The sequence below is a fragment of the Hordeum vulgare genome, chromosome 7H, assembly GCF_904849725.1.
Source record: "Hordeum vulgare subsp. vulgare chromosome 7H, MorexV3_pseudomolecules_assembly, whole genome shotgun sequence".
Taxonomy (NCBI): domain Eukaryota; kingdom Viridiplantae; phylum Streptophyta; class Magnoliopsida; order Poales; family Poaceae; genus Hordeum; species Hordeum vulgare.
In genome coordinates, this window is record NC_058524.1 from 42,080,655 (window position 1) to 42,152,743 (window position 72,089).

General features: G+C 42.9%; 3 protein-coding genes and 2 long non-coding RNA genes across 5 annotated transcripts; 2 read left to right on the top strand and 3 right to left on the bottom strand.

Annotated features, from left to right (window-relative positions):
* Positions 1-2,265: 2,265 nt before the first annotated feature.
* Positions 2,266-9,848, top strand: LOC123410488 (wax ester synthase/diacylglycerol acyltransferase 11-like). The gene is made up of 7 exons (XM_045103435.1): positions 2,266-2,567; positions 2,663-3,295; positions 3,407-3,473; positions 3,562-3,635; positions 3,901-4,116; positions 4,252-4,389; positions 9,445-9,848. Exons 1-7 carry the CDS (start codon positions 2,295-2,297, stop codon positions 9,610-9,612), a joined length of 1,569 nt encoding a protein of 522 aa, XP_044959370.1. The 5' UTR covers positions 2,266-2,294; the 3' UTR covers positions 9,613-9,848.
* A 318-nt stretch (positions 9,849-10,166) lies between these two features.
* On the bottom strand, positions 10,167-10,698 carry LOC123408197 (non-specific lipid-transfer protein P3-like). The gene is made up of 2 exons (XM_045101365.1): positions 10,328-10,698; positions 10,167-10,176 (listed from the first exon to the last, which is right to left on the bottom strand). The coding sequence occupies exons 1-2, from the start codon at positions 10,696-10,698 to the stop codon at positions 10,167-10,169; spliced, it is 381 nt and encodes a 126-aa protein (XP_044957300.1).
* A 5,178-nt stretch (positions 10,699-15,876) lies between these two features.
* LOC123412796 lies at positions 15,877-16,452 on the bottom strand. Its single transcript, XM_045105739.1, has one exon. The coding sequence runs from the start codon at positions 16,366-16,368 to the stop codon at positions 16,021-16,023; it is 348 nt and encodes a 115-aa protein (XP_044961674.1). The 5' UTR covers positions 16,369-16,452; the 3' UTR covers positions 15,877-16,020.
* Positions 16,453-21,269: 4,817 nt separating this feature from the next.
* LOC123411116 lies at positions 21,270-21,630 on the bottom strand. Its single transcript, XR_006613191.1, has 2 exons — positions 21,540-21,630; positions 21,270-21,417 (listed from the first exon to the last, which is right to left on the bottom strand). It is a non-coding gene; the product is annotated as an uncharacterized LOC123411116 (long non-coding RNA).
* Positions 21,631-32,879: 11,249 nt separating this feature from the next.
* On the top strand, positions 32,880-39,709 carry LOC123413219. The gene is made up of 4 exons (XR_006613694.1): positions 32,880-34,819; positions 35,025-35,127; positions 35,641-35,743; positions 39,292-39,709. It is a non-coding gene; the product is annotated as an uncharacterized LOC123413219 (long non-coding RNA).
* The last annotated feature ends 32,380 nt before the right edge of the window (positions 39,710-72,089 follow it).

A 72,089-nucleotide genomic window follows, 5' to 3' on the forward strand; every position in this document is an offset into this window, starting at 1 on the left:
ATATAAGTCTTTCAAAAGATTCAACTAATGGACTACATACGGATGTATATAGACATACTTTAGAGTATAGATTCATTCATTTTGCTTCGTATGTAGACACCTAGTGAAATATCTTAAAAGACTTATATTTAGGTACGGAGGGAGTAGAATGTTAGCCAAGTTGGTCACGTCATCCTGGATAGGCTTGACAAAGACAGCCGCATCATCCGCGTATAGTGAGGTCCGGAGGGTAGAGCCGTGTCCCCAAATCTTGTGAAGCAGTCTGCGCGTGGTGGCGAGGTCGAGCAGTTGTTGCAACGGGTCAATGGCAATGACAAACCACAAGGGGGAGAGGGGGTCACCCTGCTGAAAACCCTTCATACGTCACCAACGTATCTATAATTTTTTATTGTTTCATCCTGATAAATTATCATTTTAGAATATTTTTGAGGTATTTATTTACCAATTTACATAGTTCATCAATCCATCACATGAAATTCAACACACTGAACAACGTCATCACATGACATGAAACATAGAGATTAAATTAGTGGCCTTGTTGCTCATGCCATGTCCATCACTCCTTAATGAGATCTTTGTGTGTATCAGAACATGTTGCTTCACACACTTGACAATGTGAATGAACAAATCCAAAGACATCCTAAACTGACGGCGAAAGTATTGTTCTGATACACCAGAGATGAGCCAAAAATAGTTTTCATCAATCTAATATACGCCTCTTGCCTGTCCCTCCAAATCAACTCATGCCCGAAAATGAAACCACCATGCTTTGGCATCTTGTTCTTTTGCGTCATCAAGATCAAAGCAATGACCTCCTCTTACATCATGTCATATTCCCATTCGAATGAGGAATCCTCCCACATAGAGGATTCAAATGATCTCATCTACAATACAATAGTTTTAGTTACAATAACCCCATTTGTACACACACAAAATAAGCAGGAAAACCCTTTTAGGCAGTTCCTCAAACATCTTGAGTACGAGGAAGAGGAAACCGGTCGGCTGCACATCAGAGCTGAGGTGGTTGTCGCGTTGGGTCGAAAGGCCGTATAAAACGGCCAGAACTGTAAAGTGCCGGCGACTATACGGGTTTGACCCATTTTTTGGGCCATACAAGAGCCCGTAGAGTCGCTTATTTATAGTGGCCCGCAAACCGCCCCCTCCGTGCGGTAAATCTATGGATTGGCAGCTTGGATACGGGGAGAAACCGTATCCGTGTGCTGCCGCCAACCCCAAATTCCCATGTCGATTTCTCGTCGTCGCGAGCACAATCTCCCCTCTCCTCCTCGATATTTGGCCTCGAAGTTGGTCGTCCGGCCCGGCAGTGGCGACGACCTCAAACGTTGTCGGTGCATGGCATCCGACGCGCCCGAAAGAGGGCCGCGCACCGCTACACCAACTAAGGCATGGCACCGCGGCCATCGCTCCTCCATCGCGAGACAGATGAGTGCGATTGCGTGCGTGGGCGGCTCTTCTCCGGCGCAGGCAGCTCCTCCGGAGCTAGAACGGCGGGCCGGAGGACTTCCTCCCCCCTGGCAGAGGTGGTCGTGATTTTGGCCGCCATTCTCGGGCGCAGTGCGTGGGAGGGGGAGTTGGAGTTGCAGCGTCGTCGGAGGGAGGTGGAGATCGACGACGTGCTCTACGAGCAGGGTCCCGCAGAGGCTCTCGCGTTCGACGAGAAGGAGAAGGAGTGGCGCCCCGAGAAGATCGAGCAGGAGAAGATCTACGTCGACCTTACCTCCGACGACGACGATTGAGCTCCGACGAGCTCGATTAGGTTAGTTACCGTATCCGATGAGCTTCGGCGAGCTTGATTTTGGCTAGTTCGTTAGCGTCCTCCTAGCTTTTGTATGTAAAAAATCTATGATGTGTACAAATAATCTGCCCCTTTGTATGACTGATCTGCGAGCTTTTGAAACTAGTTTTTCAAATTATATACTTTCAATTATGGATTCTGTTTTGTGAGCTTTTGAAACTAGTTTTTCAAATTATATACTTTCAATTATGGATTCTGTTTTGCGAGCTTTTGAAACTAGTTTTTCAAATTATATACTTTCAATTATGGATTCTGTTCTACGCGACTATTTTGAGTCTGTATAGACTCTGCTGCACGAACTGTAAACACGATTTACAGTTCCACGGAATACATGGTCTACTCGAGTTGCTCTAAAAAAGAACCGATTCATTGATTCAACCTTTTTTTTGGAACCGGAACTTTCGGGATTCCTATATAAAGAGGAACAGAGAGCCTTTAGACATGCGGTCGAGTAGCTGGCGTTCATAGGGAAGCAGGAATGGACTCTGGGAGTGGTAGTCCATGGGCCTCAGTTCCACGGAACCGACTCCTCCCGATCCGCGTGTCAACAGAGCCTGCCGGCACCGAGTGGACGCCGGAGAACCCCGGTTCTCCAGCGGAGGAGCCCGTGAGCCCTACAGCAAGAGCCATGGACGACATAGGTATTTATATCGTCGTCACGTTCGGCCTCGACACGCCGGTAAACCTGACCACCTTCCGAGCCGGCATCGAAGCTATGCTTGCCCGATGCCCGCGCTATGGATGCATTCAAGTACGTACTCTTGTGACTACAGCTGCTTAACCGCTACAAGTACATGTACCATGAGTTCCGTTACCCATATGCATATGCATGACCATGGCACGCAGGTGGCGCGGGATGGGTCAAACAATGGCGAGGCACGATGGGTGCGCACGACTGTGAACGTCGACGATCACATGATCGTGCCGAGGCTGGACCGCGCGGCCATGGCGACCGACCCAGACAAGGCCGTGGAGGACTACGTGGCCACGCTGTCCACGCTCCCCATGGACAGCTCCCGCGCGCCATGGGAGTTCCACTTCCTCGACTTCCCGACCTCCGAGGCGGCCTCCACCGTGGCGATCCGCGTGCACCACGCCTACGGCGACGGTATGTCTCTCCTGGCGCTTCTCATGATGTCCACGGGCGCCGCCGCCGACACCAAGCAGGGCCGGCCGCCAGCCGCGCCCGCGCCCCCGCGTCGTCGTCGTCCCACGCGCACGGGCGCCATCTACGCGCCGCGACGCCGGCCACCGCTCTCCGCGGGCGCCCTGGCGCTCGTCGCGTGGGTCTGGTCGTACCTTGAGCTCGCGTGGAACACCGCGGCGGACGTTGCCTACTTCGCCGCCACGATACTGTTCTTGGGTGACCCGCGCACGCTGTTCAAGCGTGCCGACGACGATGAGTTCCACGCCAAGCGCTTCGTCCACCGGAGTCTTAGCCTGGATGACGTCAAATTCGTCAAGAACTCCATGGACTGCGTGCGTATATATAATTAAGCTAAGCTAAGCTAGTAGTTGTTCATCAAATTCTTTTAAGATCCTTCAACGGAGGGTGCTATATCTTCTTTCTTTTTTGGCCGGGAACCACAGACCGTCAACGATGTGCTGGTTGCACTGACTTCTGCTGCTCTATCACGATATTACTTCCGGACCTCCGGTAAGTAAACGTGAATTTAATTATTATTACTCCTACACGCCACTATTGATTTTTACCGTGGCACTTCCTTTCGTAACTTCAATGTCAGGTGACGCTAACACTAGGAAGATCTGTCTGCGATCACTCCTGCCTGTCAACACAAGGCCAGCCACTACCCTACAGGTAAGATGAGTGTTCTCGAAAATATATGCGACGGATGTTAAATGTCATCGATTTTTCACTAATATATACTCCCTCCGTTTTGAATTATAAGGCGGTTTAACTTTTTTGTGAATCAGATGCATGTAGATGTGTTTTTGTGTGTTTGCTAACTCATTTTGTATGTATTTTATATTAAAATATCAACAACTTCTTATAACTCGGAACAGAGGTGATATCTCTTAACAGCATTATAATTCACTTTGCTGTTTTCTACCACTATGGGCAGACATATGCTAATGTGATAGAGTCTGATAAGAGGAAGGAGGTGACATGGGGAAATAAACTGGGTTACATCATTCTTCCATTTTATCTGGCCATGCACGAGGATCCGCTTGCATATATTCGCAAGGCAAAGAAGGTTCTCGATAGGAAAAAGAGGTCACTCGAAGTGATATTCACATATAAAGTTGCTCAGATTTTCATGAAAGTTTTTGGTGTGAAGGTATACTTTAATTTGCTGCCGATTGCTCTATCTAAAACTAAACCACATAAATCTTTACCTAGTGAAGTAACTATTCATAACTCTTGTTCCTCCTTTAATGTTTCGAGTTGCATTTCATCGTGATGATTGAACCAGGTAGGGACCTCAATCTTTCGGTGTCTCTTCGCGCGTACAACAATAGTTTTCTCAAATATGGTTGGACCAGCTGAACAAGTAGAATTATGTGGACACCCAGTGGCTTTCATCGCGCCTAGTGTCTATGGGATTCCAGAGGTAAGCAACCCATGATATTGCATACTTCCAAATTTTCCATAACTTACTTAATTTCTATAAGAACGCAGCTGATTAGTAATGTACTTTCTTTAAACATAATCATCCACTAGTAAACTGATAACACAAAGATATTGATCGGTGTTCACCGTCATAAACTTCGAAAGTGTATATTGTTTTAGTTTTGCATGGATTGTGAACTCTACTATATATTATGACCCCTCTCGAGTGACATTTTCTTTAACAAGAGCGAAATGGGAACCAAACACATAGATGGTCACAAGTCCACAACCTAGCTACCTTGAGGAATATTAGCTAGAGTGCCCCCACACAACCGATACATTGTTGTAACTAGTTGGTGTATACTTTGTTAAGAACATGCACCAAACTTGTAAGTGTTATGCAAGATCCTGCTCCACACGAGCATGCCAGTGTAGTTCAATCAATGAACAATGATGAGGCCCTTCCACACTACCGGCCTGGATTGCTCACGTAGTTCAGAGAACAATCAGATTTGAGCCTATTGAGTTGAATCATAATATATGATTCGCGATTGATCCTTGATTCCTTGTGCACAAAGTACCTTTGATGTACTACTAGATTACTGGAAAGACCTTATGCTTCAGGCTGACAAAAATCATAAATCAATGCTCAAAGCCTCGGTTTGGAGCTCTTCGTTGCAACTATTATTTTGATTTCGCATCTCTCTATCCTCTACTCTAGAACTTCTCCTTATGTGTGACAATTGGAGTCCTTTTTTAGCACAATTGAAGTCCTCCTATAGTATGCCTTTAGTCTCATATGGTTGAGGCAACTCACATGGAAGTTATGGGCCAAACGCCCGAGTTGGCTCTCGCTGTTTCATGAGCTAGCGGGCGAGTTGTATCCCGATCGAGCGGGAGGCTTCGGTTTTGTTGTTTTTACTTAACAGTTTGTTTGACTTTCTTTGCCAATTTTAAGAAATATGAACAAAATTTAGCTATATGATTTTTCAGAGTTTGTGAACATAAAAAAAAAAAGGCATGAACATTTTTATATAAAGTTCATTGTGTATAAAAAAATGTTCACCATATATCAAAAACGTCCAACATGTACTAATAAAATTCAATTATACTTTATAAAATGTTTACTGTGCATTTAAAAATGTTCAATTCGTACTTTTAAAAATAGTATGTATTTAGCAAATTCTCAGGGTTTAAAAAATAATGTTTACAATATATTTTAGAAAATGTTCAGTGTGCATTTAAAAGAGTGTCACTAGTTATAAATATATTTTAACCATTTATTAAAAAATATCAGCATGTTATTGGAAAAGTTCATTACGTTTTTCGAAAAATGTTCACCACAAGGTCAAAAAAATTGGGTATAAAAACTAAAATTATTAAAAATAATTAAAGAGAAAATCCAAAATGGCAAAAATGTAAAAAAATCGGAAGGAACAAAAAGAACCAAAACAAAATTGGAAATACAAAACCAAATAAAGACAACCATAAAATAAAAAAAGAAAAAGGGAAAGGGAAAATTAGAAAATAGAAATTAAAACGGAGAGACAAACTAACAAAGAAAAACAAATAGTGAACCACGAACTCGGCTGGCCGAACTAACTATACCTCCAGGCATCGCGGCATCAAGTGGACCCCCGCGGGCGTTAAATAGGATTGTCGACAAATTGTTTGCTTTTCTTATGGTTACAAATTGTGAGCTGCAATTATTCAGGTGGCTTAACACCATCCACCCCTCCCCCTCCCCTCCGGGGGGGGGGGGTGTTAAAAGGATTTGCTTTACACAAACTCGTGTTCCGAAAAACTAGAAACAACTAAAGGATACCCCGTGCGTTGGCGCTGGTATTGGTTTATGAAATTTTAGATTGACAACATGAGAACAAAAAACTTAAAATACATATGACTTATTAAATTTAATTATGTATATTTCAAACACTATTTATTGAATATAAGTGGAATAATTGAATGGAAAACACTTTCCAATGTTGTGGTGAGTCTTTTTTCATACATGAGTGCGTGTCGAGGTGGGTCTTATTCCGTTCGAGATGACATGCTTGCATGTTGAGATAAATAAGTTAGTGGGGTGACTCTCTTAGGGTGTGTTCGGTAGAGTGTATGGAGGGTTCATGAGGTCAAAACCCATTTTTGGGTGTTTCCTAGCCTGCACGGGTCCTTTTCAGCATGCACGAACTCAGTCCAAATACCCTCTTAGCATGCACGAAGGGAGAACACCTCAATAGCCGTTCGCTGGTTAGCATGGATGAGCAAAGCGAACGATAATGTGTTTCAAAACAATATTTAGAATTTCAAAAAAAAAATTATTAGAAAATGTTAAAATATCGAAAATTGTTCAGGTTTTCAAAATTTCTTCAAAGTCTCAAAATTTGCAAAAACTGTCCTGAAGTTAAAATTTTCAAAAAATGTTTGGAATTTTTCAAAAAACGAATTAAAAACCAGATTTTCAAATTTTATTTAAATTTTTAGAAGGATCAAATTTTGTTTAAATTTTCAAAAATGTTATTTTCCCATGTTTCATTTTTTTGCATTTCTGAAATATTTTGTTCAGTTCTTTGCAAATACCGGTTGCTCGGTACTACCCGTCTTGTCTAAACAAATGCAAACTACCAAACAGAGTCTCGGTTTAACATGTCTCAGCACAAACACTGCTACGAAACAACCGCAAATGCATGTACTCAACATGTCTATACTCAGCATGTATCAGAAAAAAAACAACCATGTTAGGTTGGAAATGGTACGAAACACACCCTTATGTATTCTAGTTAAAACAGAACGTGGGCTGGATGGTTAGTTCTCATTCCTGGTCAACAAAAGACGCAACCAAAAATCAGTACCAAAAAGGGAAATGTTGTTTTTGTCACTCTAGTTTCTGCCCACTTTATTTATGCCACATTAGAATTCAACATCTCATTTTTACCACTCTTAGCTTTTGACGATACATCACAAATGCCATTTCGTGGCAAAAGCAATAATTCATTTCACTTTTATCACTCTTAGCTTTATTTGAGGACATCTCATTTCACTTGTCACTCTTAGCTTTATTTGAGGACATGAGGCAAATTAGAACATTGAGTGAATAATTGTTTCAAATAAAATCATTCCAAGAGTACATACACTAAACGAATGGGTTTCTCTAAAAAAAGGGTTTCTCTACACTAAACGAATGTCAGTATCCAACAACCGGTCTTTTCACACTAACAAAGAAACTTCAACCTATCGCGAGCCACACACACAACCACTTCTCCCTCGTGGTAGCGGTTGAGGCCCGCTAGGCCAAGCAAGATGGCGCTTTGCAAAATGTGGAGCAAGGTGAGAGGCAGCGCAGTTCCCGTGGCGGTAGGGAGAGCGAGAGGGATTTTTCACTAGACGAGCTTGGCTTTGAACTAACAGAGTCATCAAGCGGCTATGAATTACATCCATGAATAGAATACCAAGAAAGAACATGAAATAAAATCAAGTAAATACAAAATTGTTGCCAAATCAGCTTACAAGCACCATAACACCAAGCAAACACCAATAAAGCAAAAGAAAAAACTAGCATGGTGTCGACAAAGCCCTCTGACGTGAACGGAACACCAGAGCATAGACACAGCCGAGCGGCGATGGAACACGCCCTCATATACTCTTGAAGATGGACGTCGTCCTCGTACCGATCCTCGTGAATTCCAAAGGGGGGCCTTTCCCATTGCATTGGATGGAATGGCACAGAACCATCGAAAGATGGAGTAGCTCAACATAGAGCGGGGATAGGTGAGGTTCCGAGGTACGAGGAACATTTCTCAGCCCAATTCCCCCGTTGTAGTAGGATTGCCATGCGAAGATCCATCCCAAGGCTCACTAATCCACTCACGAATAGATGAACCTACTTTAAAGCAAGGTTGAAGAAGAAACACACATAGAAGAGCTAAAACATCTAAGAGGCACAACAGAGCATGCACAAATTGACATTGTGTGCATGCCACACACATGTATGTGTTGCAAATGGGGGAGAGAAACCATATTACCTCCCATGATGTTGGCGCCAATTGGCAAGTGAACAATTAAACACATACGAACCAAACATTGAACAACGACAAAGAATTGGAAAACGATACTGACCCAACGAGATGCGGCACCATCATGCCACACCCATCTATGATGCCACTACAAGCCACACAACCACACCACAACACCATAGCACACCCCAACTCACCCAAGACGACATCTTCAAGAAGGTGAGAATGCGTGTTGCGATGTTACCGTCCAATACACAACAGACAAGTTTTTCCAACCGGGAATGAGCGTGGGACCGAGTAGGAAACGAACCTCAACGTGGCTTTGAGGATGGAGACAATACCAGCAAGCTTCCTGCAGTCATGGCCAGAGAAGTCAACCAAAGATTATTTTTTTCTGGCTCGATTTCTCAGCTCTGGCAGCTGCCCGAATGGATCTGGCGACTAGCAAATGCCGAGGACCAAATCCATTGGAATCGAGGGAGATGACCTACATATTCGACATGTAACCACAAGGCCACAAAGATCGAGCGGGCCACCAGCCCACACAACCGAGCAGAGGGGCAACCCCTACTAGTTGCTCGCCATAAAGCCAACACCACCTCACCATCAGATGCCACCTCGCCCTCTCGAGCCATTCACCCTAAATCCAAGCAGTTGGAAAGTCACCGCTGTCATTCTTGGTGGCTAAGCAGGAATCATCGGTGGCCTCCTTTGGCGGCGGCGAGGAGGGAACGAGCGTGGAAACTTGGGTTTCATTGCCTCTCGGGTCACCTTGAGCAGATCCATGCAGAAGCCTAGCTAGGGGAATGTGTTCATCGTAGAGATAGAGATGTCCTCGATCGTAGAGGGTGTATTCTGAAGAATGGTCCAATCATGTTAACTCGTACTTGGGCTGGCATGTCCGATTGCAATCAATCGTGAGTATTAACTTTGTACTAATAGCATCAATTAATTTGGAACAATTTTTAAAACTAGTAAACCATTAGAGTATTTCTTTTTTTCTCTTACCACGATTGGCTTAATTTCTTGGATTGCTTTTGCAGGCTCTGATTATTCACTACCAAAGCTACAGAAGCACTATCAAGATAATTCTATCAGTAGACGAGGACAGGTTTCCACATTATCATCAACTTTTGGGTGACTTTGACCAGACCCTCACGGCCATGAAGGACGCGGCTTCAAGACTTTCAACGTCAACCAAGAATGACTAAGGAATGGACAACTAGATCAGGGCCCTACCTCAACTCCTACGCATATATTCCCCAAATAAATGTGTATGTATGTGTGTGTAGTTAAAATAAGTACCTAACACCTCGTACTGTTTGCATGCAAGGAATGCAATTAGTGCAGATGAAAAACAATTCCTAGCTAATGGAGAAAAGCAATTCTACCATGGAATTCACGGTCTGCCGATGCTTTGATATTAGTTTTTTTTTTTTAGCCTGGTAAATTTCATCTTGTTTCATAATGTTGCAACACGTTTTCATTCTTGTTCCATCTATGCATTCACATCCACAATAGAACCGGGAGACACATATGAAAAAGGATTGCGCCAGACCATAACAAGTTGAAATCGGCTCGTTACTAAATCCATAATTGATAGAGCTTACTAGTATTTTCCAACAAAAGGAAATAGTTCTGCCAACTCCTATTAGATGAAAGCAAAAGGAGAAGAACAAATCTGCCAAGCGGAAGCTCTGTGCTTCTTCTTATCGGTGCCCTTTGATCCCCAGTAGGCCAGACGTAGACTGATTTACCAATCTGCTCAGGGGATCCTGCAAACAAATTAATAGAGTACTCGTATTACAATTTTCGTTCAGAGACAAAACTCAAGAAAACAACGGATGGAAGGAAGGGAGTGACTAAATTCATTAATAACTGTATATATGTGGGAGTGAGTATGTATATGTATGTACATGTACGTACTGGGAGCAGTCAAAATCGGGGCTGGTCGGGAGGAACCCGACGCTGAGGCCGCACGCGGACGGGAGGCCGGCGGCGCGGCCGGAGTCGACCTTGCCGGCGGCGAGCATCTCCGACAGGATGCACGCACACAGGTCCCTGCGCTGGTTGGCGCCCGGCGCCATGTCCTTGAGGTCGCCCAGCCCCTGGCAGCACTGCGGCGGGATCTCGTCGTCCAGGCCGGCCACGTAGCCCGTGCACTCGCTGAACGCCGTCTGCGCGACGCTGCAGTCGCTCTTGTCGCCCCCCGCCTCGGCGCCCCGCCGGCCGGCCGCCAGCACAGCGAGGAGGAGCGCGACGGCCACGACGGCCGGCGAGTGGCGGGTCGGCGTCATGGCGGAAGGGCTTTGGAGGAGGGTGATCGGTGGTGGGATGCGTGCTCTGATGGGTTCTCGGAAGGTACTACGTATATTATACGTATGGGTTCTCGGAAGGTACTACGTATATTATATTATACGTATATTATACGTGCATGATGCGTAAGGAATGTCGGAGCCGGCACGGAAATACGTAGAAAATCTTCTCGTGTGGGCGACTGTAATTTATCTCCGGCAGTTTTCTGCTGTTTTCTTCTGGGGAAGCAGAAGTGATTAACCACGTCATTTTCTGCTTCGTTTTGGAAAGTAGAGATTAAAGTACTGTTCGGTTTCTCTCCACTCCGTCCACTTCACTCCCGGAGCGAAGCAGCCTATAGCTCATTTTGACAGAGCAGTTTACACCTAACTCCACAACTCTACGGAGTGAAGAGATTCCGAACAGGCCTTGAGTTTCATAATTTTCTGCTTTGTTTGGGAGAGCAAAGATTAATAACGTGATTTTCTGCTTCGTTTTCGGAAGCAAATATATATTAATCACGTCATAATTTACGGCATATAATAGCCGTCCAACCTCGCACCCGCTCCAACTTTCCTGTTCATCTTCTCCCAAAAAAAAAAACCCTTTCCAGTTCATCTCCCTGAAAAAAAATCCAGTTTTTTAGGAGAAATCTTATGTTTATTCATAAAAATAGCAACATACAACATATATGGCTTTTCTCTGAAACAATCCGAAGAGACAGCATACAAGAAAATTTACATAACCATCGCTAAAGAATCTAACCGTTGCCGACGTCGAAGCGTTCATCGGAGGAGAGAAACATAGGCCTCCAACTTCCAACTCAAGGCTATCCGGTTCATAGACAGAAGCTTCTGAATTTATTCACAAAACGGAATCTTCCTACGACGACTCCAAAAGCATGGATTTTCAATTATAGTCAATACACTTTATGCTACTCTAAAAAGAGCAATCAACTACAAAAATAAAAAGAAAAATTTGTGGATTTATTCAACTATTTTCTTCGTGTCAAAATAAATATATAAATTTAGTATCAAGTTACTACAAATTTAATACTAAAATAACAACACTTATTTTAGGACGGAGTGAGTAAATCCAAACCGTCCAACCAACTTGTGAGTTCAAGCTGCAACTTTCTATAGAAAGGAAAATATAACTAAATACTCCTGCTAGAGTAGATCCCATGTCCCCTACTTCCGAGTTTTCAAGGAGCCGAACTAGCTCACGAGATCTCATCTGGCCTTCCCACGTGGCTCCCGTGGGCGATGGGGAGGGCACTTCATCTGCCACTATACCTGGCCATGGGAAACCCGGCCCGACCTGACCTTGCCCACGGGTCGGGCTCGGGCCTTGATTTTGAGGCCGTCGGGCTTATAGGGTCGGGCTCGGGCCTGAAAAAACCCGACTTTACGCTTACGTCAGGTCGGGTTTATCATGCTGGGACGGACTTCTTCGGGCTCGGACCGGGCTTGGTCCAAAAACTAGGCCCGATGGTCGGGCCAGGTCGGGCTCGGGCCTGAGTTTTGTACCATTGGCTTTTTTAGGTCCGGTCCGAGGCCCGGCCCAGCCCAGCCCGAGTTTAGCCCAGGTATGGCTGCCACCTCCAGCAGCCTGCTCTCCCTCCCTCCTCCGTCGCTACCGCCTAAGGACGCGGCCAGGCAAAGTCTGCCCGACGTTGGCGGCGGCAGGGCGTTTCGCCTTTGCGCCACGGCTGGGCCGAAACACCGCGATGGCGAGGGTAGCGGTGGTGTGGCGGATCCCTATGGCTGAGTTTTTCGGGATCGACGCCGCATGGCAGGCTTCAAGTTGGCGGATCGTGCAGGCGAGAGGATGGCGACGGATCCGGATCTGTCATGATCTGGCGTCCATCTTCAATCGGACGGGCTATGGGCAACGTGGGCAAGTGTCCTCGCGATGGCAGCGATGGCGTCGACGTGGTGGAGGCAGCGGTGTGGTGGCAGTCCTAGTGCTCTGTCGCATTCATTGCAGCAATCTGCATGATCTGTCCTCCTAGATCTGGCCGTCGACGTGTTCCGAAACTACTGTCGTAGATCTTGCCCTAGGATCTCTGGATCAAATAGAATCTGGTCGTGCGCATCCATATTAGCTTGCGCGGCTCCATGAGAGCGGACGCGAAGCTCTGTTTGTTTCTTGACACCATGAAACATATCAGTCTCTGGATTTTCATGACATGGACAGCGGTGGAGAAAGTCCAAGTGGCTGGGATCGGAGGATCAATAAGACGAAGGGATGCTTGAAAACGATGGGGTCAGACAGGTGTTTGATAGAAGCAGCAGTGATAAGTGGGAGCGAGAACACTGGAGGATTTCGTTTTTGGGATGCCACTCGGGTGCCGAGTCGTGACTTTCATGGTGAAAGTCTGAGGTCTGGCCTTCATTGGTTGTGCATGGCAAGTGTCTTGCTGAAGGTATTGTTTTGAGAGCTCGAACTTTCTTTATGGTGAGAACATAAGATCTTGGATCGGGCGACGACGACGTTTCTTCAATGTTTCCTTCTTGAAGATGGCGTTTTTGCAGACCATTTTATGTTTTTCGGGTGTTGTCTTTGGTAGTGGTTTATGTGCTGCTGCTGAAAGGAGTTGCTCACTGTGATGATGTCTTTCTTTTTTCTTTTCTTTTCAGACTGTGTATATCCTAGATGTCTTTGAGATAACTTGTTGATGCAGAGATTTGAGTGCAATTGATATCTTCATGATATTAATGTATTCCCCTTTCCAAAATGTACCCTACTTCCTCGTTCATTGTTGGCCAACCGACTGCTCGAGTAGAAGTGTGCGGTGGAACCCATCACCCTGACAGTTGCGGGTCAAGCCGTGGTGAAGTACTGACTTACTTCAAGAAGTACGCCGGGGCAAGTGGAAGTAGGCAGACACAAACTCGCACGCTTTCTTCAAGAAGTACGCCGACGGTTGCAATGGCGCGGAGTTACACTCAGGTGGCGGCAGGGGATTCCTTACCCGACGATCGACTGTCGAGGCTCGAGACAATATAAGGCAAGGCGGCGCTCAGTGTGCAGTTCATGTGTGCTGTGGTGCTCTAGTGATGGAGCCATGGAGGCAACATTGCCCAAAATAAAAGCTTCCCTGCTCTGCACTTGTCTCAGGCCTTGTATAATGCTAGATGTTTAAGGAGGTGTTTAGAAAAATAAACTGGATTTTTCTGAAGCATGGTGCTTATTTCTACGGAAGAGACGCCTAACTAAACGTCTATCCTGGATAAATAAATACCGATGTTTAAAAAACCTGATTTATTTCTCTAAACATTTTCCCTAAGCATCTTGCATTGTACAAGGCCTTCCTGAATGATGCTTGATCCAACGGTTTATTCCAGACGAAATCTAGGAGAGCACAAACGTAGATTGCTGAGGTGCCTTGGTTTGTCTTGCCGTTGGTGCTAGTTCTATTTTAGTGTATGATTTTCCAGTTTTATCCCAGTGTTCTCTTGGTATTCTTTTCCAACAGTATGACGACAAAGCAACGGCTTGAGCAACCTTTGAGGTTTATTGTAGCTTATGCATGTTTAGTCTTTTGTATGCTTCTTTCTCCAGATATTTGGAGGGAAGTCGAGATGCAAATGATGGAGATGGAGACGACGACTTGGGAGGACTAAACTACAACTTCCATTTCATTTGGTTTAGGAAACATTAAAATAGACCGGTAGGGAAGGAAAAACTAGGGTGGAAACCAAGCTGAGATCAAATATTCTTCCCTGCAAAGATAGATGGCACATGCTAGGCCCAAATGAGCACTTCGCGTGGCGTGGCTCATGGCAGATGCTGGCCATTCGAGGGATGTCAGGTGTGTCCTGGGGCACCGGAAACTATTACGTACATCCGGACGGATTGTCCTTTTTCTGCCACCGTGTTGTATCATGTGAAATGTTGGACATGCAGAAGCACACTGAGGGCTTTTATTCATATTTTAATATTTCAAAAAATTCTGAAAAAAAATACATAGATGAAAGTATAATGCATAAGTGTTTAAATTTTTAGAAATAAATACTCCCTCCGTTCCTAAATATAAGTCTTTTAAGATATTTTACTAGTAGTCTACATACGGAGCAAAATGAGTGAATCTACATTCTAAAGTATGTCTATATACATCCGTATGTAGTCCAGTAATGAAACTTTTTTAAAGACTTATATTTAGGAACAGAGGGAGTACGTTCAAATGAGGGCTATGCAAAAAGACAAATCTAAGGCATTTTAACGCATGATAGTATTCATCCTTCCGGACCATGAATTTGTCTTTTTTGTACAGGTTGCGTTCCAAAGTATTTCGGCCTGAAATTTCACACACACACACGAATCACACCCTTGTTTAGTTGTACAGTTTTTTTTAGACTTTTAAAAACCAAAAATTTCGAATTTTGTATTTTTTTCAAAAATTCCAGCCTCCATGGAGGCCGGGTGCCAAAACGCCATTCTCATGAGCTACCCGCAATCTAGAATAAGTACAAAAATGAGCTAAACCAGACAAGCCAAACTATGGTGCAATCAAAAGTTATTAAGAATGAACTAACTCGATTAGCTAGTTTAATAGAAGAAGAAATTCTGAACAGAGGAGACCAAAATTGATATGGTCAAGCAGCACTCAGGGAAAACAGATAAGGGGAAACCAAAAATATGACCATGCCATTTCCCTTTTAGAAAACCTTGCAAGCATGGCAGAATCCTACATCCTTCGGCACATGCTACCCCTAGGTAGCTTCAATACAACTGTACTGGAAATGTTTTCTTTTAATAGGATGGCTCAATGTTGACCTGGGATAAAAGACGGCTCAAGGTTGTTCTGAAAAAAGTTGGCTTGGGGTTGTTCTTCAAAAAAAGATGGGTCAAGGTTGTTCTTCAAAAACAGAAGTTTCAGGCTACCGCCGTTTCATATTCAATTGTCCTATATAGAAAGGGTGGTTCATGCTAAACAAAATGCATTTCACTGCAACCCCAATCCTACGAGATGACTGCTCTCAATCTCTAACATCAACTCGCCATCATATAATGTTCCCTACTCAGAGTTCATCCTCGAGTCGCTACACTCTGACTGAAAGCATGCCTAATTCAAGATACAGCCAGCAGTCACTCCAATCCAAGTTCCCACTTCATCTCCTTCCAGATCAATTTCATGCAGAGAACCTTACAAGATTACATGCGAAGATGGTATAGTACTCTGAAACTTAAGAACCGTTGTTCAGTACAAGAGCCAGATGTCTGAACTTATTCCCCAAACAGAGTAACATGGACACACGACCACCGCCATGCCATCCTTACGAGTACAAAGTAGCAGGGATCCAGGAGAAAGCTTACCCTCAGAAATCGGAGCAGCGGCCGCCGCGCTCCCAGTCGCCGTAGCGGGTGGGCTCGGGCCCGCGCGGGCCGCCGATCTCGCCCGTGGCCTCGTTTATGTCCAGGCCGCCGTCATCCTCCTCCGCAGCCTTCGTGGCGCCGGAACCACCACCGCCCTGCGCCTCGTCTGCCTCCTTCACGGCGCTCTGGGCTTCGCCCTTCTGGGCCGCAGCGGCCGGCGGCTGATCCGCGGGGGAGGCGGAGCTGGAGAACGCGGAGCGGAGGAGCGGCGAGGGGGCCGGCTTGGAGAGGCGGGAGAGAGCGGGGGCGGACGCGGAGGCGAGCCGGCGGAGGTGGTGGTTGGCCGCCATGGTTTTGGTCTGGCCTGCGTTGCTTGAGTCGAGATCGCGGCGTGTGCTCGCCGGGTCAGAAGACGGCTCGTGCGCTCGGGGGCGGTGCGCCCGTGCGCGGTGCCCACGCTGGCCACGTCGCGTACGGGCTGGCCTCGTGCATACACCAGTTCGGCCCAGGTAGAGATTGTACTGGCTCAGGTATGCTCGAAATCACTAATGGTAGAGTTTTTTATTCAAAGGTCCCTCCCATATTTTCAGGTTGGCGTACTGCATCCGTGTTACTTATTATAACCTGCAAATTTTATTTATTTCATAGATTTATTACTTCTAAACATTTTATCTCATAGATTGTGCTTTCAAATCTTGAATCGTTTTCACCATTGAATTTCTGGCTTCGAGATATTGAAAAATAGATGTCATGTTGATAGGTTTTGACTAACTTTCTTTTTCAGAAAAAAAATCAAACGAAAAAATGTTCCTCTTGAGTTTTTTTCGTTTTCGAAAGAGACACGGCCATGCCTCTTGCAGAAGCAAATCCGCGTCTTCCGGAAAAAATGCATTTTTTTATTTTCGCGAGAGGCATGGAAGCAAAATTGTGCTTCTCGAGAAAGAAAACAAATGTGTTTATTCGTTTTCGTGAGGCACGTTCGTGCCTCTCACGGAAGCAAATCTGTGTCTCCTGCTAAAGCAAACTTATGCTTCTCGAGAAAGAAAAAAGAAAGAAAACTTTTTTTTTTGTTTCGAGAGGCATGCCCGTGCCTCCTACAGAACCAAAACCATGACTCTCGAGAACAAAAATGTATTTCTCACGCAATTTTTAATTTTTTGTTTGTACAAAAGCTAAGAAAGTCCTATGAAAAATCAAAACACCGACAAAATACAAAAAACCCATCTGAAAAGCCAAAAACAGGAGCAAAAATTAAAAAATATATAAATTTGAAGGAAGCTCCCATAAGGCGACACATGACGATGACTAAGAACGCACCATGACCCTTGGAAGGCCCTCGAAGGAGCGCTCCTTAGATGGTTGCTCCTAGGTATGTCTCGCTTGTCTTCAAAAAAGGTTGTGTCTCTCTTATTGATTCTGAGAGAGCGAGACATGGTTCCATTCGACTCCCTAAAAAACCTCCATTGGATTGGTAGAAAAGGGGCTCCATTGGACCCTTATAAAAAGGATCGTGCTAGGCGCCGGCCGACCGAGCGAAAAGCCCAGCTAGTCACGCGTAAGCCCTCTAATCTCGCTCCCCTAGCTTATGGATGCTTCCTTTCCCAATCACGATCTTCCCTCGTTTGGTCAACACACGAAAAAAATCCTCGAGTCTGTGGCCCCGAACGATGCAAGCGCCCATGCCCTCCGGCCATCACGTGTGCGTTTCCAGTGAGGGCAGCAGTCTCCTGCTTCCCTCATCTTCAACGCTGTTCATCACACCTCCTGCATCATAGCACCATATGCGACTTAAGGCCGCCGCTCGTTTGTCGCGACCCTCCCTATTGTAGCAAGTAGGAATGCCGCCCGCCTCATCTCCTCCTCCTCATGCTTCATTCGCGGCATCGGCCGATCGCAAGGTGCAATGTCCCCCAACGTCTATTTCAGCATGGTCACGGTTGTAGCTTCCGCGGTAACCGGCGTAACTTTTTCTGATTTTCCATGAATGGTGGCCACGAGTCATCGACCTGAATGGCTATAGCGATTTCCGTCGCCGATTGTATCACAATCCGACAATAGTTGAAACAATATTGTCACCGTTGCCATCGCGGGACGCATCGTCAAGGTGGATGGTTGTAACAATTCTCGTAACTGGTTGTAGCAAAAGCCAAAAAATATTATATCAAAATTTTAATAATACATTAATACATTTTTAACATTTCTGAAATATATATTTTAATCTCTAACTTTTTCGTATAAGGATTACATTCTTATATTCTTAAGGAACGTTTTCTTTACAGGTGTAACATTTTTCAATTACATGATTTTCCTTTTTGCAAATATAAGTTTTCTATATGTACTTTTTTATACACATTTGTCAATTCTTTTTATAAATGAAGAATATCATTTTCTACATGTTTAACATTTTCGAAATACATGATTAGCAAATTTTGTAACGTCACATACATTTTTACCGGAACCCGTGAACTTTTGTATATACATAACGTACATATTTTATATAAATAATGAAAAATATTATGCTGGTTTAGCTTTTTCTAAATACTCTGTAAAAATATGTGCTTTTTATTTCTGTTTTTTCATATAGTTTTCTACATTTTTTGTACATATTTAACATTTGCAATACCTGACTAACATTTTTTTATAATGTCACGCAGATTATATGAAATGCGTTAAAGTGTTTTAAATGTCGCAATTTTCTTGATACTATCAACATTTTTATGAATTAAGCTAGCTGTTTTTTTTACATTGTGTTAACATTTTAAATTTCAGAACTTTTCAAAATAGTTTAATCTTTTCAGATATATGTATCCACAATATTTCAGAAAACAAGAACAGAAAATAGAACAAGGAAAAAACAAGGGAAACGACGAACTAACCTGGAACCTAACAGGGCCGATCCATATATAGCGATGGTTTGACGCGAGCGCATGCTCCATCTCACGTAATCAATCCCCTCAGTAACGAATAGAGCTGGCCAACGCTCTTTGTGTCAAAGTGTCCAGCTTTCGCATAGGGCTGGCCAACGAGAGCTGATGATAGGCTGGTCCGTGAATGTGTAGGAACGCTCCTGGTTTTAGAAACCTTCCAAACATTTTTCAGCCGGTTTTTCTAGGTTTTTGGAACCTTCAAGATGATTCCTGAACCAGGTTTGTACTCTTTTTTTTTCCTGTTTACTTTTTTTATTTCATTTTTCCTTTTTATGTTTTTCCTATTTTTTCTGTTCGAAAATTTCTAATATTTTTTCAAAGTTTAAATATATATTTATCATCATAAATTTTTATTCACAATTTTAAAAAATATTCTTGCTTGAAAAAATCTTTTGGAATTTCGAAAACAATTATTACTTTCAATTTTTTTCAACATTTCATAGAATGTTCTCATTTTTTAATTTTGTACATAATTCTGAAAATTGTCTGTGTTTTGGAAAAGTTCTGGAATTGTAGAAACAGTTGGTGTTTTCAAATGTTTTCACAATTTCAGAAAACTGTCCGTGTTTGAAAAAACATGTCCGAAAAATGTGTGGGAACTTTCAAAAACATAAAATCTGTTTGTGAACTTATTTTCTTTTCGAAATTTCAAAATTTTTACTTTTTCAAAATTTGTTCGTTTTCATAAAATGTTGAAGAATTTCAAAAAAGTATTCTTTATTTACAAAACTTGGTTGGAATAATCTTTCTGAATTTTCACCATATTTCTGAAAGAAATTCGTGTCCTTATAAAATTGCTTAATACTTCAAAACTTGCTCACGTTTCCATTTTTCAGGAGTCTGAAAAATGTGAACAGTTTTGTGCTAAAGGGAACATTTTCTAGAACACCAATGTGCGAATAATTTTCGAAAATGGCAACATTTTTGTTAATGCCAGACCTTTTTTTTGCAATTTTATGAAAATTCTTAACAAAAGTATTCGCAACATTTTTTAAAAATCCAGAACATTTTTTGATTTTCTAAACAATATTTGAAAATGACAATTATTTCTGAATTTGGAAAATGTTTTAAAAGCAAGAACATTTCTCTAAAATTAAGAATAATTTATAAACATGAACTTTGCTTAAAAATTGAATAATTTTTGATATTTCGAACATTTTGTTAAATTTTTTGATATTTCGAACATTTTGGAAAGCTTCAACACAATTTTGAACTATCAATTTATTTCGAAATTCTGAACAAATTTTATTATTGTGAACATTTTTTTGAAAATGCAAACAAATTTTTGAATTTTCGATTAGTTTTTGAATATGTTGAACCATTTTTTTTTGGAGTTATTATTTCTAAGAAAATATTAAAGCATTTGCAAAATTTGTGAAGATTCGTGAAGTTATTTTGAATTGGTGAAAACATTTAAAAAGCATGGCTTTATATATTCGTGAACATATTAGGAAAGTAAAGTTTGACAGGCGAACATTTGTTGAGATCCGCAGAACATTTTGTTATTTTGAGAATAAGTTTTGGAAACATGAAAATTTTCGAATTTGAGAATAAATTTTGACAGTGGGTACATCTTTTGAAATTTGCAAACATTTTCTTAATTTGCAAACTAAATTAAAATGCGAATATATTTTAAATTTGAAATTCTACATTTATGAATTTCGAACATTTCTTGTGAACTAGAAAAAAAATATTAAAATTATATTTTGTTTGGTATTTTTTTAAAATAATCCGAAATAGGAACATTTTTTAAAAGACGAAGAAAGTTTTTAAGATGCCAACGTTTTTATAGTTTTTGAAGGTTTGTTGAAAATAAAAGTAATAATTAAATAAAAAAGTAAGGCAAAGAAAAAAGGAAGCGGAGAAAACAAAAAACGAAAAAGGAAATTAGACGAAAAATTGATAGAAAGAAAATAAAAAAGAAGCAGAAGAAGACCTAAAAACCGGTTCGCTGGAACAGGGCTGGTCCATCTCTCATTGTTACCATGCTTGTCCTGTGCGAATTCCCAACAAACGAGTGGCGAATAAAGTTTTCCAAAAGTTCGTTCTCGCATTAAGCAAGCGGTAGGATTGGCCGGTCCAATGAATATGTATACAGTATACTAGTAGAAGTTTTGCGATGGTCTGCCCTTTTTTAATGGGCTGCTACGCGTCCATCGGTGGATGTTTATTAAACATCCGCCACCTTGATAGGCGTCCGATCTACACGCACAACCGTCTGATCCCCGTCCGATCCGCGCGCGGGACTCCGGCCGGCAATCAATGATTCGTGAAACGACGGGCAAGTTGCAGAAACATTCACTTTGTTACAAAAAAAAACTTTGGACCCATTAATTCCTGAAACAAAGGCCGAGTTTCAGAAACCATCGTTTGTTGCGGATTTTATTTCCTTCGTCTTTCTGCAACAACGGCCGTGTTGCAGAAATAATTCCTGAAACAACCAACGGGTTGCAGAAACAATTTCTCAAACTCCTGAAACAACAGTCGCGTTGCAGAAACAACGACCGAGTTACAGAAAACTGGAGAGAGGATGAATGGCTGCAAGGTTAGAGGAGAGAGAGAAGAAGCACAAGGAAAGAGACGCGAAGTGACACCTACGGAGCGAGGGCTGACCCAGGGCGAGGTTGGGCGAGCCAGCGCAGCGATGGACGGCGCAGCGGCCGACGGCCATGGGGACGCTGTTGCAGGAGCATGTCGGTGAATCATGCGTCACTTGAAAAAGTGATTTGAGGTGAGCAAGGCATGCACTTCCGCATAGCAGCCTCGCCTTGCCACAAATACCCCTTGAAATCCCTTGCAATGGAGCAACACCGATGTGCAACTTGGATTTACCACCATTTGCTTGCTCGGTTGCTCCCTTACAGCTTAGATGAGGTCGGGTGATGGGTGGTGAGGAGATATGGGAGGAAGGAGAGATGGAGATGATGCAGGAAAGGATAAGACACGTGGATGTGCACTAAGAAGATAAGGTTAAAAAGGATAAACATTATAATGAGACCTGTGAGGACACGCGTCATTTGATCGAGGAGGTCGACGTCTCGCCGTTTTATCTGCCGGACGAACCCGATCATTTTCCTTTTAATAAACCTTTCATATATTTCTGACCAGTTTTGAGAAGGTTCCACGCAGTTTATTCTTTTGTTTTATCTGTGTTTACTTTTAGGGTTTTTAATTTTTTTGTATGTATTTTTAATTTATTTTTCATTTTTTTAAAGAGATGCTTTCTTTTTTAAATACATGATGTGCATTTGTTGTATATACGTGTAACATCTTTTGAGACACGTTGGACTTTTCGCAATGCATGATGAACATTTCTTAAAATACAACTTTGAAAGTTTAAAAAGTGTTAAACATTCTTAACTACACATTGAACATATTGTTTGAACAATACACAATATTTTTTATAATAAAAATATTTATTACGTTATAATCATGTTTTGTTTATAGCAAACCCTAGATGACGATCTCTTAGTAGAGAGGACGGGCTGGAGACCATTCGAAGCTTCGTCCTCAGCGGAGTTGTAAAAAAATTTTGTTTGCACATGAATACATCACCGTGTACCCTCAACGTCGGGGGCCATGCACCGCAGCTCATGTCGAACGAGACCCGGGCGGAAGCACGATACACAAGTAGTCCGACAGGCCCTTTTGTAGATCCGAAATCCCACACACCCAAGAGTGACCCCGTCAGGGCGCGCTGGAGCTACGTGCTGCCCTAGATCGACATGATAGCCCCTAGGGCCTCGAGGTTGTTCGCCCTGCAAGAAGAACGAGGAAAAGGAAGAACACGTGAGAAGGTAAAGGTAAAGGTCACAAGTAGTAGATGATTTCGTCGATTGTGTGTTGTTTAATCGATCGTCACCTCTTCTCTATATAAGAGGCGGATAGACTTCCTGTACAAAAAACGGATTTGCATGGCGGTCCAGACCGTCAAAATTTAACCTAACTCGCACTTTCCATGACCTTCGGGTCGGATGCCCGGCTGGAGGCCCGGATGATCCGGCCAAGCCAAGATTTCTGACAGCAGCTTGTTGTTCGGGCTTCAACTTTTGCATACTACTTTGGATTAATACGATTTTCAATATCTAAATCAACTGTTTCGATGGGACGAACAAATTTGATGTTGAACACTTTTCGATCTGAAGCAAGCCTGAGGGAGTTTTGGACCGTTTTCTGAATTCTGCAGTAGGAAAAAATGTGATTTGCTGTCAAACGCCATGTCCTAACACGTCTGGGTTCCTACCTAGATGTCCGGCCGAAGCCGGATGAGATCCTTTTCTGTTTAGTCATTTAGGCTCTTCGTCCGACTTCTGCAGCGCATAAGTTTATCGATAACATTTGCATATAATTTTGGATTAACACATTTTTATATCAAAATCGTCCATTTCAACATGACGAAAAACTTTCGTATTAAAACTTTTTCGATCCGAGGCCATCTTGATTATGCTTCATGTCATTCTTTAATCTATTGTCAACACAAGCATCTTTAAATTGTCATAACTTTCACACCCGAGCTTCCTTTTGGATTATCTTCATATCCTATTCGATCAGCTTGGAGAGAGCCATCCAATTGTGACATCCAGTCATAAATCTATGCTCATCTTGTTAAGCTTCAATTCAGTCTTTGCGATCATGCCATTTTCGAGCGTCCGGGGGTGCATACGAATTTTAGCCACATGTGAGAGATTCTAAAGCCTGCTACTTTTTTCTTGTAAATTGTCTAAAAGAGCATTACCCGATCATTGATGCTTCAGTTGTCCAATAATTTTGCAAGCGGACGGCCCAACTTGATCTGCCTGTTCGTGGTTCCCTGCAATGGCACCAAAACAAGCATAACTAGACGATGCCCCATGCGTTGCTGCAGAAAACTTGTTAAAAAATATATTAATAAATATTAAAAAACCAATGTTAATATAAAAAACTTTATAAAAATGTCTTGCTTAATTATCTAGAAAAAATTCATGCATTAGGGTATACTTTGCATTAAAAAATTAATGAAAAAAATAACTTATGACTACATGCATGACTTGATGATGTGACATTGTTGCGTGAAGAGAAAAATTGAATAGTGCATTCTAGCTATTTAAGAATAGAGATTACACCGTAGATAAACACTTAGTAGCATCTGCACATACCACATAAGTTTTTTATTTTTGAAAGGCCACATACCATAAAAGTTTTATTGTCTGAAAGGCAGATACCACATAAGAGGGTGCTTGGATACGTTTTAGTCCCATGACTAAAAGTGATGAGACTAAAACTTGCTAGTCTCACCCATGTTTGGATCCAAGTACTAAAGAGACTACAATCAAGTTAATGAGCATTTATTATCCTCCAAATCTTCCAATCCAGAACTTGCATGAGGAGTTAAATGAGGAGAGAGAGGACTAATGCACATTTTAGTAGGGGTACCCCTGACTAAAAGATTTTAGCCTCAAGACTAGTTTTAGCCTCGCTTTAGTCAGGGGTGCTTGGAACTTTAGCCTCTTAAAGAGACTAGTTTTAGTCAGACTAGTTTTAGTCTTTTGGATCCAATCACCCTCTAAGTTGGTAAGCCTGACAAGAAGGTCATGCAGCTTTGGAGAAACAAAAGAAAAAACTTTGAATCGCAGCATCTCCCCTGCTAAAGATAGTCATTTCGAAGATGCCAAAATATTTTTTAGAGACCCAGTCATCGCCGGAGCGCACAAAAACAATTCCTCTACAAACAGGCGGCAGAGTATACACCACACACTGCCCTAGTGCAACATCCAAAGCGCTGGCTTTTGAGCAGCATATATACCATCGTGTGGAAGGCGACTTGGGTCTCAGTTTATACCACAAATAGAGCAAGTGGCAAGGATGTCCATGTTCCTGCGCCATCTGTTCGTAGCAGCCACATGGCTAAAGCGTGGCCAGAAATCTCAAACAAGTTCCGTCAGAATAATACACCTAGCTAGGTGTGGTGTAACAGCCACCCGATTACCTTGCTATTCGCAATGTCATTGGACCCCACACGAGAGCACAATAAATTTTAATTTTTAGTTTCTGAAACTTACAATTTTGTCAGTTGCAAGTTTTAAACTTATAATTTAATCGGTCGTTCATACCAAGTTTCAGAAGTTAAAGGCATAGTTCTGAAACATACAATTTTTTGGGCCGCTCATACCAAGTTTTGGAAGTTATAAGAAAAGTTGTAATAACTCATCAACACGTATAAAAAATGTGTCTTATCTGAAAGTCGCCATCGTCGCAAACACGAATATGCAAACAAACTTAATTTAGATATTTGTTCAAAAAATGTGAAATATTGAAATTCAAACGTCCACGACTTCTGCGTTTTACAAAAGTTGCATGCCATTTGTCAAGTGGCTCATGCGTATTCGACTTCATCCATCCGTTGGGGTCGTTGGCAGGGAGGCCAAGTTGTTGGACGTCGGGTAAAAGCATGTGGCAGCAGGTATATTCATTTCTGAGCGTAGGCTCATCTGCACATGGACATAAAAATATTCATAGAAAATATAAATAAAATTCAGAAAAAATCATGATAGATAATTTGGCGCGTGAGATGCTCATCAAATTTCAAATCATTTGAACACAAGAATAGCTCTCAGCAAAAAAAACAAAATCAAAACAATACATGAAAAGTAAACTTCTCTACAGATCATAAATTTATCTTTTTCTTTCAAGAGCCATGCAGATGTTCAAGTAATTTAAAATTTAAAACGCGCCTACGCACCAAATCATCCACCATAATTTTAACTTTTTTTGTAATTTTTATAGTATTTGTTTTGAGTTTTTCTTAGTCGCGGGTGCAGACAAGGCTGGCACCGAGTCGCTGCTCTCGCGGCAGCATTCTATCTCCCGAGCTCGATATTTCTTCTTGTATCCATCAAGCGGCTGCATGCTCCATACGTGCCACCGCTAGATTCCTCCTCGGTTGGCACTTGCAGATATTATCATATTGCTGATTGATTATATCCAGCTAAGAGCAACTCTAGCAGACCCCATATCCGTCCAGCCCGCAAAACATGATTACAATTCGTGGAAAAACGTCTTTGTGGGCCGGCGCGCACGGCCGCGGATGCAGACCCTGCATAACGGACCCGTAAAAAAACATATTCGTAGAAACCCGCGAATATACGGATTAAAATGTCCCATCCACCAAACGCTTCCGCTTATATGCAGGGTACCGCGATGGTGAGGGGAAAACCCGCGAATACGCGGGTTGGGACCGAGATTTTACCGCGCCCCTCAAAAATATTTATGGACCGGGACGGAATGCGTGGTCTGATCGGGCAGGTTTTTTCATCCCGACCCGCATTTTAACGATTATTTTCTGGATCGGGACGGGATGCGGGGTCTGATCGGGCAGGTTTTTTCACCCCGATCCGCATTTTAACGATTATTTTCTGGATCGGGACGGGATGCGGGGTCTGCTGCTGTAAGCCTCGACCCGATCCGCCCCCGCTCACGGCCATCGCGCGCTCATAAATATACGTGCCCCCGTCGCCCAGAGGCAGCAGCAACACAAACACTAGCCCGGCTGGGGCTGGCTGCCGGCACTAGCCTTTGGCTCCCCGCAACACGCGTTGCCTCCCTCCCTCCGCACTCCATCAGGTAATTAACATCAAGGCAAACCGCAATGTGTGTTCATACCTGAGTATAGGCAGCTAGACACTGAATTGTCTGATTTGACTAGCACGCTCTGTGAAATTAGCAACCGACGTATTTTATAAAAAAATTGGTTTTGCTAACTCCCACTCAACTGACGTGCAAAATTCTAGAATCTTATGAACATATTTATTTTTCCTTGGAATTACAGGTAGTAAGTTCTTTTAGTAAAAACACGTGGAAGAATATGCAATAGTTTCCGAGATTTTAGAATACGTAACTTTGAATTCAAGACTTGCGCCGACAAAAGACAAGATGTGTACATATAAAGGTTTAAGCACCATTGCACGAAAGCCTTAGTGAATACCTACACTAGTAAGTTCTTCTTTATGTTGGAAGTGCTAGCGTTGTAGATACTCCCTAAGGCTTGGGTGGTATTGCGTGGTTGTGGCCACATGATCATCTTTTTCTCCCATCGGTAGTGTATAGCTTCACAAAAAGAAAGGTATATGGAAAGGGATGTCTGTGCTACTTGATCACCTTTTTTCTCCACAGGTACATGAAGGAATATGTTTGCTAACTTAATATTCTACTCTGTATTAGTTGTGTTTTATAACAATGTAAATACTTGTCATTAGTTATAGTAAATCAGCAGTGAAGTGCTGGCAAATACGGAGATGCCCTGCTCCGTAAACAAGTGAATTTAGAAACTGACACAGTTTTTATTTTTGATTTTGCTCACTCCCGATCAACTGAGAACTTCGTACAAGACACAATACACAATTTTATGAGCTTATGTCTTTCCTTTGGAATAATATGGAATTAGTTCTTTGCTTCAAAGAAATTGTGAATCAATACGCAATAGTTTTAGAGATTCTACAATGGTGAACTAGTTTGTTGCTTCGAGTTAAGATGTACACACAAAGCTTTAAAGCAGTCAGGCCTTAGTGAATATCTACACCGGTAAGTTTTTTCTCCATGGTAGAAATACTAAACAGTGTAGATACTCTCTAAGGCTTGGTGGTATTGCATTGTTGTGGCCACATGTTACTTGAGCATTTTTGGGACTCCCATCGCCCATCGGCATCGTATATAGCTCCAATAAAAAGTAAGTTTACGCAAAAGGATGTGTGTGCTATTTGATTCACCTTTTTTTTTCTCACCAAATACATCTTATATCTTATATCTTCATACAAGGTTCCACGTTAAACCTTAAAAACTATGGGAATTGTACATCCGATCCCTATCTTAGCCATCATCAACCTTTGGATGAGGTGCATGAAGGTGTCCTCGCCCATTGTCCCGCGTGCAGTTCTCTTTGGCAAACCCTTCCACACGAGTTGGTTAAAAAAGAATGATCCACCGAGAGGAATCGAGGCATTGTCGAGAGAACCCTAGCATGGCTCCTCCATCCGATCAGGTCCTATCTTCATGCAATAAACTTTGTTAGCACTAATTTTTTTATTTGTATCAGCATGTTTAGTTTGGAATCTCCACGTAACCTTGCAGTATCAGCATCTCGTCATGCTCACCGCATCGCACGGTAGATCGGCATCTCGCCACCTTCGCAGACTCAATAGTGAGCACTGTGCGAAACTGCAAAGTCGTGAGAAGCGGGGCAAAATTGACAAAAATGACCCTTGGGGCGAAAGAACTCACGGATTGACCCCTCGGGGGAAATAATTCACCGGCCTGACCCTTTTGTGTGGCGCCCGACACCTAGACGCCACACTGTACTGTGTGACGCCTAGAGGTTCGGCGCCACACCCCCGACCACGTGGCAGGGAGGGGCCCACCCCCAGGCAGTGTGACGCCTAAGCCTCAGGCGTCACACATTGTAATGTGTGGCGCCTAACGCTTAGGCGCCACACATTGACTTATACAGCCACGGGCCAGCCCCCCTCCCCACCCCCTCCCTCATTCAAACAGAAACTGCCACTGCGGTGGCGGCTGGCTCTCATCCCCTCCCTAATCCCCTCCCCCATCTCCTTCAGATCTGGGGATTTCTTTCTTGGATTGATCTCCCAAGGTAATGTCCTCCCCCATCCCTTCCCTTTCCCATCCTTCTATCCAATTGTATTAGGTTTTGGTTGAGTAGATTGATTTTAGTAGATTGATTTGAGTAGGTTCTTAGGATTTGACTAGTTAGGATATGAGTTAGGATTTGGTTGAGTATATGAGTAGTTAGTAGTTAGTAGTAGTAGTAGTTAGTAGTAGTAGTAGTTAGTAGTAGTAGTTAGTATTAGTAGTAGTTCATATGAGTATATGAGTCTTATTTGAATATGAGTATCAGTAGTAGTTCATAGTAGTTAGTATTAGTAGTAGTTCATATGAGTATAGTTAGTATTAGTAGTAGTTCTTAGGATTGTAGGATGGTGTAATTTTTTGAATATGAGTCTTATTTGAATATTAGTTAGTATATGAGTAATTTTTTGTGATTTGTAGGATGGTGTGGCTTCTGAATAATGTTTATGACGTTGAACACCGGGCCTATTTCATGTCGGAGAAGAAGATGGTAAGTAGAAAATGATTAGTAGATGAGTAATTTTTTGAAAATGTAACAAGCACTTGATATCTTCTTCTCCTATATGTTTGTAGGAGCTTACGCCCTTGAAGATCCGGTCTCATGGGGCATCCTCTGTAATGCACTACGATGAGCGGTACACCCCGTACATCGAGATGACGGGACTCCTTCCATTCGTGCAGCTTGTGAGTCGGTCAACTCCCAATCTGAACGCTGCGGCAGTCACAACACTCATTGATCGTTGGAGGCCGGAGACACATAGTTTTCACCTCCGGACTGGAGAGATGACGGTTACTCTTCAAGATGTTTCCATGATCACCGCTCTTCCGATCGAGGGGAAGCCACTATGTATGAGCACTGATTCTGAGGGATGGCGGCAACAAATGGAGGCTCTTATTGGTATGTCGCCGCAGGAGCCGGAGGTAGAAGATGGAGGGAAGAAAGATAGAATCCCTGCCGGCGCCACTTTCACTTGGATTGCCGCCAACTTTGCTCATTGTCCTGAGGACGCAGATGACGAGGTGATCCAGAGGTATGCTCGCGTCTACATGTGGTACGTCATCTCTAGGACTATCTTTGCTGACGGCACAGGCAAGAATGCTCCATGGATGTGGCTGAAGGCGTTGACTGTTTTCGACAACAAGTTTAGCTGGGGCTCGGCCGCACTGGCTTACTTGTATCGGCAGGTAATAAATTGTTAGTATTAAGTACTCTCTGTTATCTTTTTTTGCTAAACTGATGCATGTTTGTTGTTACTTGTAGTTGGACGATGCTTGTGGCAGGACGATAAAGGACGGTGGAGTTGGTGGTTGTATGCTCCTACTTTCAGTATGGAGCTGGGAACGCCTACCTATTGGACGCCCTAAAAGCTCACAGTGGAATACCTGGGATGACCACGGCAACTCTGTACGGCAACCTACATGGGCTTACAAGTGGGACTTGGTATCGGAGGTGGCAAGCGAAGTTAACCTATTGTACAAGCAATACACCAACGAGATGGATTCGCTTACCCCCGAGCAGGTAAGATTGTTTCAGAGTTGACTTTCAGCTTCTATGTTGTGAGTAAAATGAATTGTGTTTTTCATCTTGTGTTGTAGGTTGAATGGGAGCCATATGGTGTCGGGCAAAACTTTGGTGATGCACACACGTTCGACCTGAATCCACTATGCCTGCAGGAAAGACATCTTTGGTTAATGCGTTGTCCCCTAATATGCAATTGGGCGGTTGAGTTTCATCTCCCGCATCGTGTGATGCGTCAATTTGGGTACTTTCAGCCACACCCGCCGGAGTGGGTGGACACGGACACACAGCTTCACAGGTAACAAAAAATAATTACTGATTAGTTTTGTTCTTAGTGTTGAGCGAGCTACTGATGTCTTTTGTTAAAAGCAGGTTGGATAGGAGGAGGCAGCGAAAAATCAAGGATTGGCAGAAGCATCATAAGAGCTATGTCGTTATGTTCGAGCAAAGTGTGCAGGCAGCTTCGAGCATACGACGAACCCAGTACCGCCATCATTGCCCCCTCGCGTTCATCAACTACTTAAGATGGTTTCAGGAGATTACTCGTGTCGAGATTTGTCCGCCGGCTTTCTGTCACTCTATTTCACATGTGTGGCGCCTAAGCCTAAGGCGCCACACCTCACATGTGTGGCGCCTAAGGCTTAGGCGCCACACATTCTGTCATGCTGAAAACTGCATAGTAGTGGTGGAGGAGTTCAAATATACATCACAAATATACAACACATAGTAGTGGTGGAGGAGTTCAAATACATACTTAAAACATACAACACTTCCTCTAGCACCACGTCCTCTAGTAAGCCCAAATCGGCTAGGAACATGTTGAGTAGGAACTTGTTGGGTCGTGCTTGCTTCACCCGTCCCTTGTTGGCTCGTGCTTCCTTGACCCGTTCCTTGTTGGCTCGTGCTTCCTTGACCCGTCCCTTGTTGGCTTGAACTTGGTTGGCTAGGACTTGGTTGGTTTGACCTGGAATCATTGTTTTTGAACTTCTTCTTTTGCGTCGTACACCTTCTTCTGTTGTGCCCTGTTACACCGCAATCTCCACATTGTGATCTCTCAGTAGGCTCTTGGAATTGGTTGTTCCCCATTTCTCTGCCACCACCATGGCCCCATCCATCCATGTCTCCTCTAAAACGCTTTGTCTTTCGTCTTCCCAGTTTCACAACCTTCCACTCTGGGTCGGGCCATAGTTGTACTCCATGATACTCCGGCCATTGTGATTGGTCAAAGTATGGTTCAAATCTAGGAGCCCATGTATGCTTCGTGGTCATGATCGAGAACTCGGACTCCCTCACGGTTAGTGGATGGTTGACGTCCACATTCCTACTGCGAGATGCCGTGTACAAATGCGAGCATGCGAGATGAAGCAACCTTGGCCTCCCACAAGAGCAATCACACAAGGATAAAGAAACCTTGAACGCCCTGTTTCCGTGTTGCTGGCCATCGTTTGTCGTTCCTCCGGGCTCATTCACTTCGTATGTCCAATCCTCGTTGTTGTATAGGGTAGCCGTTTGGGAGTCAGCCTTCCGTGATTGAAATACCATCCATTTGTCAACCTTTGGTGGAAACTGGTACTTATACTTTTTCTTGTTCTCTCCCGCAATCTGATCATCTGTTTCTTGCGAGTACTTTAGAAAGTATGCTCTCAACTTGTCGAATGTGTATTGAACTATTGTCGTCACCGGCAACGCACGGACACCCTTCAACACCCGGTTGAAGCATTCTGCCATGTTACTGGTCATTTGACCATATCTTCGGCCATCTTCGTCATAAGCTCGTGCCCACTTGGCCCGAAGTTCAATGTAACTGTCTAGTGATTCGGTCACCGTATCCTTGTATGCAAGCCAACGTTGCTCGGAGTTGACACGCATGGTCTTCCAACGAATGTGCATTCCGAATCCCACATTATGCCTACCATCAAACTCAACTACATCACTAGGGTCCATCCAATTCAAATCCTTTCGGACTTGTTCCAACAATTCACCATAGCTAGGACACAAATCAAACACCATGTCAAGCTCATCCGGGTCCGGATCAATATTGCCTTTTAAAAAGGCATCCTTGTCCACGTGATGAACATAAACACATGTTCTTCCCATAACTAAACAACAAAACATAGAACCTTTTTTATAAGCAATCATACAATTACAATAACCCTAGCCTAACTTCCAAATAACCCTAACCCCATCATAACCCTAACACAACCAAACATCCCTAACCCTAGCCTAACCATAGCCTAACCCTAGCTTAACCCTAAAACAACCATAATGCACACATCCAAACAACCCTAATCCTAACCCCATCATACCCCTTATCCTAACATACAAACAAATAAAACAATATCATATGCATCCCACATTTCATGAAAAACTAGGGTTTCCTCAAATTTGCAAAAAAAGAACACAAAAGATTTTCCTTTGGATGAGAATGAGGGGAGAGGTGGGGATTACCTTAGGGGAGTGATTGGACAACAAATGCTCGGTCCAAACCTTCAGATGTGCTGATGTAGAGAAGGATTTGAGGGAGGGGGCAGTGGCTGGGAGAGGGGTTGGGGGAGGGGAATGAGGGAGGGGGTGGGGAGGGGGGCTGGCCCGTGGCTGTATAAGTCAATGTGTGGCGCCTAAGCGTTAGGCGCCACACATTACAATGTGTGATGCCTGAGGCTTAGGCGTCACACTGCCTAGGGGTGGGCCCCTCCCTGCCACGTGGTCGGGGGTGTGGCGCCGAACCTCTAGGCGTCACACAGTACAGTGTGGCGCCTAGGTGTCGGGCGCCATACAAAAGGGTCAGGCCGGTGAATTATTTCCCCCGAGGGGTCAATCCGTGAGTTCTTTCGCCCCAGGGGTCATTTTTGTCAATTTTGCCGAGAAGCGGCAAGACGCCGCGAAAGCTGTAGCATGATTTGTTGCACGATCAGGTACGTTGTGTCGGGTGATCCGACAAGTTATTATTAGTTGCATCTATCTATTTATATCTATACCTATATTAATTAAAGACTTCCTAGAAATTACCGTGTTAATCAGTAATTAGGATCCATTTGTCTAGAAATCATCACATTAATCAATAATTAGGATCCACTTATCCAGAAATTATCATGTCAATATGTAATTAGGAGCTGCTTATCTAATGAGACCAAGTTATTATGGTCCAAATTAATCCATATATTTAGAATTAGAAATTTAAAGCTTAATTAAAAATTAGGAACTGCTCTTTTGGTGGGTCTGAATTATTAAGGTCCAAATTAATCCATATATTGAGAATCCCCATTTTAATCAATGAAAAGAATATGTCATGTCAAATATAACGATCTCTTCCCGCGAAAGAAAATCCTAAGAGGATCTACAATCAGACCTTTTAAACCCTCCTCAAACGCCCGGGCAGGCCGCCCGATCACTCATCGGTCATGAAAAAGCAACCTAGACGGACCCCTCAACCGGCCTGAAACGTCTGGGCTGATCAGCACCCCTCATATCCAGTCTACATATGGGATGGATATGAGGGAGCCCGGGCTTGTCTGGGCATGCCCACCTTGCCCGCATTGGCCCGCTCAGGCCTGCATCCACCCTACATATATTCGTCCCCATCCGTTCGTCGGACAAATCCCTAGCCACTTCACTTCACTCCCATCCGCCACCCAAACTAACCATCGGGATGGTGGTTAGCTGATCTCAGTGCTTCACCTCCAGATCCGTCGACCACAAGCTCGTCCCACGTGGCCCCAAGGAGGAGATGGCCGTCCAGGTTGCGCTCCGCCACTCTCGGGAGGTGGCCGCACGACGGCAGCGCTCGGACTTGCAACGCCGGAAATCTATTGCGTCCGCACAATCGGTGTTTGGATCCGGCATCGCTGCCTCATCAGTGATGGTGCGGTCGGTTTTGCGTCTGAACACCATGGCGGAAGCGAAACCCTCCGTTGGCGCTCCGAGCACGAAGCATGGCCGTCCTCGAATGATGTAATGGCGCGGTGTGCCCGTCGGGCGAGGCAGGGGGCACGTGATGTGGTGGAGGCCCTCGCGGCGGTGGATGTTGAATAGGCGGAGTCGCACTCTCCGGCAACCAGTAGGGTGCACGAGTGTGGGCGACACAACCGCGTCGTGATGGACGTCCACTCCTCCCAGGAAGGATCCGTCAGCCACCTCATGTTGACTGGCACCATCCGGGTTACCGGCTCCGACGTGGAAGAGTAGGGCATGGGAGACGGCGGGAGCTCGACTCACATGAGACGGCTATTGTCTCATGTCCTACTCTACCTGGCCAGGGGCGCAGCCAGCCTTCGGGCATGGACACGACGAAGCCGGGCGAGCTTCTTTAGTATTAGGTTTACGTTGTATGTAATAGTATGGATTTGAGGTTTCTAATTTAGAATCTCCGGATGTAGAATGCATTATTTGATACGTGACCGGTCAGTGTCCGTGGACGCGCTGGCTACTAAGCATTCATGCATACTTATGTTAATTCTGCTGAGACATACAAATAAATGATGTATCTTTGGAACCAAGCTGCTGGGTCGATTACGTTGAAGGCTAGCCAGCTTTCAATCGGCCGGAAAGTTGCCCACGCTAGGTTAATAGATTTCATGCTGATGCTTTGTACGGCAACAAAGTGCACCAGCACCAACATTGGGATGACGAGGCTTTGGGCTGCAGTTCGGTGTCGGCCAGGTGCGCGGGAGAGATAATACGCCAGCCCCAGTCACGGACATGCTCTCAGTGCACTGCTAGCAGCCATGCATATTCAGAGTAAGTTCTTTATTTTTTCATCTTCGATTTCTTTGTGTTGCTTCCGTTGTTATATTTATAAATTGGCAATTTCATGTATATGGGATAGATATCTACAATATGTTGGAAAATAGTTACTAGCTAGGGTGCCACTCGGGTAAGAACATGGATGTCGTTCTGTCATAATCTATTTACAATACCTTGATTTTGTTTTCGGATTTTCCAGAGTAGTGTTCATCATTACACACTAAAACCAAATCTGTTGCTGGTGTGGCTACTTGATTTCTCCATCACAGCAAGAAGAGGGAGTGAACAAGTTTTCAAGTCAGGTTAGTGCATTGATGTGTGTGATATGTCACTAGTGGGGACAGGGCCTTTAGTCCCGGCCCGTAAGGGCTTTAGTCCCGGTTCACCAACCGGGACTAAAGGGGCGGGACTAAAGGCCTAACCTTTAGTCCCGACCCTGTTCCAAGCCGGGACCAAAGGTGCTCCACGTGGCCGCCTCGGAGGGAGTACCTTTAGTCCCGGTTCTACTTACGAACCGGGACTAAAGGATCCGTCTGTTTTTTTTGTTTGTTTGACCCGAAAAGGTAGATTTTTTTTAATTTTTTTCAAATTTTATTTTTGAATATTTTTTATGTTTTATTCCAATTTTCATCTTCGATTTCTTTGTGTTGCTTCCGTTGTTATATTTATAAATTGGCAATTTCATGTATATGAGATAGATATCTACAATATGTTGGAAAATAGTTACTAGCTAGGATGCCACTCGGGTAAGAACATGGATGTCGTTCTGTCATAATCTATTTGCAATACCTTGATTTTGTTTTCGGATTTTCCAGAGTAGTGTTCATCATTACACACTAAAATCAAATCTGTTGCTGGTGTGGCTGCTTGATTTCTCCATCACAGCAAGAAGAGGGAGTGAACAAGTTTTCAAGTCAGGTTAGTGCATTGATGTGTGTGATATGTCACTAGTGGGGACATGGCCTTTAGTCCCGGCCCGTAAGGGGCTTTAGTCCCGGTTCACCAACCGGGACTAAAGGCCTAACCTTTAGTCCCGGCCCTGTTCCAAGCCGGGACCAAAGGTGCTCCACGTGGCCGCCTCGGAGGGAGTACCTTTAGTCTCGGTTCTACTTACGAACCGGGACTAAAGGATCCGTCTGTTTTTTTTGTTTGTTTGACCCGAAAAGGTAGATTTTTTTTTTAATTTTTTTCAAATTTTATTTTTGAATATTTTTTATGTTTTATTCCAATTTTCTAATCTTTGAATTATTTGACAATTTAATCTCTAATCACCCATCCTCACTGCTCTAGCGTGGATCACTCATTTCAAATCGTCTAACTTCCCGACCGATCACCCATCCTTTCACTGCTTTAGCCCGAGCACGCTTAACTTTCTGGTTCTATCGCCCCTAGTTGCCAATTGTGCACTTGTTGTTTTCCTGACAACAGTAAGCTATCAATCCTAAACAACTTGGGTCTTGATGTCATGTCACATGATTTAATTTTTTGAATTACAAACAATTATTAAAATAAACTTAATAAGTAACAATAATAGTGAATTTCAATGAAAACAACCTAATATTTTTAAATAAAATTATTTTTCTTTTTTTTGGAAAAAACTTCTTTTTGAAATAACTTTTTTTCCATTTGGAATTTTGAGCATGTGAGAAAACTTCACCGGGCAAGCCCCGGTGAAATCGAGTACCAATTTATTCTAGTTTTTTTTGATATATTAATTTTTTTTGGACGTTGTATGCAAAAGTTATGGCCGTTTATTTTTTTTCCTTTTTTTGCAAAAACGGTCAAAATTCATATCTCAAAATTTCTATACAGACTAGACACTAAAACCTAACAACATCTCAAAGGATTTTATTTTTTGAAGATTTTATCATTTTTGTTTATTTTTTGAAGATTTTATCATTTTTGTTTGTTTTCTACAAAACTCAAAGTATCAAGGTTTCAGACGAAAACCCATCTGCCTCAAAGGCATTTTTTTTAAATTAATTGAACTGTAGCTTTTTTGTGCATTAAATATGCACCATACTACAACATGTTAAAATCTACAGAAAGAACTAACTAAAAATAATAAAAAACAACAATTAAATGACTAAAACAACTATATAAGCAAAACAATATTTCTTTAATTAAAATCCTAATTTAAATTATTCTAAAAATAACCAAATAAATCTTACTGTGACAACAATTTAACACATGAGTGGGAGCAAAAATAATTAAATTAAAAACTATTTGTAAACTCAAGTTATTCAAAAATTGGGTTTGAAGCAAATTTAAACAAATTCAAATTTAAACCATTCAAATTTGAAAACTAATGGCACAAACAGAAACTAGACAAAATTTTGAATCTAATGCAAAAAGAGTCAATCAAAAACATCAAATATTCTAAAAGATATAAGCAATTTAAAACAGAAATTACAAACAAGAATTTAAAAACAGAAAAAAAAATCTGAACACCTTTAGTCCCGGTTCGTATCACGAACCGGGACTAAAGGTCTACCCTTTAGTCCCGGTTCAAGACACCAACCGGGACTAAATCCTCCAAACCCTTTAGTCCCGGTTCGAGACACGAACCGGGACTAAAGGTCCAAGACACGAACCAGGACTAAATCCTCCAAACCCGTTAGTCCCGTTTCGAGACACGAACCGGGACTAAAGGTCCCATTTGAACCGGGACTAATGCCCGACCGGCGCCTTTGCCGCTCGAACCGGGACTAATACTAACATTAGTCCCGGTTCATAAAGGAACCGGGACTAATGTGTTTTTCGAGCTGGGACGAAAACCCTTATTTCTACTATTGTGTAAGCGAACATATTATATTTTTTGTGTAAGGGTTGGTTATATGCTTTTTAGATAAAAAATAATTATACGATGGGAATGCATAACGTAGCATGCAAGTATAACTTACAAAACGATATTGAATCCTCTTTACATTGCAGATGGTTGAGGAATAAACTGGCCTATATCAACAAAATTACATAATAAACTTGGTATGCATAATGTTTTGGTATACTGCTAGTTCCTTCAAAGACCTTTTGTTCAACTAAAAAAAAACGATAGCAAACTATACAATATCAATTTAGCCCGAAGCATTAATAATTAATTCAATGCTTCATATTATTTGCATGCATATTATTAGTATATCACGTTACCACAAGTATATCTGTCTATACATGTTGATTCTGGAAGGACACGGTTATGTCAATAAAGATCCAAGCTATTAAATCCAAAACGGCATGAGTTTGACATTTGCCTTGACCATTTTTTTTCTATTATATTTTTTACTTGACCGACTTTTTTGTACTCCCATTGTCAATTTTCCATAGTCCATGTTAAAGTAACCACATCACATCACATTTTGTCAACTGTAAACTGAGGCTAAAAGAATATACAAAAGCTTCAAATTATTTACATGCATTTATTGTAGAATTAAAGAGGATTGATGGAATATTATTTATTTTTGCTACATATGATGAAAACTATGACAGAACATTAATATTTTCGGGAACACTTCAATTTTTTTACATAGTTCATGTTCCCAAGTACCGAACTTGGCCGTGCATCTCTACTACTATTAAACAACCAAACATGTTTATTGCTAAACGCAGCCGGCGTAATCCACACATAACATTCCCGATCAATTAGACCTTTACAATTAGACCGACTCATTTAGATCTAACCGTAGATATAACAAGTAATTCTCATTGAAAGATACGTTTAGCGATTTGAGGTGGCGGACGAAAACTCTCCCACAATCGCATTTGTTCCACGACGGGAAAAAAGAAAGTATATACACGGGAAGCAACCCATCCGCTTCGCACGGGTTGCCTGTGTTGCGTCGGTCACGGGCAGCGGTGGGGACAATCGATGGTTGCGGGTGAAGTCGACCTGGAAAGCGGTGCATCTTTGGGAGAATAGGAGAGGGGAGAAGAAGGAGAGTTCTCGCGGCGGCTAAGGAGGTGCTAGGTGCCGCCACCTCCGCCTCGACGCACCACCAGATTTTCACCTTGACGCGTTGTCGGTCCCCTACATCCATGCGCTGCCGGAACTCCGACTCGAACTTCGTTTTTTGTGGTATGGACCCCTTCCCCTCTCAACCAAATCTTGCTATGCGCTTTGCCTGCCACTGCCGCAGATCAAGCAACGCGTAGCATTGCACTGCTGGGCGTGTTGTGCTCACGTTCTCATATGTCTGCACAATTCCCTCCCCATCCCCGTCGCCACTCCGGCCCAATCGCAGGTGTTTCCCTCTAGTTCGTTATGAACCACCCAAGGACGCAAATGAGCCGCATCTAGCATTTAGAGCCTCACAAGTTTCCCAGTTGCACACAAGCGATGGATCGAAGTAGCGTGTGAACTATGTAACTGAATGTTGTTTCTTTCTACCAAATTATCTATTCTTAATTTTCTCATTTCATATTATGATAAATCATCATCTGATGTTGATTGACAAGTGAAACATGTTTTACAGTCTTGTAGATACCGATCATCGGAGGGAATTTGGAATATTTCTCTATCACCACATGGAGAAATATAAGTCATTGCTAATTGAAAAGGTGTAGGAAAATTGAGTTTTCTTCTATCTGTACCGCATTATCAGTCTAAGGCAAGCCGACAACGCGTCATGGAGAAGCAATTTTGTGGCCTTCATTAAATTTAAAGAAAGGTTCTTCTTTTTCTAGCTTACAAATTTAATCTCATGCTGAAGGTGTGAACAGGTGTGTCCTGCTTACAAGTTTGTCTAAAGAATAGTGGTATCTAATGTATTAGCCCTCCATAGCAAGCTTGTTTCCTTTTCGATTTTTGTGGTTTACACGGCTATGTCTATGTTTGTCTCAAGGGCTGAGTGACTGAGTTTTGTGAGCATGTGCACATGGGTGCAGAAGGTGTTAGCTTTCAGATAAACACTAATTGCTATCTTTGTTGGAAATATGCCCTAGATGCAATAATAAATTGGTTATTATCATATTTCCTTGTTCATGATAAACGTTTATTATCCATGCTATAGTTGTATTGATTGGAAATTCAAATACATGTGTGAATACATATACAACAAAGTGTCCCTAGTAAGCCTCTACTAAACTAGCTCGTTGATCAAAGATGGCTAAGGTTTCCTAGCCATAGACATGAGTTGTCATTTGATAATGGGATCACATCATAGGATAATGATGTGATGGACATGACCCAAACCTTAAGCATAGTGTTTGATCGTATCCACTTTACTACTATTGCTTTCTGCATGTCAATGTATTTGTTCCTATTACCATGAGATCATGCAACTCACTGACACTGGAGGAATGCCTTTTGTGTATCATATGTCACAATGTAACTAGATGATTATAAATGTGCTCTACAGGTATATCCAAGGGTGTCCGTTGAGTTGGCATGGATCAAGATTGGGATTTGTCACTCTGTATGACGGAGAGGTATCTCTGGGCCCACTCGGTAATACAACATCACAAAAAGCTTGCAAGCAATGTAACCAAGGAGTTAGTCACGAGATCTTGTATTATAAAACGAGTAAATATACTTGCCGATAACGATATTGAACTAGGTATGGAGATACCGACGATCGAATCTCGGTCAAATAATATATCGATGGACAAAGGGAACTTCATACGGGATTAGCTGAATCCTTAACATCGTTGGTTCGACTTATAAAGATATACATAGAATATTTGTGAACCAATATGGGCATCTAGGTCCCATTATTGGTTATTGACCGTGGAGGTGTCTTGGTCATGTCTGCATAGTTTTCGAACCTGCAGGGTTTGCACACTTAACATTTGGTGACGATATAGACAAAGTTGAGTTATTGTGTTGGTGACCGAAGGTTGTTCGAAGTCACGGATGAGATCTCAGACGTCACGAGGAGCTCCGGAATGGTCCAGAGGTAAAGATTTATATATAGGAAAGTGGTATTCGGGTTCCGAGGGTCCACTGGGAGGGGCCCACCCACCTCGCGGGGGCACATGGGCCTAAGAGGTGGCGCACCAACCCCTGGTGGGTTGGGCAGCCGACCCCTATAGGGCCCATACGCCCAAGGGTGGAGGAGGAGTCCTCCCTAGGATTTCCAACTCCCTTGTTGGAGGTGGACTCTTCCCCTCTTTGGCCGGCCAGTCCTCCTTGGAGGAGGGGCCAAGGCTGCGCCCTACCTGCCCCCTCATCCTATATATAGAGCGGGAGATAGAGGGTAGTACCACCCCAAGGCATAGGTGCAACCCTACCTCTCTTCACAGATTGATTTATCCTCTGAAATGCGTCTGCAGAAGCGCTTGGTGAAGCCATGCTGAAATCGCACCACCACCGCCGCCACCATGCCGTTGTGCTGTCGGAGAACTCATCTACCACTTCACCCCACGCTCGCTGGATCAAGGTGGTGAAGATGTCATTGGGATGTACGTGTGCTGAACACGGAGGTGCCATCCGTTCGGCACTTGATCGGGACGGATCGTGATTTGATCGCGAAGACGTTCTAGTGCATCTTCCTCGTTTCTCAATGCTTTCGCTTAGCGATCTACAAGGGTATGTATATGCACTTCTCCTCTCGTAGATGTTGATCTCCATAGATTGATCTTGGTGAGCGTAGGAAATTTTTTGTTTCCCATGCGACGTTCCCCAACAGTGGCATCATGAGCAAGGTCAATGCGTAGATAACATGCACGAGTAGAACAAAAAAGAGTTTGTGGGCGTTGATGTTCAGATTGCTTGCTTCCTTAGTCTTATTTTGATACGGTGGTATTGTGGGATAAAGCGGCCCGGACCAACCTTACTCGTCCACATACGAGAGGCCGGTTCCATCGACTGACATGCAACTTGTTGCATAAAGATGGCTGGCGGGTGTCCGTCTCTCCCACTTTAATTGAATTGGATTCGACAGAGGCGGTCCTTGTAGAAGGTTAAATAGCAACTTGAATATCACGGTTGTGGATTTCCCTAGGTAAGAATGGTTCTTGCTAGTTATGCATAGCAGCCATGTAAAACATGCAACAACAAGTTGAGGACGTCTAACTTGTTTTTGCAAGGTGTGTTATGATATGATATGGCCAATGACATGATGAGATATATGTGATGTATGAGATGGTCATATTTTGTATAGATTATCATGACTTGCATGTCAATGAGTACAGCAACCGGTAGGAGCCATATGGTTGTCTTTAATAATTTGTGCCTTTTTTGCTTTACTTGATCGCTATGAGTTAGCAATAGTGGTAGAAGCATAGTTTGTGCAACAACCGCAATGGCGACACGATGATGGAGATCATGGTGTCTTGCCGGTGATGATGGAGATCATGCGGGTGCTTTGGAGATGGAGATCAAAAGCACAAGATGATGATGGCCATATCATGTCACTATTATGATTTGCATGTGATGTTAATCCTTTTATGCATGTTAGTTTTCTTAGGACGGCGGTAGCAATAGAAGATTATCCCTCACTAAAATTTCAAGATAAAATTGTGTTCTCCCCAAGTGTGCACGGTTGCGAAGGTTCTTTGTTTTGAGGCACCACGTGATGATCGGGTGTGATAGACTCTACATTTGCGTACAATGGGTGTAATCTAGTTTTGCACATATAAAACACTTGGATTAAACTTTACGAGCCTAGCATGTAGAGACATGGCCTCGGAACAGAGGAGGCCAAAAGGTCGAACATGAATCATATAGTAGATATAATCAACATGGAGATGTCATCATTGAAACCACCTCATCTCACGTGATGATCGGACTTGGGTTGGTGGATTTGGATCATGTCACACTCGAACAACGTAAGGGATGTTGAATTGAGTGGGAGTTCTTAAGTAATATATACTTATACTAATTAAAGACTCTCAAGTAATTCCCACGTTAATCAGAAATTATGAACCGTTTATCTGTGGGACCGAGTTATAACGGTATAGATTAACCCATATAATTCTCGCACAGAAAAAAAACTTACTTTGGTGAAGAAATTAAATAAGAATAATCTATGTGGATGTTGAACAGTTCAACCAAAAAAATTGACCCACTTCCACGTTAAACTGTTGGTACCGAAACAAGGTTCTTCATAATAATAAAAATAGATAAAGTCATGAGCGGCTCCACGTTAAACTATATTCAACCAAAATAAATATTGGCAGAGTCCCACGTTAAACAGTTCGTATAGAAATAAGACTCCACTTATATAAAAAAAAACAGAAATAATGAGCGGCTCGGCTGAGAGGGCCCTGGTAAAAAAGTGGGATGAGGAAATAGAAGCCAACACCATCTCAAACTCTCCATCTATCTACAAGTTACATCGCTCCTTTCTCTTACCATTGAAAAGTCTTTCATCTAGCAAACCTCCTCAATGAAATCTCCTTTGCCACCCTCTCTCCATGTAGAAAGCATGCCCTTTGATCCCTCAAAAGGGGAAGCAACTAAGTTGGGGCATGCAGATCCAGGTGCTGTCGAACCCAAATTCAATCAAGAAGGTTGGTTGATGGATCGAGTGTGGTCAATACTTATCCCATCAAAATTCAATTCCTCATCTAAATCTGGTTCGTCTCTCACATTTATATATTTCTAATTTTTCTTTTCTCGATTTTTAGTTGACTGTATCTTTTCTATTGGATGTGGAACCGACTTCTTAATCTAGATCGAGTCATCCGTTTCCTCACTGTTGGTGCGTGCAATTTGACTCAACACTCATAATTCTTCTCTCCTCGAGCGCGTGAGTAAGTACTGGCTTGATTTCTCTTGAGTCGATCAACATTGCAGAGTGTTCTCATCTATTTTATTTCGTCCCTCAAACCCAATCTTGCAAGGCGTGAGTCGCCGAGTGCTTTCCGGCTATGTTCAGGTCAAAGGTAGGTATTGACTTAATTTCTCCTATGTTGATCGATGTTACACAGAAACGGAAGTATTCAGCGAGGCACATGCTCTATCTATGCAAGTACGTGGATCGACTCTTCCATGAGCAAAAACATGTACGTGGTAAAATTAGGAGCTGCCGGCTAGCTTAAGTGACCTACTTTTATATTAGCATAACCCGAACATGCACACATGCAACGTGATAACCACGTGCATGTTATTGTTTTTTTTCCACCCAATTGGATGATTATTCTCATATGTTTTATTTCCTCCATCTCAAACAAGCTAATTAAGTTGACTGTTGGCACAAATTTCTATAAAGAGCCTGGCAACCCCTACATTGTTCATCTTTCATCCTTTTTTTCTTCATATTAAGGCCAATCTACATCATCATGTCAATATGATATGCAAATTTTTCGTGTATCTTATAATTTGTGCACTAACAAATGGAACCTGCTATAGAAGCAATCTTCCACATTAAGGGAATCATATACTCCTTTTATGCATCTTAAGTTCAATGAATTTATAATAAAACCGTTAACTTTCAAGTTAACAAATATATGCACTTATAAATGTAGTAATAATCGCTGAAGTATGAGGGTATATTTGTTACAGTTATAACTAAAGTATGTCTATTTTCATATACTGATCATCGAATTATCATTGTACTAGAAATGGAGCTTCTATGCATGATTTGATTTCTTTGTTTTCATTGTTTAACTAATATTTCATTTAAGCACATGTGCATAAGCACCATATATTTGATTGCCATCGCTGTTTGTTGTGTAAAATTTCGGCAAAAGAGTACTCTTATAATTGTAAGCATTTGGAAATTCAAATTTACAAAACCCTGAAATATTAATATCTCATAGGTATTTACACATCCTTCAAATGTTTCTCTGTTTTCTGAATCTTTTCGTACCATCAATCTTATGGTCCGAACATGTTTCCATCCTGATGTTGTTGAAACTATAAATAGTTTTTGTTGGCACCTAGACAATAGCAGAAGTCTCAAGGTCCCTAGACAATTGTGAGCAACATTAAGCATGTGAGGTTGGTACTCTATCATCCCTCATGATCAATAATATTGTTAACATAACCATTTTCTTTTAGTCCCGATAAATACATTTTCAGCTTGCCATGCCAAGAAACTATACTATTGATGTTAACAAAGAATCAAAACAAAAGTACACGGGTTTTGTTCATACAATAATCCAATTATTTTATTACCTTACATTATGTGTGATACGCACTAGGTGGAAAATAGCATGAAAATTCTGAAGGTCCCTACATGCGGTATGAGCAAGCTCAATCAAATAAGGTAGATATTGCGTATTTATTAGTCATATTTTGAGTGACCCTATTTTTAACTATATATTTTCGTATTTAAATATTTATTTGCCGACTTACCATGCATGTCAAAATGATTTACTATGGAAGAACAATGAGGCAATATGATATCTTGAGTTGCAATATTATTTCTATACTAGCCCGTGCAGTTGCACGGGTTGACGACTAGTATGATTAATTGACCTCATTATCATGAACATAGTCTAAGTTGACTTTACAAAGTATGGTGTAGAACAATAGCTCACGCTGTAGCTCCCCTTTATATTTGATACGTTACTAGAGAAAACTAAGTTGAAACATGATAGTAGCAACTATGTGGACTGGGTTCGTAAACTGAGGATTGTCCTCATTGCTGCACAAAAGGCTTATGTCCTTAATGCACCGCTCGGTGTGCTACCCCCAAGCATCATTTGTGGATGTCGGGAACATCTGACATGCACGTTTTGATGACTACATGATAGTTCAATGCGTCATGCTTTATGGCTTAGAATTGAGGCTTGAAAACGTTGTGAACGTAACAGAGCATATAAGATGTTCCAAGAGATGAAATTGGGATTTTAGGCTCGTGCCCGTGTTGAGAGGTATGAGACCTCCGACGAGTTCTTTGCATAAAAAATGAACGAGAATAGCTCAATCGGTGAGGATGTGCTTAGATTTTCTGGGTACTACAATCGCTTGAATCAAGTGGGAGTTGATCTACCAGATAAGATAGTGATTAACATAGTTCTCCAAAGTCACTGCCACCAAGCTAGTGGAGCTTCGTGATGAACTATAGCATATCGGGGATGGAGAAGATGATCCTTGATCTATTCGTGATGTTTGACACCGCGAAGGTAGAAATCAAGAAGGAGCATCAAGTGTTGATGGTTAGTAAAACCACAAGTTTCAAGAAGGGTAAGGGCAAGAAGGGAAACTTCGAGGATGACAAGCCAGTTGTCGGTCGAGTGAAGAAACCCAAGGTTGAACCCAAACCCGAGACTGAGTGTTTCTGTTATGAGGTGAGTGATCACTCGAAGCGGAACTGTCCCAGATACTTAGCAGATAAGAAGGCTAGCAATGTCAACAAAGGTGCATGTCAACAAAGGTATATTTGATATACGTGTTATTGACGTGTGCCTTACTAGTGCTCGTAGTGGCCCCTGGGTATCTGATACTGTTCCAGTTGCTAATATTAGTAACTCAAAACATGAGTTGCATAATAAACAAAAACTAGCTAAGGGAGAGGTGTCGATGTGTGTTGGAAGTGTTTCCAAGGTTGATGTGATCACTATTGCACGCTGCATCTACCTTCGGGATTAGTGGTAAACCTAAATAAATGTTATTTGGTGTCTGCGTTGAGCATGAACATTATATTCATTTTGTTTATTGCGAGATGATTATTAACGTAAGTTAGAGAATAATGGGTTATTTTTTTTACATGAATAATATCTTTCATGATCATGCACCCAATGTGAATGGTTTACTGAATCTCGATCGTAGTGATACACACGTTCACAATATTTATGCCAAAAGATAGAAACTTAGTAATGATAGTTCCACTTACTTGTGACACTGCCGCTTAGGTCATATTGGTACAAAACGCATGAAGAAACTCCATGCTGGTGGATCTTTGGACTCACTCGATTTTGAATCATTTGAGACATGTGAACCATGCCCATTGGTGTAAACGCATGAAGAAACTCCATGCAGATGGATCTTTTGGACTCACTTGATTTCGAATCTCTTGAGACATGCAAACCATGACACATGGGCAAGATGACTGAAGGCCTCGTTTTCCAGTGAGATGGAATGGGCAAGTGACTTATCGGAAATAACACATTTTGATGTATGCAAACCAATGAGTGCTAAAGCACGCAGTGGATATCGTTATGTTCTTACTTCACAGATGATTTGAGTAGATACGGGTATATTTACTTGATGAATCACAAGTCTGAAATGTTGAAAAATTCAAGCAATTTCGGAGTGAAGTTGCAGATCGTCGTGACAAGAGCATGAAATATCTACGATGTGATCGTAGAGTTGCATATCCGAGTCACAAGTTTGGTATACATTTAAGACACTGTGGAAATTGTTTCACAACTCATGCCACCTGGAACACCATAGTGTGATGGTGTGTCTGTACGTCGTAGTCGTGCCCTATTGGATATGATGCATACTATGATGTCTCATGTTGATTTGCCACTATCGTTTTGGGGTTATGCATTAGCGACAACCACACCCACTTTAAATAGGGCACCATCTAACTCCGTTGAGATGACACCGTATGAACTATGGTTTGGCAAGAAACCTAAGCTGTCATTTCTTAAAGTTTGCGGCGACGATGCTTATGTCAAAAGCCTTCAGCCTGATAAGCTCAAACCCAAAGCGTATAAATGCATCTTGACAGGATGCCCAAAGGAAACAGTTGGGTATACCTCCTATCTCAGACCCAAAGGCAAAGTGTTTGTTGCTAAGAATGGGTTATTTGTCGAGAAAGAGTTTCTCTCAAAATGCTTGAGTAGGAGGATGGTGGAACTTGATGAGGTTATTGAACCGTCACTTCAACCAGAGAGTAGTAGGGCGTAGGAAGATGTTCCTGTGGCGCCTACACGAGTTGAAGAGGAAGCTAATGATGGTGATCATAAAGCTTCAAATCAAGTAGGTCGACAAGGACACATACTTCTGCATACTGGTACGGTAATCCTGTCTTGAAGGTCATGTTGTTGGACAACAATGAACCTACGAGCTATGAAGAAGCGATGGTGGACCTGAATACTGACAAATGGCTAGAGGCCATGCAATCCGAGATAGGATCCATGTATGAAATACAAAGTGTGTACTTTGGAAGAACTACTTTATGGTCTATTAAGTACAAATGGATCTTTAAAAGGAAGACACATGATGATGGTAAATGTCACCATTTAGAAAGCTCGACTTGTCCCAAAGTGGTTTCCGACAATTTCAAGGAGTTGACTACGATGAGACTTTCTCACCCGTAGCGATGATAAAGTTTGTTGGAATTATGTTAGCAGTTGCTGCATTTTTTAATTATGAAATCTGACACATGGATGTCAAAACATTGTTTCCTTAACGGTTTCCTTGAGGAAAGGTTGTATGTGATACAATCAGAATGTGTTTGTTGATCCTAAGGATGCTAAAAGGAATGCGGGCTCCATTGGTCCATTTATGGACTGGTGCAAGCATCTCGGAGTTGTAATAAGCGCTTTGATGAGTGATCAAAGCTTTTGGTTTATACATAGTTCATGAAGAAACTTGTATTTACAAGAAAAGTGAGTGGAAGCACTATAGAACAACAGATAAGTATATGTTGTTGACATATTGTTGATCGGAAATGATGTATAATTTCTAGAAAGCATAAAAGGTTGTTTCAAAGGAGTTTTTCAAAGGAAAACCTGGATAAAGCTACTTAAAATATTGGGCATCAAGATCTATATAAATAGATCAGGACGCTTGATAAAACTTTCAATAAAGACATACCTTGACAAGATTTTGAAGGAGTTCAAAATGGACAAGTCAAAGAAGGAGTTCTTGACTCTATTGTAAGGCATGAGTTTGAGTAAGACTCAAAGCCCGACCACAACAGAAGAAAAAGAAAGGACGAAGGTCGTCCCCTATGCCTTAGCCGTAGTCTCTATAGTATGCCATGTTGTGTACCGCACCTGATGTGTGCCTTACCATGAGTCCGTCAAGGGGTACAAGAGTGATCCAAGAGTGGATCACTAGATAGTGGTCAAATTTATCCTTAGTAACAAGAGGACTAAGGAAATGTTTATTTATTATGGATATGATAAAATAGTTCGTCGTAAAGGGTTACGTCGATGCAAGCGTTGACGCCAATCCACATGACTCTAAGTAGCAAACCGGATTCGTATAGTGGAGCGGTCATTTGGAATAGTTCCAAGTGAAGCATGGTAGCAGCATCTACAGTATGACATAGAGATTTGTAAAGTACACATGGATCTGAATGTTGCAAACCCGTTAACTAAAACCTCTCTCACAAGCAAAACATTATCAAACCCCAGAAGTTATTGGGCGTTAATCACATGGTGATGTGAACTAGATTATTGACTCTAGTGCAAGTGGGATACTGTTAGAAATATGCCCTAGATGCAATAATAAAATGGTTATTATCATATTTCCTTGTTCATGATAAACATTTATTATCCATGCTATAGTTGTATTGATTGGAAACTCAAATACATGTGTGGATATATAGACAACAAAGTGTCCCTAGTAACCCTCTACTGGACTAGGTCGTTGATCAATGATGGTTAAGGTTTCCTAGCCATAGACATGAGTTGTCATTTGATAACGCGATCACATCATTAGGAGAATGATGTGATGGACAAGACCCAAACCTTAAGCATAGTGTTTGATCGTATCCAGTTTACTGCTATTGCTTTCTGCATGTCAATTTATTTGTTCCTATGACCATGAGATCATGCAACTCACTGACACCAGAGGAATTCCTTGTGTGTATCAAACGTCATAACATAACTAGGTGATTATAAAGGTGCTCTACAGGTATATCCGAGGGTGTCTATTGAGTTGGCATGGATCAAGACTGGGATTTGTCACTCTATATGACGGAAATGTATCTTTGGGCCCACTCGTTAATACAATATCACAAAAAGCTTGCAAGCAATGTGACTATGGGGTTAGTCATGGGATCTTGTATTATGGAATGAGTAAAGAAACTTGTCGGTAATGAGATTGAACTAGGTATGGAGATGTCGATGATAGTATCTCAGGAAAGTAATATATTGATGGACAAAGCGAACTACATACGACATTAGCTGAATCCTTGAAATCGTTGGTTCGATCGATAAATATATTCGTAGAATATGTGGGAACGAATATAGGCATCGAGGTCCTGCTATTTATTATTGAGTGTAAAGGTGCCTCGGTCATGTCTACATAGTTCTCGAACCCAGAGGGTTTGCACACTTAACGTTCGGTGACGATACAGACATAGTTGAGTTATTGCGTTGTGACCAAATGTTGTTCAGAGTCCTCGATGAGATCCCGGAAGTCACGAGGAGTTCCTAAATGGTCCGCAGGAAAATATTTATATATAGGAAAGTGGTATTCGGGTTCCGGGGGTCCATCGAGAGGGGCCCACCGACCCCCGGGGGGGGGGGGGCACATGGGCCTAAGAGGTGGCGCACCAGCCCCTGGTGGGCTGGGAAGCTGACCCCTACAGGACCCATGCGCCCAAGGGTGGAGGAGGAGTCCTCCCTAGGATGTCCACCTCCCTTGTTGGAGGTGGACTCTTCCCCTCTTTGGCCGGCCAACCCTCCTTGGAGGAGGTGCCAAGGCTGCGCCCTACCTACCCCCTCATCCTATATATATAGAGGGAGAGAGAGGGCAACACCGCCCCAAGTCATAGGTGCATCCCTACCTCTCTCCCTAGATCGATTTCTCCTCCGAAACGCGCATGTGGCAGCACTTGGTAAAGCCCTGCTGAGATCGCACCACCACCACTACGACCATGTTGTTGTGTTGTCGGAGAACTCATCTACCACTTCACCCACGCTCGCTGCATCGATGTGGTGAACACTTGATCTTGGTGAGATTTGGAATTTTTTTGTTTCCCATGCGACGTTCCCCAACAATATTCTCATGGCAAAAATGTGCACGAAGACGATCCCGTTGGAGGATATACTCACGATCATTAGAAGATTAACTTCATTTTTTCTATAAAAGTTGAATAAATAAACTACCGAACTCTGAATGGAATAAGTCTAAAAAGAAATCTATTCTAAAACAAGATGAGAAGAGCCTCACTGATCTAAATAGTGAAATTCTAACCTGGATGCAGTCATAGAATGTACGGACCATAGGCCGGCCAGAGCCTTCTTTTGAATATCCTTGTCTTCTTAATTTTCACTACCTGAAAGTGGCGCTTTACTGTCTCACACAGCTAGCTAGAAATGTTGGGTATGCTAGCTAATATGTGTCTTAAGTTTGTAAGGTAAGGTTGATACTTGTGATCTGCGTTGGGTTTTCCGTGAAGAGGAAGGGTTATTGCAGCATAATGTGGGTAAGTATTTCCCTCAGTTATGAAACCATGGTTTATCCAACCAATAGGAATATCAACCAGAACCGTCTTCAGCAGCTGCACACAAAAGAACAAACAACTTGCACCCAACGAAGGCAAGAGGGATGACAATCCCCTTGATCTTATTATTTGCAAGCGAGTGAGGTGTGTAGATAATTATAGATAGATGTAAAATGCAAAATAAAATAAAAACAAGTAAATGGAAGAATGGTATTGAAGGTTTTGTAAAAATATGGTGAATAGACCCGGGGGCCATAGTTTTTGCTAATGGCATCTCTAATGAAAAATAGCATATAGTGGGGAAACAAATTACTGTTGGGCAACTGACAGAAAACCGAATAGTTATATGATATGCACGGCAATGATCATGTGTATATAGGCATCACATCCATAAACAAATCGACCGACTTCTGCATGCACCTATTACTATTACTCCACTCATCAATTGCTATCCAGCATGCATCTAGAGTATTAAGTAAAACAGAGTAATGCGTGGAGAACGATGACATTATGTAGACAAAGTAAACTCAAGCAATATGAATAAACCCCATCATTTTATCCTTTAGTATAAGCAACACGAAGATGCATCTTGTCCCCTTCTATCATTGGGATATAGAAATTTGCCAGGTTGAACCTACTACAGCGCACCTCTCTCATCGAAGAAATATCAAGTTGGCAAACGATTTCAATAGATCGGAGAGAGTTACAAAGCTATCATAATCATGCACATAAGAATCATATTAGTATTCAGAGAAGACTCAAATATTTATCATGAATAATCTGAACATAAACCCACAATTCGTCGGATCCCAACGAACGCACCACACAAAAGTAATTACATCATGTGAATCAAAGCGAAGATGCGATGATCATTGTATTGAAGATCAAGAGAGAGAGATTGCTATCTAGGTACTAGCTATGGACCCGTAGGTCTGTGGTGAATCACTCACACATCATAATGAGGGCAACAAGGTTGATGAAGAGGCCCTCCGTGATCCATCCCCCCACCCCTGGCAGGGTGCCGGAACGGAGCTCCAGATGGTCTCCCATCAGAACAGAGACTTGCGGCAACGTAAAAGTGTTTCGGGACTGCCTCCTATGTTTCTAGGTTATTTGAGAATTTATAAGACACCAAACCGAGTTGGGAGGACCTCGAGGGGCCGACAAGCCATCAACCCTCCCCCCAGGCCACGCCGAGTTGGCTTGTGGGGCCCTCGTGTGGCCTCCCGCCTTCTTCCGATGCCCGGTTGTCTTCTTTTGGTCCACAAAAAATCTCCTTGATCAACAACTCGTTTAGCATCAGGTTTCATATTAATCTTGTGCTGACAGAGAGTGGGGCCTATGCCCTTAAGATCATCAAGAGTATATCCAATAGCAGCCTTGTGCTTCTTTAAAGTTTTAAGTAATCTCTTTTCTTCATGCTCTCAAAGGTTAGCACTAATAATAATAGGATATATCTTCTTGTCATCAAGATAAGCATATTTCAAAGTATCATGTAAAGCCTTAAGCTTAAATACAGGATCTCCTTTGGCTGGAGGAGGATCACCTAAAATTCCACTGGTAAATTGTGCTTAAGGATAGGTTGTTGATCAAGGAGTATCCTATCTATTTCATTCCTTTCATTCAGATGCATATCATTCTCATGGTCTAGCAAATATTATTCTAGTGGATCGGTAGGAGGTACAACAATAAAGGTGAGACCAATTATTTCATCCTTGCTTGGCAATTCTTTTTAACTGAGAATGACAGGTGTGCCTACCACTAGTTTATTTTTATCTAGTTCATCTCATTTGTTTCTAATAGGTTTTGCAATTCTAATAGCTTCATCATAGTGGTAAATAACCTGCCCATCAATATTATCAACTAAGAGATCTTTAACTATAGCTACATTAGGCTCAACATTTATTTGTTCAGAAGGTGTAGGTGTTATAACATAACTCTTATTAACCATTGTTGTAGCCTTAGCATATTCTCTAATCCTAATAGAGAAAGGAGGTTTTTCAATGTAAGTAGTTGGAACAATAGGATCAATATGGTTAACAATTATTTCTTACTTCTTAATTCTAATAGGTTCCTCGGGTAATTATTTGATGGGAGGATGTTTGAACCACTTTTCCTTAGGAATGTCAACATAGGTAGCAAAAGTTTTGCAAAAAAAAGCTACTATCTCACAGTCAAGGCCATATTTGTTGCTAAACTCATGAAAAGGAGAAATTTCCATAAAAGATTTTAACACAATCAAAATTAAGATTTATACCTGACTCTTTACCTTCATCGAGTTACCAATCTTGAGTGTTGCGTTTAATATTTTCCAGAAGATCCCATCTGAATTCAATAGTCTCCTTCATATAGGAACCTATAGCGCAAGCATCGAGTAAGGTTTGATCATCATGAGAAAGCCGAGCATAAAAATTCTGTATAATTAATTCCTTTGAGAGCTCATGGTTAGGGAAGGTGTGCAGCATATATTTAATTTAAGCCTCCCCCAAGCTTGAGCGATGCTTTCTCCTTCACGAGACCAACAATTATAAATAAAATTCTCGTCATGATGAATTAAATGCATAGGATAAAACTTATCATGAAATTCTAGCTTCAAGCGATTCCAATCCCATGATCCAATATCATCCAATATCATGTACCACATTAGTGCTTTTCCCTCCAATGATAAAGGTAAAATTTTATTCTTAACTTTGTTTCGGTAGACCTGAAAGCTTAAACAATCCACAAATCTCATCGACATATATTAAATGGTAATCAGGATGAGTTTAACCGTTAAAAGGATTAGCCAATAGTTTCTTTACCATATCCGAAGGAATCTCATGATAAATATTTTCAGTAGGTTCAATAGGGTGAGTAACAATTTATTCAACTTTCGTTCGAGGCGAACATGCCCCGAACAAGCCATTCAAAGGGTGACCGTTTATAGTGATAAGCAACAGTAAATTTTAGCACGTACCAAAAAATGTTTCCTTACCAAAGGTGCTTCACACCCCGGCAACGGTGCCAGAAAAGAGTCGTGATGACCCACAAGTATAGGGGATAAATCATAGTCCTCTCAATAAGTATGAGTGTCGAACCCAACAAGGAGCAGAAGGAAATGATAAGTAGTTTCAACAAGGAATTCTCTGCAAGTATTGTAAGTAATAGTGATAGATAGTTTTGTAGCATGATAGTTCATAACAAGTGACAATTAATAATATTAGCAAAGTTGCAGAAAGGTAGCCCAATCCTTTTTATAGCAAAGGACATGCCTGGAAGTTCTCTTATATAAAGCAAGCGCTCCCGAAGTCACATGGGAATTTCTGTCAAGTCATGTTCATCATATTAAGTTGATTCGTGTTTACTACTTTGATGATTTGATATGTGGGTGGACCGGTGCTAAGGTGTTGTTCTTGCTTGAACTAAAAAACTACTTACGATTACCCCCTCTCACAAGCATCCTCAACTATAGAAGAAGAATTAAGAATAATCTAACCATAGCATGAAACATGTGTATCCAAATAAGCCCCTTATGAAACAATGCATAAACTGGGTTTTAAGCTTCTGTCACTCTCTCAACCCATCATCTATTTGTTACTCCACAATGACTTCCCATAGGCCCATAACATGGTGAAGTGTCATGTAATCGACGTTCACATGACACCACTAAGATAAGTAACAACATCCATATCCTCAAAATATCGAACGAATACCAACTTTACATGATTACTTATAACAAGACTTCTCCCATGTTCTCGGGAACAATAATTACTACTCACACTTCATCAACATGTTCAAGATCAGAGGTGTAATAATAATAATTAAAGATCTGAACATAATATCTTGCACCAAGTAATCCAACAAGCATTAACTACAAGATGTAATCAACACAACTAGTAACCCACACGTACAATTTTGAGGTTTTTTGACAAAAAGATTGAATACACGTGATGAACTAGGGTTGGAGATGAGATTATGCTCATGAAGATCTTTATAAAGATTGGTCATCCCATGAAGGTGGAAGCGTTGATGATGACGATGGCTTCGATTTCCCTGTCCTGGAGGGGAATTCCCTCGGCAAAATCTCTATGTCGGAAAGCAAAAGGGCCTTTGCCCAGGATTCCGCCTCGAGACGGCGACGCTTCGTCCAAAAAGACAACTTATGATTTTTTCAAGGGTAAAACACACGATATAGGAGAAGATAATCGCCAGAGGGCTGGTTGGGGCCCCACAAGCCATCAGGGCGCGGCCAGGGGGACCCGTACCCTGTTGGCTTGTGCCCAGCTGGTGGCCCCTCTCCGGTATATTTTTGCCTAGAAATTCTCAAATATTCCAGAAAAATCTCCGTAAAGTTTCAGTTCATTTGGAGGAAGTTGATTTTTCCGCCTTTTTCACGGTTTCCCGGTCGAGAATTCGAGTTTCCAGATATTTCCCTCTCGGTGATGTACCTTGCATATTCATAGAGAAAGGCATAAGAATTGTATGATAATAATGGATAATGTACAGGAACAACACAAATATCAATAGTAATCTGTTGGGGAACGTCGCATGGGAAACAAAAAATTTCCTACGGTCACCAAGATCAATCTATAGAGACTAATATCTACGAGAGGGGAAGTGTATCTACATACCCGACCGCTAAGCGGAAGCGTATATAACGCGGTTGATGTAGTCGAACGTCTTCGTGATCCAAATTGCAATCTGTCCCGCGATCCCATCACGATTCGTTCCAATCTAGCGTCGAACAGACGACACCTCCGCGTTCAGCACACGTACGGCTCGATGATGTCCTTGCCTTCTTGATCCAGCAAGAGGGGCGAAGTAGTAGATGAGTTCCGGTAGCACAATGGCATGGTGTCGGTGGTGGTGAAACTATTTCCACAGGACTTTGCCAAGCACAATAGAAACTATGATGGAGGATGACTAGAGGGGTGGGGTTGCCGCCACACGGCTTGGTGTTGGTGAAAAGATCGACAGCTATGAGGGCATCATCGGTCACCCTTTTGCTGGTTTGGCGGGGAGAGGGGTCGCGGCAAGAGCAGAACCAACGGACAGGGCCCGACAAGATATTTTTACCCAGGTTCGAGCCGCGTGGTGTGTAAAACCCTACTCCTACATGCGTTTAGTTATTCGGTTTGGGTTAATGTAGATCTGTCCCTCTTTACAACCTTTCGATTGGTCAAAAAGCCGAAAGTCCTTACTACTGAGCCTCGGGCCTCCTTTTATAGGCGAAGGGGTCACCATAGTGGCTCAGTGGGTGAACGGTGGGTTCACGAGTGGAACAGCGCCGACCGACAGTTACAGTGTTACTGCGGTGTATTAAATGCTTCGACATACTTCCCTGACCTCGTCAGGGGGGGTTGGACACGTACCCACACGTGGCAACTTCGGGGTGTTGCGCTTGCGTGCGGGCGGACGCATGGTCCATGCATCGGAAGTGGCGTGTTCATCGGTGGAGGCGTTCACAGGTGGCGAGGGCGCCCTGGGCTAGCGCCTCTCCTCGGGCCTTCTCTTCCTTCCCGGCAGGGTTGCCTTGTCGGGGTTCTTCTTGTTCTCCTTGGCAGGGAGGTGATGGCCTGCCGAGGCCTTGTCAATCTTCCCGGCAAGGATGTCTTGTCGGGGCTTAGTCCTTCTACCTTGGCGGGAGGGTCTTGCCGTGGCATTGTCTATCTCCCCGGCAGGAAGTTCCTGTCGGGGTCTCTTCTTCCTTCCCAGCAAGCGAGTGCCTGCCGGGGGCTTGCAATCTGTTCTTGGTGGCTTCTGAGTCTTGCTTCCGCCCTAAGCTCTAGCGACGTGCCTTGCCGCTGCAGAGGGGCTGCCGGTGTCCACGCACTAGTCTGGGGCACTGGAGACCCAAGTCTTTAGTGCACCGACAGGAGCCCCCGGGCCTGGGCCACACACGCATGCGAGGCATTGTTGGGCCAGGCCCAAAGCGGTGCGCGGACTCGCGGGCGTCGGGCTTATAGGAATCGAGCCATTACAGGCTTTCTTTCCCCACGTCGCGCATTGAACGCGCGAAGTGGGAGGGTGTGCAGCGCACGCCAGTGGCCGAGGCAGCCGCGTGTGCGTCTAGCCGTTATTTTGGCAACCAAGGGCCGACCTGCGTTCCCCATAAAGGAAAATAATGAGGGGTGCGGTTGCTTCCTTGCTTTCCTGTTCCTCCAATCTCACCGCCGCTGTCATCTTCTTCCTTGAGACCGAGCCTTTGTTCCCCCCTTCTCCTTCCCAAAACCGCTTCCCCCAGTAGCAGCCCCTCCCGCCGTCGACATGCCGTCGAAGGGGAGCAGAGCCAAGAAGGGGAAGCCAGCCAACACGGAGAAGGAGATGGCGAAGAAGCGGCAGGAGCTTGCCTTCTTCCCCTCGGGGATTGAGGCGCGCGCCTTGTCGGACCGCTACCGCTTCATGTGGGCGGTGAATACGCCGGCACATCCGGCCACTATCGTGAACGCCGGGGAATCGGGCCCGGAATCGGATAAGTACCCGTTCTTCGCTGATTTCTTCTATTGCGGGCTCTGCCCACCTTTTTTGTCTTCTTGAACTTCACTCCTCCGCATATGTTGTTCCTCGTCAAAAGACATAGTCTTTAGGTTAGGAAAACAATGCTTTGTAAGTGGTATCAAATGTATCCAGACAAATGAATGAATAGATGCATCCTTTATTCGACTCTCGTTTTGTATGATTATTCCTTTGTACTTTCCGGATGCTTGCCGACTTGACTTATCCTGCCACGAGTACTTAGAGGAGCCAATCCTCAGAAAACTCAACAGAGGAGGTCGTCACCGGCAAGACTCCTTGCCGCATTCAGTGCAACCATGTAAATCGTCGAGCGCGGCTCGAGGCGAAATAAGATGCTACGTAGCCGTCCGAAACGTTGAACGAGTTCGAAACGAGATGAGGGCACTGTGTGGCCGCTGAAGTCGTTGAACAGGCTCGAAAGAAAGTCGAAGTGCACTGATCCTGGCAAGGTCCATCTGCGCGCGGGATTCTCATACAAAAGTTGATGCTTCAAAAGGATACAACTAATCTACCAAGAGTCTGGCACGGAGTTTGCCTCTGTACTTATCTCGCGCGTCGCGGCATTCCTAGCCGCAGCGTCTGAAGGTGCTGCCGGGGAGGGATATCCGTACCCCCGGCAAGCTGATGTTGCCTCCAGCGGCCTCCTTGCCGACGGTTTTCGCCGGTGGCCTTTGGCCACTCTGAAGGAAATAGGCACGTTGGGGCGTATCACTTTCTCATCTCTTTTGTAAGAGATTTGCTAGTGGAGCCCCCGAGCGCATCTTTCGGGCGTCACAGTGCTCCAAGGAGAAATGCGAGCCGGAGGGCGCGTAAAGGGGTGGTTCGGGGCCTCGGACGCGTCCTCGACGACCGTGCAGTACTCCGGAGATGTGCGTCGATCGGAGTAAGCGTTGGAGGCCTGGACGAAGCCCCCTGTCACGCCCTCGTAAGTAGCGCGACATTCCAAGGAGGTGTGTCGGCCCGGCGATGCGGAGCACGGGGCTTCCGCTCCTTCGACCCGTGCTCGCATAGCACCTATGGAGGCGCTACGGGCTCTTGCGCGGGCGGAGTAGCCACTGCCACCTCCCTCTCTGGGAAAATGCAGCGGCGAACTGCGATCCGTGGAGCCGACGAGCAGCCTGCCGAATCCGGGCGGCGCTCACGCCGGCCTGCTTCCGGCGACCCCCCTACTTGGCGCGCCAAAGAGGTCGGTGAAATGATCGACACCTATGAGGGCCTCATCGGTCCCCCTTTTGCTGGTTTGGCGGGGAGAGGGGTCGCGGCAAAAGCAGAACCAACGGTCAGGGCCCGGCAAGACCTTTTTACCTAGGTTCAGGCCGCGTGGTGCGTAAAACCCTACTCATGCATGCGTTTAGTTACTCGTTTTGGGTTACTGTAGATCTGTCCCTCTTTACAGCCTTTTGGTTGGTCAAAAAGCCAAAAGTCCAAACTACTAGGCCTCGGGCCTCCTTTTATAGGCGAAGGGGTCACCACAGTGGCTCAGTGGGTCAACAGTGGGTTCATGAGTGGAACAACGCCGACCGACAGTTACAGTGTTACCGCGGTGCATTAAATGCTTCGACAGACTTTCTTGACCTCGTTAGGGGGGGGGGTGGATGATGACCCACAAGTATAGGGGATCAATCGTAGTCCTTTCGATAAGTAAGAGTATCAAACCCAACGAGGAGCAGAAGGATCTGACAAGTGGTTTTCAGCAAGGTAAAATCTGCAGGCACTGAAATTGTCGGTAACAAGTGATTGTGTGGTGAGATGATTCGTAGCAAGAAACAAGTAACAAAAGTAGCAACGGTGCAGAAAAGTGGTCCAATCCCTTTTGTAGCAAGGGACAAGCCTGGACAAAGTCTTATAGGAGGAAAAGCGCCCCCGAGGACACACGGGAATTTCTGTCATGCTAGTTTTCATCATGTTCATATGATTCGCGTTCGTTACTTTGATAATTTGGTATGTGGGTGGACCGGCGCTTGGGTACTGCCCTTACTTGGACAAGCATCCCACTTATGATTATACCCTCTCGCAAGCATCCGCAACTACAAAAGAAGAATTAAGACAAAGTCTAACCATAGCATTAAACTAGTGGATCCAAATCAGCCCCTTACGAAGCAACACATAAACTAGGGTTTAAGCTTGTGTCACTCTAGCCACCCATCATCTACTTACTACTTCCCAATGCCTTCCTCTAGGCCCAAATAATGGTGAAGTGTTATGTAGTCGACGTTCACATAACACCACTAGAGGAAAAACAACATACTACATATCAAATTACCGAACGAATACCAAATTCACATGATTACTATTAGCATGACTTATCCCATGTCCTCAGGAACAAAAGTAACTACTCACAAAGCATAATCATATTCATGACCAAAGAGGTAATGAGTAGCATCAAGGATCTGAACATAAACTCTTCCACCAAGTAATCCAACTAGCATCAACTACAAAGAGTAATCAACACTACTAGCAACCTTACAAGTACCAATCGGAGTCGTGAGACGGAGATAGGTTACAAGTGATGAACTAGGGTTTGGAGATGAGATGGTGCTGATGAAGATGTTGATGGTGACGAGTCCCCTCCGATGAGAGGAGTGTTGGTGATGACGATGGCGACGATTTCCCCTCCAGGAGGGAAGTTTCCCCGGCAGGATCGTCCTGTCGGAGCTCTAGATTGGTTATGCTCAAGTTCTGCCTCATGGCGGCGGCGAATCCACGAAAAAGCTCCTCCTTGATTTTTTTTTCTAGATGAAACCCTTCATATAGCAGAAGAGGGGGCCAGTGGGCCAGCAGGCTTCCCACAAGCCCCCTTGGTGCAGCCTAGGGGGGTGGCCGCGCCGTGCAGGCTTGTGGCCACCTGCTGGCGCCCCTCTGGCACTTCTTCGGCCCAATATTTTTTATAAATCAGGAAAAAAATCCTCGTTGATTTTTACGGCGTTTGGAGTTGCGCATAATAGGTATCTCAACTTTGCTCCTTTTTCAGGCCAGAATTCCAGCAGCCCGCATTCTCCCTCTTCATGTAAACCTTGCAAAATAAGAGAGAAAAGGCATAGGTATTGTACCGTGAAGTGAAATAACAGCCCAAGAAGCGATAAATATCAACATGAAAACATGATGCAAAATGGACGTATCAACTACCCCAAGCTTAGACTTCGCTTGTCCTCGAGCGAAAGCCGAGTTCAATAAATACGTCCACATGTTTAGGGAGAGAGGTGTCGACAAAACAAGATACGAACATGCATGCATCATGATCATGATCAGAACAAGAATACCAACATATAATCTCTCATGCTAAAGTGATAATTCCTTCACAAAGTAAACCCTGGATCAAGAACCTTACCGAGAAGTAACAACCGATAGCCTTTAGTCATTGAAGCAATTGTAGTTTATCACGTCATCAGAAAGAGTCAGATAAGAGCTTGTAAAGCAAATCCACATACTCAATCATTCTTTCGTTCTCTACAATTGCTACAACTCACGTGGTACTCATGGGATCAAAGTTTCAGCTGGACACACAGAAAGATAGGGGCTTACAATTTTGCCTCCCAACTGCTTACCTCAAGGGTAATGTCAACAACAATAATTCATGAATACTTACCTCCAAATTGACATATGAATATAGATCTTTCCCAAGCATATGACGTTAGCCAAGATAAAGGCGAAATAAGGAATTGGTGAAGATCACCATGACTCTTTTCAAGGGAAAAAAGTAAAGGTACAAGATAGGCCCTTTACAGAGGGAAGAAGATGTTGTCATGCGCTTTTGAGGTTTGGATGCATGTCCTCTTAGTGCGGAGGAACGTCACTTTATATTGCCTCCTGTGATAAAGAACTTTATTATACAGTCTGTCGCTTTTATATCTTCCTCATCACAGGTTCGTATAAAGCTTATTTTCCACACACTAATAGATCATACATATTAGAGAGCAATTTTTATTGCTTGCACCGATGACAACTTACTTGAGGGATCTTATTCAATCCATAGGTAGGTATGGTGGGCACTCATGGCAAAACTGGGTTGATGGTTTATGGATGCACAAGTAGTATCTCTACTTAGTGCGGGAAGTTTGGCTAATGTGAGGTGGAAGCAATCGTCACATGCTAAGGGATCTCTAATCATATAACATTATTCGGAACCAAGCAAACACACTTCATTATATTGTCTTCCTTGTCCAACATCTACTTCTAGGCATGCAATAGTTTAGTGAGTGTTCACAATCATAGATGGTGTCAGAGATGATATATTTATATGTGAACCTCTCCTTCTTTATCACTTCCTATTAATTGCAACAATGACCAAGGTCTACGTTTGCCTACCCTCAACAAGTTTCAATCCTCATTCTTTTTATATGTGAAGCCATCACTTCCCATAAGATCATTACATGATCTTTCATGCTTTTGTTCTATTCTCATTCTTTTGATCATGGCAAGAGGCAAAGCCCTTCAACTAAGACACTCTTTATTATATGGCTCACGAGCTCGAATACATCGGGGGTGACACAAAGCAAAACTCAAGATTAAAACACTAAGACTTTTAAACTATTAGAGAAAAAGAAAACTGAAAAGGAACAAACTAAAACAAAGGTAAAGGCCAAAGATCTGATGGTGATACGATACTGGGGCAACTCCCCCAAGCTTGGCACAAGCCAAGGGGATTTCCCATACCCATTCTCAGTTGTATTCCTTTGGTGGTGATGGTGGTGGAGTTATTGCAGAGGTCTTGAGCTTGTTTAATTTCCACCTGAGCATAAAATTCTGCTCCCTCAGATCATCGTTTTCCTCTTGAAGCTTCAACACCCTTTGGCATAACTCCTGCTTGCTCTCCTGCAAGAAACGAGAAGGGATAAACAAAGTTTTAGGCTTCTTCCTCGAGTCAGGGAGGCTCGACTTCTTGAACTCCACATGGGTGTGTCCAGGTTGAGGTAGAGGAGCCTCCTCTTCATCGGAGCTTGTTTGTTCCTTCCCCTTGGGATCATAATCTTCTTCCTCATCAGTGGTCCAGCCATAAGGATCCAAGTCCCCATAGACCTTGGGGTTAGCGAGGTAATCAGCCACATAGCTCTCCCCCTTTGAATCCTGAGAAGACATCTTGACCGAGATCTGCGGCAGAAAACAAGCTCGAAATGAAAAACAGAGGAAATCTGCGTGATGCAGGGATCAGACCAAACGAGAGTATATATAATGATTTTTTCCAGACCAGAAGGAGTACCCCGCACGAAAACGGAGTCCGGGAAGCGCACGAGGTGGCCACAAGCCCCCCCGGGGTGGCCAGGGGATGGGCCCGCGTCGGGCAGGCTTGTCGCCTCCTCGTGCATTTTCCGGACTACTTCCAATTTTTGTATTTTTTCAAATATTCCAAAACGGAGAAAATTTCCTACTGGATAAGTTTTGGACTTTGTTTTCTTACCGAATCACATACCTCTTCGTTTTCAGAGTCTGAAATAGGCTGATAAATGTCCCTTAGGTATTCTTCCGGAGTTATGGTATTGATGAAATTGCTTTCAACATTTATGGGAGTACCTGAGATATAGTGCTTGATTCTCCGCCCATTTACAACTCTCGGACAATTACCTTCCGTGTTGTTGATCTTGATAGCACCGGAACGATATACTTCCTCAACAACATAGGGACCTTCCCATTTAGAGATAAGCTTGCCTGCAAAGAATCTTAAACGAGAGTTATATAGCAAGACATAATCACCTACATTGAACTCACACTTTTGTATCCTCTTATCATGCCACCTCTTAACTTTTTCTTTGAACAACTTGGCATTCTCATATGTCTGAGTTCTCCATTCATCAAACAAGCTAATGTCAAATAACCTCTTCTCACTGGTAAGTTTGAAATCAAAGTTGAGCTCTTTGATTGCCCAATAAGCTTTATGCTCTAGCTCAAGAGGTAAATGACATGCTTTACCGTACACCATTTTGTATGCAGACATGCCCATGGGATTCTTATAGGCAGTTCTATAAGCCCGCAGTGCATCATCGAGCTTCTTAGACCAATTCTTTCCAGACCTGTTGACAATCTTTTGCAGAATTAGTTTAATCTCTCTATTTCTTAGCTCTACTTGACCACTGGACTGAGGGTGGTAGGGAGACGCAATTCTATGGTTGGCATCGTACTTAGCAAGCGTTTTACGGAAAGCTCCATGAATGAAGTGTGAGCCACCGTCGGTCATTAGATATCTAGGAACTCCAAATCTAGGGAAGATAACTTCTTTCAGCATCCTGATAGAGGTGTTGTGATCAGCACTACTAGTGGGGATAGCTTCTACCCACTTAGTGACGCAATCAACAACAACTAGGATATGAGTATACCCATTGGATTTTGGAAAAGGTCCCATATAATCAACGCCCCAAACATCAAATGGTTCAATGACAAGTGGATAGTTCATAGGCATTTCCTGATGTTTGCTAATATTACCTATTCTTTGACATTCATCACAAGACAAGACAAACTTACGGGCATCCTTGAAGAGAGTGGGCCAATAGAAACCTGATTGCAATACCTTGTGTGCAGTTCTATCTCCCGCATGGTGTCCTCCGTAGGCCTCGGAGTGACACTTCTGTAGGACCTGTCCCTGTTCATGTTGAGGTACACAACGTCTAATAACACCATCTACTCCTTCCTTATAAAGGTGAGGATCATCCCAAAAGTAGTGTCTCAAGTCAAAGAAGAATTTCTTCTTTTGCTGGTACGTGAAACTAGGTGGTATGTATTTGGCAACGATATAGTTTGCATAATCAGCATACCACGGTGCACTACGTGAAGCATTGATGGCATTCAATTTCCCATTGGGAAAGCTATCATCAATAGGTTGTGGGTCATCAAGAACGTTCCAACCTAGACAAGTTATCTGCTACGGGGTTATGAGCACCCTTTCTGTCGACAACGTGCAAATCAAACTCTTGTAGAAAGAGAACCCATCTGATAAGTCTAGGTTTAGCATCTTTCTTCTCCATGAGGTACTTAATAGGAGCATGATCAGTGTGAATAGTGACTTTGGAATCAACTATGTAAGACCTGAACTTTTCACATGCAAACACGACTGCTAAAAATTCCTTCTCCGTAGTAGCATAGTTTCTCTCGGCACTGTCTAGAGTTTTACTAGCGTAGTGAATAACATTCAACTTGTTATCAACTCTTTGCCCTAGAACAACACCAACAGCATAATCGCTAGCATCACACATGATCTCAAAAGGTTGGTTCCAATTAGGTGGTTGAACAATAGGTGCAGTTATCAAAGCCCTCTTAAGTATTTCGAAGGCTTCCTCACAATCATCGTCAAAAACAAAAGGAATATCCTTTTGCAAGAGATTGGTAAGAGGCCTAGAAATCTTAGAGAAGTCTTTAATGAACCTTCTATAAAAACCAGCATGACCAAGGAAACTTCTTATACCTTTGATATCTGTGGGATATGGCATATTCTCGATTGCATCAACCTTAGCCTTATCGACTTCAATACCTCTTTCGGAAATTTTATGTCCTAAGACGATGCCTTCATTAACCATAAAGCGGAACTTCTCCCAATTCAAGGCAAGATTGGTGTCTTTACATCTCTGTAAGACTCGATCAAGGTTGCTGAGGCAATCATCAAAAGAAGACCCGTAAACTTTGATAGTTTGATAGGAGGAAAAGCGCTCCCGAGGACACACGGGAATTTCTGTCATGCTAGTTTTCATCATGTTCATATGATTCGCGTTCGTTACTTTGATAGTTTGATATGTGGGTGGACCGGCGCTTGGGTACTGCCCTTACTTGGACAAGCATCCCACTTATGATTATAGCCTCTCGCAAGCATCCGCAACTACAAAAGAAGAATTAAGACAAAGTCTAACCATAGCATTAAACTAGTGGATCCAAATCAGCCCCTTACGAAGCAACACATAAACTAGGGTTTAAGCTTGTGTCACTCTAGCCACCCATCATCTACTTACTACTTCCCAATGCCTTCCTCTAGGCCCAAATAATGGTGAAGTGTTATGTAGTCGACGTTCACATAACACCACTAGAGGAAAAACAACATACTACATATCAAATTACCGAACGAATACCAAATTCACATGACTACTATTAGCATGACTTATCCCATGTCCTCAGGAACAAAAGTAACTACTCACAAAGCATAATCATATTCATGACCAAAGAGGTAATGAGTAGCATCAAGGATCTGAACATAAACTCTTCCACCAAGTAATCCAACTAGCATCAACTACAAAGAGTAATCAACACTACTAGCAACCTTACAAGTACCAATCGGAGTCGTGAGACGGAGATAGGTTACAAGTGATGAACTAGGGTTTGGAGATGAGATGGTGCTGATGAAGATGTTGATGGTGACGAGTCCCCTCCGATGAGAGGAGTGTTGGTGATGACGATGGCGACGATTTCCCCTCCAGGAGGGAAGTTTCCCCGGCAGGATCGTCCTGTCGGAGCTCTAGATTGGTTATGCTCAAGTTCTGCCTCATGGCGGCGGCGAATCCACGAAAAAGCTCCTCCTTGATTTTTTTTTCTAGATGAAACCCTTCATATAGCAGAAGAGGGGGCCAGTGGGCCAGCAGGCTTCCCACAAGCCCCCTTGGTGCAGCCTAGGGGGGTGGCCGCGCCGTGCAGGCTTGTGGCCACCTGCTGGCGCCCCTCTGGCACTTCTTCGGCCCAATATTTTTTATAAATCAGGAAAAAAATCCTCGTTGATTTTTACGGCGTTTGGAGTTGCGCATAATAGGTATCTCAACTTTGCTCCTTTTTCAGGCCAGAATTCCAGCAGCCCGCATTCTCCCTCTTCATGTAAACCTTGCAAAATAAGAGAGAAAAGGCATAGGTATTGTACCGTGAAGTGAAATAACAGCCCAAGAAGCGATAAATATCAACATGAAAACATGATGCAAAATGGACGTATCAACTACCCCAAGCTTAGACTTCGCTTGTCCTCGAGCGAAAGCCGAGTTCAATAAATACGTCCACATGTTTAGGGAGAGAGGTGTCGACAAAACAAGATACGAACATGCATGCATCATGATCATGATCAGAACAAGAATACCAACATATAATCTCTCATGCTAAAGTGATAATTCCTTCACAAAGTAAACCCTGGATCAAGAACCTTACCGAGAAGTAACAACCGATAGCCTTTAGTCATTGAAGCAATTGTAGTTTATCACGTCATCAGAAAGAGTCAGATAAGAGCTTGTAAAGCAAATCCACATACTCAATCATTCTTTCGTTCTCTACAATTGCTACAACTCACGTGGTACTCATGGGATCAAAGTTTCAGCTGGACACACAGAAAGATAGGGGCTTACAATTTTGCCTCCCAACTGCTTACCTCAAGGGTAATGTCAACAACAATAATTCATGAATACTTACCTCCAAATTGACATATGAATATAGATCTTTCCCAAGCATATGACGTTAGCCAAGATAAAGGCGAAATAAGGAATTGGTGAAGATCACCATGACTCTTTTCAAGGGAAAAAAGTAAAGGTACAAGATAGGCCCTTTACAGAGGGAAGAAGATGTTGTCATGCGCTTTTGAGGTTTGGATGCATGTCCTCTTAGTGCGGAGGAACGTCACTTTATATTGCCTCCTGTGATAAAGAACTTTATTATACAGTCTGTCGCTTTTATATCTTCCTCATCACAGGTTCGTATAAAGCTTATTTTCCACACACTAATAGATCATACATATTAGAGAGCAATTTTTATTGCTTGCACCGATGACAACTTACTTGAGGGATCTTATTCAATCCATAGGTAGGTATGGTGGGCACTCATGGCAAAACTGGGTTGATGGTTTATGGATGCACAAGTAGTATCTCTACTTAGTGCGGGAAGTTTGGCTAATGTGAGGTGGAAGCAATCGTCACATGCTAAGGGATCTCTAATCATATAACATTATTCGGAACCAAGCAAACACACTTCATTATATTGTCTTCCTTGTCCAACATCTACTTCTAGGCATGCAATAGTTTAGTGAGTGTTCACAATCATAGATGGTGTCAGAGATGATATATTTATATGTGAACCTCTCCTTCTTTATCACTTCCTATTAATTGCAACAATGACCAAGGTCTACGTTTGCCTACCCTCAACAAGTTTCAATCCTCATTCTTTTTATATGTGAAGCCATCACTTCCCATAAGATCATTACATGATCTTTCATGCTTTTGTTCTATTCTCATTCTTTTGATCATGGCAAGAGGCAAAGCCCTTCAACTAAGACACTCTTTATTATATGGCTCACGAGCTCGAATACATCGGGGGTGACACAAAGCAAAACTCAAGATTAAAACACTAAGACTTTTAAACTATTAGAGAAAAAGAAAACTGAAAAGGAACAAACTAAAACAAAGGTAAAGGCCAAAGATCTGATGGTGATACGATACTGGGGCAACTCCCCCAAGCTTGGCACAAGCCAAGGGGATTTCCCATACCCATTCTCAGTTGTATTCCTTTGGTGGTGATGGTGGTGGAGTTATTGCAGAGGTCTTGAGCTTGTTTAATTTCCACCTGAGCATAAAATTCTGCTCCCTCAGATCATCGTTTTCCTCTTGAAGCTTCAACACCCTTTGGCATAACTCCTGCTTGCTCTCCTGCAAGAAACGAGAAGGGATAAACAAAGTTTTAGGCTTCTTCCTCGAGTCAGGGAGGCTCGACTTCTTGAACTCCACATGGGTGTGTCCAGGTTGAGGTAGAGGAGCCTCCTCTTCATCGGAGCTTGTTTGTTCCTTCCCCTTGGGATCATAATCTTCTTCCTCATCAGTGGTCCAGCCATAAGGATCCAAGTCCCCATAGACCTTGGGGTTAGCGAGGTAATCAGCCACATAGCTCTCCCCCTTTGAATCCTGAGAAGACATCTTGACCGAGATCTGCGGCAGAAAACAAGCTCGAAATGAAAAACAGAGGAAATCTGCGTGATGCAGGGATCAGACCAAACGAGAGTATATATAATGATTTTTTCCAGACCAGAAGGAGTACCCCGCACGAAAACGGAGTCCGGGAAGCGCACGAGGTGGCCACAAGCCCCCCCGGGGTGGCCAGGGGATGGGCCCGCGTCGGGCAGGCTTGTCGCCTCCTCGTGCATTTTCCGGACTACTTCCAATTTTTGTATTTTTTCAAATATTCCAAAACGGAGAAAATTTCCTACTGGATAAGTTTTGGACTTTGTTTTCTTACCGAATCACATACCTCTTCGTTTTCAGAGTCTGAAATAGGCTGATAAATGTCCCTTAGGTATTCTTCCGGAGTTATGGTATTGATGAAATTGCTTTCAACATTTATGGGAGTACCTGAGATATAGTGCTTGATTCTCCGCCCATTTACAACTCTCGGACAATTACCTTCCGTGTTGTTGATCTTGATAGCACCGGAACGATATACTTCCTCAACAACATAGGGACCTTCCCATTTAGAGAGAAGCTTGCCTGCAAAGAATCTTAAACGAGAGTTATATAGCAAGACATAATCACCTACATTGAACTCACACTTTTGTATCCTCTTATCATGCCACCTCTTAACTTTTTCTTTGAACAACTTGGCATTCTCATATGTCTGAGTTCTCCATTCATCAAACAAGCTAATGTCAAATAACCTCTTCTCACTGGTAAGTTTGAAATCAAAGTTGAGCTCTTTGATTGCCCAATAAGCTTTATGCTCTAGCTCAAGAGGTAAATGACATGCTTTACCGTACACCATTTTGTATGCAGACATGCCCATGGGATTCTTATAGGCAGTTCTATAAGCCCGCAGTGCATCATCGAGCTTCTTAGACCAATTCTTTCCAGACCTGTTGACAATCTTTTGCAGAATTAGTTTAATCTCTCTATTTCTTAGCTCTACTTGACCACTGGACTGAGGGTGGTAGGGAGACGCAATTCTATGGTTGGCATCGTACTTAGCAAGCGTTTTACGGAAAGCTCCATGAATGAAGTGTGAGCCACCGTCGGTCATTAGATATCTAGGAACTCCAAATCTAGGGAAGATAACTTCTTTCAGCATCCTGATAGAGGTGTTGTGATCAGCACTACTAGTGGGGATAGCTTCTACCCACTTAGTGACGCAATCAACAACAACTAGGATATGAGTATACCCATTGGATTTTGGAAAAGGTCCCATATAATCAACGCCCCAAACATCAAATGGTTCAATGACAAGTGGATAGTTCATAGGCATTTCCTGATGTTTGCTAATATTACCTATTCTTTGACATTCATCACAAGACAAGACAAACTTACGGGCATCCTTGAAGAGAGTGGGCCAATAGAAACCTGATTGCAATACCTTGTGTGCAGTTCTATCTCCCGCATGGTGTCCTCCGTAGGCCTCGGAGTGACACTTCTGTAGGACCTGTCCCTGTTCATGTTGAGGTACACAACGTCTAATAACACCATCTACTCCTTCCTTATAAAGGTGAGGATCATCCCAAAAGTAGTGTCTCAAGTCAAAGAAGAATTTCTTCTTTTGCTGGTACGTGAAACTAGGTGGTATGTATTTGGCATCGATATAGTTTGCATAATCAGCATACCACGGTGCACTACGTGAAGCATTGATGGCATTCAATTGCTCATTGGGAAAGCTATCATCAATAGGTTGTGGGTCATCAAGAACGTTCCAACCTAGACAAGTTATCTGCTACGGGGTTATGAGCACCCTTTCTGTCGACAACGTGCAAATCAAACTCTTGTAGAAAGAGAACCCATCTGATAAGTCTAGGTTTAGCATCTTTCTTCTCCATGAGGTACTTAATAGGAGCATGATCAGTGTGAATAGTGACTTTGGAATCAACTATGTAAGACCTGAACTTTTCACATGCAAACACGACTGCTAAAAATTCCTTCTCCGTAGTAGCATAGTTTCTCTCGGCACTGTCTAGAGTTTTACTAGCGTAGTGAATAACATTCAACTTGTTATCAACTCTTTGCCCTAGAACAACACCAACAGCATAATCGCTAGCATCACACATGATCTCAAAAGGTTGGTTCCAATTAGGTGGTTGAACAATAGGTGCAGTTATCAAAGCCCTCTTAAGTATTTCGAAGGCTTCCTCACAATCATCGTCAAAAACAAAAGGAATATCCTTTTGCAAGAGATTGGTAAGAGGCCTAGAAATCTTAGAGAAGTCTTTAATGAACCTTCTATAAAAACCAGCATGACCAAGGAAACTTCTTATACCTTTGATATCTGTGGGATATGGCATATTCTCGATTGCATCAACCTTAGCCTTATCGACTTCAATACCTCTTTCGGAAATTTTATGTCCTAAGACGATGCCTTCATTAACCATAAAGCGGAACTTCTCCCAATTCAAGGCAAGATTGGTGTCTTTACATCTCTGTAAGACTCGATCAAGGTTGCTGAGGCAATAATCAAAAGAAGACCCGTAAACGGAAAAGTTATCCATGAAAACCTCAACAATATTTTCACAAAATTCAGAGAATATAGCCATCATACATCTTTGAAAGGTGGCATGTGCATTACATAAGCCAAAAGGCATACGTCTATAAGCAATGTTACCGAAAGGGCAGGTGAAAGTGGTTTTCTCCTGATCAGATTGTGCAACTGGTATTTGGGAGAAACCAGAATAACCGTCTAGCTAGAAAGCAGAAGTGTGTGTGTTTAGACAACCTTTCTGGCATTTGGTCGATAAAAGGCAAAGGGTAATGATCTTTCCTAGTGGCCTTATTCAATTTCCTAAAATCGATCACCATCCTATAACCAGTGATAATCCTTTGTGGGATCAATTCATCCTTATCATTAGGGACAACGGTAATACCTCCCTTCTTAGGGACGCAATGCACCGGACTCACCCAATCACTATGAGCAACATGATAGATGATACACGCTTCCAGAAGCTTTAGTATTTCTTTTCTCACTACTTCTTTCATCTTAGGATTTAATCTCCTTTGATGATCAACAACTGGTTTGAAATCAGGATCGGTTTTAATCTTGTGCTGGCATAGAGTGGGACTAATGCCCTTGAGATCATCAAGAGTATATCCAATAGCAACACGGTGCTTCCTCAGAGTGTTTAATAACTTCTTTTCTTCATGCTCTGAGAGGCTAGCACTAATAATAATAGGATATATCTCTTTTTCATCAAGATAGGCATACTTAAGAGTATCAGGCAACTGTTTAAGCTTGAACACAGGATCACCCTTTGGTGGGGGTGGATCCCCAAGCAGTTCAACAGGCAAGTTATTCTTAAGGATAGGATATTGTTCTAAGACAATTCTATCTATCTCATCCCTTTCATCCTTATGCATATCATTTTCACGCTCAAGCAAGTATTGCTCTAAGGGATCAGTAGGAGGCACGGCAATAGAAGCTAAGGCAAGAATTTCATCCTTACTAGGCGACTCTTTTTCATGAGGTTGTCTACCAAACTTGGAGAAATTGAACTCATGTGACACACCTTCAAAGCCAACAATGACAGTTTGCTTCTCGCAATCAATATGAGCATTGATAGTATTGAGAAAAGGTCTACCAAATATGATGGGACAAAAGCTATCTTGTGCGGGAGCAAGAACAAGGAAATCAGCAGGATA

Coding starts and splice junctions, on each gene's coding strand:
- LOC123408197 (XM_045101365.1), bottom strand. CDS start 10,698: ATGACGCCGACCCGCCACTCGCCGGCCGTCGTGGCCGTCGCGCTCCTC.
- LOC123410488 (XM_045103435.1), top strand. CDS start 2,295: ATGGACTCTGGGAGTGGTAGTCCATGGGCCTCAGTTCCACGGAACCGA. Junction 3,296..3,406: donor TCAAGAACTCCATGGACTGC/GTGCGTATATAT, acceptor CGGGAACCACAG/ACCGTCAACGATGTGCTGGT. Junction 3,636..3,900: donor GGCCAGCCACTACCCTACAG/GTAAGATGAGTG, acceptor CACTATGGGCAG/ACATATGCTAATGTGATAGA.
- LOC123412796 (XM_045105739.1), bottom strand. CDS start 16,368: ATGGCGGCCAACCACCACCTCCGCCGGCTCGCCTCCGCGTCCGCCCCC.